The 51,026-nt window shown below is 46.5% G+C and overlaps 1 protein-coding gene across 1 annotated transcript; it reads right to left on the bottom strand.

Moving 5' to 3' along the window:
* Positions 1 to 28,004: 28,004 nt before the first annotated feature.
* LOC123184866 (tau-cadinol synthase) lies at positions 28,005 to 31,333 on the bottom strand. The gene is made up of 6 exons (XM_044596911.1): positions 31,023 to 31,333; positions 29,916 to 29,999; positions 29,087 to 29,284; positions 28,862 to 28,997; positions 28,532 to 28,780; positions 28,005 to 28,430 (listed from the first exon to the last, which is right to left on the bottom strand). Exons 1-6 carry the CDS (start codon positions 31,331 to 31,333, stop codon positions 28,143 to 28,145), a joined length of 1,266 nt encoding a protein of 421 aa, XP_044452846.1. The 3' UTR covers positions 28,005 to 28,142.
* Positions 31,334 to 51,026: the final 19,693 nt, after the last annotated feature.

Below are 51,026 nucleotides of genomic sequence, written 5' to 3'. Positions count from 1 at the left end.
TCATTCCTAAGCCTCCATGTTACCATATGCGTTTGTAGATATATTTTTTTGTAGGGTTGTCGACGGAAACGTCCCCTCCCACTGAATGCGCATTGTCGGAAATTTTGAAATAAATTTATAAATAAATGCGAGCATCAAAACTTAAATCCTGATGGACTGAAGGTAGCACAGTCTCTCTAACCATCCAACCATAGATTGGTTTGCCGGATGATGTATTTTTATTTGGTCCAAATGTTGCAAATTTCCCCGCAAAACCAAAAATCCGCCTCGCTGAAGTTTCCCCGCAACCACACGCTGATTCCGGCTGGATCTCGCAATTGTTTCCCCGCAACCACCCGTCGCTGTTTCCGTACCTAATCGACAGTGAGCTATTCAGACAGGCCGCAAGCGCTAACATACAGTGGCTGAGAGAACTTGTGCACAGTAGCTAGTGACGACGACGAAAACAACCGAGCCTCCTGTCAACAGGTAGAGTCAGTTCTTTGTCTTACACATGCGTACAGACCCCTTCGATCTCTCCTGCCTCACATGCCTAAACTATAAAAACACGCTGGTTCATATTCCCTTGCCTACTTGTTGGCATGTACTAGTATTGAAAGCTTTACTGAACGCCAAAGCCACTTGGTAGCACTAAGTTTTTTTTTTTGAGGGGTTTGCCAAATCTTTATTGATCCACACGAATGTTTAGAGGATACAAATTGGGTCATGAGGCGAAGTAAGCCACAAATGGTGAGCTTGATCGAGCGAGAAAGCGATTTTGGTAAGTTTGTGAGCTTCATAATTTTGCCTTCAAAGACAAAGCTACAACATTTTGGTCACAAGAACATGGCGACTGACATGGAAGGACCATCTCAAGCCGATCAAGGGAAAGCCCTCCAAGCACGACTGACGGCTCCCCAGATCTACAACCCGACACACGGGGGAAGCTGATAGCGTCAATGACTACCTACTTGAAGCCACCCTTTCACAAAGGAAGGGGACCGAAGAACAGAATAGCTACCTATTAGCATTTGCATGTGCACCTCTCCTTCCTCTCAAACCCTGGATTCACCCTTATTCTGAGTGGTTCTTGTATCGGATATGTGTTGTCGTCTAGTGTATCGCTGGAGAATTTCAATTGTCTGGCACTTTTCTTATGATTGCATTGGTGGAACCGTCCAACCTAACAACGATGTGTTAGGGCTTTTTGTATCCCTCCTTGGTCTGCCTTCACCGTACCATTTCTTGGTTGCTCAGTTCTCTATTTGCATCATTCAAGCTAGGAAACTGAAGGAAATATGTCCTAGAGGCAATAATAAAGTTATTATTTATTTCCTTATATCATGATAAATGTTTATTATTCATGCTAGAATTGTATTAACCGGAAACATGATACATGTGTGAATACATAGACAAACAGAGTGTCACTAGTATGCCTCTACTTGACTAGCTCGTTGATCAAAGATGGTCATGTTTCCTAGCCATAGACAAAGAGTTGTCATTTGATTAACGGGATCACATCATTAGGAGAATGATGTGATTGACTTGACCCATTCCGTTAGCATAGCACTTGATCGTTTAGTTTATTGCTATTGCTTTCTTCATGACTTATACATGTTCCTATGACTATGAGATTATGCAACTCCTGTTTACCGGAGGAACATTTTGTGTGCTACCAAACGTCACAACGTAACTGGGTGATAATAAAGGTGCTCTACAGGTGTCTCCGAAGGTACTTGTTGGGTTGGCGTATTTCGAGATTAGGATTTGTCACTCCGATTGTCGGAGAGGTGTCTCTGGGCCCACTCGGTAATGCACATCACTATAAGCCTTGCAAGCATTGCAACTAATGAGTTAGTTGCGGGATGATGTATTACAGAATGAGTAAAGAGACTTGCCAGTAACGAGATTGAACTAGGTATTGAGATATCGACGATCGAATCTCGGGCAAGTAACATTACCGATGATAAAGGGAACAACGTATGTTGTTATGCGATTTGATCGATAAAGATCTTCGTAGAATATGTAGGAGCCAATATGAGCATCTAGGTTCCGCTATTGGTTATTGACCGGAGACGTGTCTCGGTCATGTCTACATAGTTCTCGAACCCGTAGGGTCCGCACGCTTAAAGTTCGATGATGGTTATATTATGAGTTTATGTGTTTTGATGTACCGAAGGAGTTCGGAGTCCCGGATGAGATCGAGTACATGACGAGGAGTCTCGAAATGGTCGAGATATAAAGATCGATATATTGGACGACTAAATTCGGACATCGGAAAGGTTCCGAGTGATCCGGGTATTTTCGGGAGTACCGGGGAGTTACGGGAATTCGTATTGGGCCTTAATGGGCCATACGGGAAAGGAGAGAAAGGCCTCAAAGGGTGGCCGCACCCCTTCCCATGGGCTGGTCCGAATTGGAATAGGGAGGGGGGGCGCCCCCTTCCTTCCTTCTCCTTTTCCCTTCCCTTTCCTTCCCTCCTACTCCTACTACTTGGAAGGGCTCCTAGTTCTACTAGGAAAGGGGGAATCCTACTCCGGGTGGGAGTAGGACACCCCTAGGGCGCGCCATAGAGAGGGCCGGCCCTCCCCCTCCTCCACTCCTTTATATACGGGGGCAGGGGGCACCCCAAAGACACACAAGTTGATCTTCGTGATCGTTCCTTAGCCGTGTGCGGTGCCCCCTTCCACCATATTCCACCTCGGTCATATCGTAGCGGTGCTTAGGCGAAGCCCTGCGTCGGTAGAACATCATCACCGTCATCACGCCGTCGTGCTGACGAAACTCTCCCTCAACACTCGGCTGGATCGGAGTTCGAGGGACATCACCAAGTTGAACGTGTGCGGAACTCGGAGGTGCCGTACGTTCGGTACTTGGATCGGTCGGATCGGGAAGACGTACGACTAATTCCTCTACGTTGTGTCAACACTTCTGTTGCCGGTCTACGAGGGTATGTAGACAACACTCTCCCCTCTCGTTGCTATGCATCACCATGATCTTGTGTGTGCGTAGGAATTTTTTTTGAAATTACTATGTTCCCCAACAGTGGCATTTGAGCCAGGTTTTATGCGTTGATGTAATATGCACGAGTAGAACACAAGTGAGTTGTGGGCGATATAAGTCATACTGCTCACCAGCATGTCACACTTTGGTTCAGCGGTATTGTTGGATGAAGCGGTCCGGACCGACATTAAGCGTACGCTTACGTGAGACTGGTTCTACCGACGTGCTTTGCACACAGGTGGCTGGCGGGTGTCAGTTTCTCCAACTTTAGTTGAACCGAGTGTGGCTACGCCCGGTCCTTGCGAAGGTTAAAACAACACCAACTTAACAAACTATCGTTGTGGTTTTGATGCGTAGGTAAGAACGATTCTTGCTAAGCCCGTAGCAGCCACGTAAAACTTGCAACAACAAAGTAGAGGACGTCTAACTTGTTTTTGCAGGGCATGTTGTGATGTGATATGGTCAAGACATGATGCTAAATTTTATTGTAAGAGATGATCATGTTTTGTAACCGAGTTATCGGCAACTGGCAGGAGCCATATGGTTGTCGCTTTATTGTATGCAATGCAATCACCCTGTAATGCTTTACTTTATCACTAAGCGGTAGCGATAGTCATAGAAGCATAAGATTGGCGAAACGACAATGATGCTACGATGGAGATCAAGGTGTCGCGCCGGTGACGATGGTGATCATGGAGGTGCTTCGGAGATGGAGATCACAAGCACAAGATGATGATGGCCATATCATATCACTTATATTGATTGCATGTGATGTTTATCTTTTATGCATCTTATCTTGCTTTGATTGATGGTAGCATTATAAGATGACCCCTCACTAAATTATCAAAATATAAGTGTTCTCCCTGAGTATGCACCGTTGTGAAAGTTCTTCGTGCTGAGACACCACATGATGATCGGGTGTGATAGGCTCTACGTTCAAATACAACGGATGCAAAATAGTTGCACACACGGAATACTCAGGTTAAACTTGACGAGCCTAGCATATAACAGATATGGCCTTGGAACACGGAGACCGAAAGGTCGAGCGTGAATCATGTAGTAGATATGATCAACATAGTGATGTTCACCATTGAAACTACTCCATCTCACGTGATGATCGGACATGGTTTAGTTGATTTGGATCACGTGATCACTTAGAGGATTAGAGGGATGTCTATCTAAGTGGGAGTTCTTAAGTAATATGATTAATTGAACTTTAATTTATCATGAACTTAGTCCTGGTAGTATTAGCATATCTATGTTGTAGATCAATTGCTCGCGATATTGCTCCCCGTTTAATTTTTTATATATTCCTAGAGAAAATTATGTTGAAAAATGTTAGTAGCAATGATGCGGATTAGATCCGTGATCTGAGGATTATCCTCATTGCTCCATAGAAGAATTATGTCCTTAATGCACCGCTAGGTGACAGACCTATTGCAGGAGCAGATGCAGACGTTATGAACGTTTGGCTAGCTCAATATGATGACTACTTGATAGTTTAGTGCACCATGCTTAAACGGCTTAGAATCGGGACTTCAAAGACATTTGAACATCATGGACCATATGAGATGTTCCAGCAGTTGAAGTTAATATTTCAAGAAAATACCCGAGTTGAGAGATATGAAGTCTCCAACAAGTTCTATAGCTAAAAGATGGAGGAGAATAGCTCAAGCAGTGAGCATGTGCTCAGATCGTCTGGGTAATACAATCGCTTGAATCAAGTGAGAGTTAATCTTCCAGATAAGATAGTGATTGACAGAATTCTCTAGTCACCATCACCAAGTTAGTAGAACTTCGTGATGAACTATGATATGCAAGGAATAACGGAACTGATTCCCAAGCTCTTCGTAATGCTGAAATTAATGAAGGTAGAAATCAAGAAAAATATCAAGTGTTGATGATTGACAAGAACACTAGTTTCAAGAAAAGGGCAAAGGAAAGAAGGGAAACTTCAAGAAGAACGGCAAGCAAGTTGCTGCTCAAGTGAAGAAGCCCAAGTCTGGTCCTAAGCCTGAGACTAAGTGCTTTTACTGCAAAGGGACTGGTCACTGGAAGCGGAACTGCCCCAAGTATTTGGTGGATAAGAAGGATGACAAAGTGAACAAAGGTATATTTGATATACGGATTATTGATGTGTATTTTACTAGTGTTCGTAGCAACCCCCCGGTATTTGATACTGATTCAGTTGCTAAGAGTAGTAACTCGAAACGGGAGTTGCAGAATGAACAGAGACTATTTAAGGGTGAAGTGACGATGTGTGTTGGAAGTGGTTCCAAGATTGATATGATCATCATCGCACACTCCCTATACTTTTGGGATTAGTGTTGAACCTAAATAAGTGTTATTTGGTGTTTGCATTGAGCATGAATATGATTTGATCATGTTTATTGCAATACGGTTATTCATTTAAGTAAGAGAATAAATTGTTGTTCTGTTTACATATATGGTTACACACCCAATGAAAATGGTTCATTGGATCTCGATCGTAGTGATACACATATTCATAATATTGAAACCAAAAGATGCAAAGTTAATAATGATAGTGCAACTTATTTGTGGCACTGCCGTTTAGTTCATATTGGTGTAAAGCGCATGAAGAAAATCCATGCTGATGGACTTTTGGAATCACTTGATTATGAATCAGTTGATGCTTGCGAACCATGCCTCATGGGCAAGATGACTAAGACTCCGTTCTCCGGAACAATGCAGCAAGCAACAAATTTGTTGGAAATCATGCATATTGATGTATGTGGTCCGATGAATATTGAAGCTCGCGGCAGGTATCATTATTTTCTGATCTTTACAGATGATTTGAGCAGATATGAGTATATCTACTTGATGAAACACAAGTTTGAAACATTTGAAAAGTTTAAAGAATTTCAGAGTGAAGTGGAGAATCATCGTAACAAAATATAAGTTTCTACGATATGACCGCAGAAGTAAAATATTTGAGTTACGAGTTTGGCCTTCAGTTAAAACAATGTGAAATAGTTTCACTACTCACGCCACCTGGAACACCACAGTGTAACAGTGTGTCCGAACATCGTAACCATGCTTTATTAGATATGGTGCGATCTATGACGTCTCTTACTGATTTACCGCTATCGTTTAGGGGTTATGCATTAGAGACAGCTACATTCACGTTAAATAGTGCACCACTAAATCCGTCGAGACGACACCGTATGAACTATGGTTTGGCAAGAAACCTAAGTTGTCGTTTCTTAAAGTTTGAGGTTGCAATGCTTATGTGAAAAAGTTTCAACCTGATAAGCTCAAACCCAAATCGAAGAAGTGCGTCTTCATAGGATACCCAAAAGAAAATGTTGGGTACACCTTCTATCACAGATCCGAAGGCAAGATATTCGTTGCTGAGAATGGATCCTTTCTAGAGAAGGAGTTTCTCTCGGAAGAAGTGAGTGGGAGGAAAGTAGAACTTGATGAGGTAACTATACCTGCTCCCTTATTGGAAAGTAGTTCATCACAGAAATATGTTCATGTGACTACTACACCAATTAGTGAGGAAGCTAATGATGATGATCATGTAACTTCAGATCAAGTTGCTACTGAACCTCGTAGGTAAACCAGAGTGAGATCCGCACCAGAGTGGTACGGTAATCCTGTTCTGGAGGTCATGTTACTTGACCATGACGAGCCTATGAACTATGAGGAAGCGATGATGAGCCCAGATTCCGCGAAATGGCTTGAGGCCATGAAATCAGAGATGAGATCCATGTATGAGAACAAAGTATGGACTTTAATTGACTTGCCCATTGATCGGCAAGCCGTTGAGATTAAATGGATCTTCAAGAGGAAGACGGACGCTGATAGTAGTGTTACTATCTACAAAGCTAGAATTGTCGCAAAAAGGTTTTCGACAAGTTCAAGGTGTTGACTACGATGAGAGTTTCTCACTCGTATCTATGCTTAAGTCTGTCCGAATCATGTTAGCAATTGCCGCATTTTATGAAATCTGGCAAATGCATAAACAAAACTGCATTCCTTAATGGATTTATTAAAGAAGAGTTGTATATGATGCAACCATAAGGTTTTGTCAATCCTAAAGGTACTAACAAAATATGCAAGCTCCAGCGATCCATCTATGGACTGGTGCAAGCATCTCGGAGTTGGAATATATGCTTTGATAAGTTGATCAAAGCATATAGTTTTATACAGACTTGCGGTGAAGCCTGCATTTATAAGAACGTGAGTGGGAGCACTACAACATTTCTGATAAGTATACGTGAATGACATATTGTTGATCGGAGATAATGTAGAATTATTCTGCAAAGCATAAAGGAATGTTTGAAAGGAGTTTTTCAAAGAAAGACCTCGGTGAAGCTGCTTACATATTGAGCATCAAGATCTATAGAGATAGATCATGATGCTTGATAAGTTTTTCAATGAGTACATACCTTGACAAGATTTTGAAGTAGTTCAAAATGGAATAGACAAAGAAGTTCTTGCCTGTGTTACAAGGTGTGAAGTTGAGTAAGACTCAAAACCCGACCATGGCAGAAGATAGAGAGAGAATGAAAGTCATTCCCTATGCCTTAGCCATAGGTTCTATAAAGTATGCCATGTTGTGTACTAGACCTATTGTATACCCTGCCCTGAGTTTGGCAAGGGAGTACAATATTGATCTAGGAGTAGATCACTGTACATTGGTCAAAATTATCCTTAGTGGAATAAGGATATGTTTCTCGATTATGGAGGTGACAAAAAGGTTCGTCGTAAAGGGTTACGTCGATGCAAATTTTGACACTGGTCCAGATGACTCTAAATCTCAATCTGGATACATATTGAAAGTGTGAGCAATTAGCTAGAATAGCTCCGTGCAGAGCATTGACATAGAAATTTGCAAAATACTTACGGATCTGAATGTGGCAGACCCGTTGACTAAACTTCTCTCACAAGCAAAACATGATCACACCTTAGTACTCTTTGGTTGTTAATCACATAGAGATGTGAACTAGATTATTGACTATAGTAAACCCTTTGGGTGTTGGTCACATGACGACGTGAACTATGGGTGTTAATGAAAGAAATATGCCCTAGAGGCAATAATAAAGTTATTATTTATTTCCTTATATCATGATAAAGGTTTATTATTCATGCTAGAATTGTATTAACCGGAAACATAATACATGTGTGAATATATAGACAAACAGAGTGTCACTAGTATGCCTCTACTTGACTAGCTCGTTAATCAAAGATGGTTATGTTTCCTAACCATGGACAAAGAGTTGTCATTTGATTAACGGGATCACATCATTAGTTGAATAATCTGATTGACATGACCCATTCCATTAGCTTAGCACCCGATCGTTTAGTATGTTGCTATTGCTTTCTTCATGACTTATACATGTTCCTATGACTATGAGATTATGTAACTCCCGTGTGCCAGAGGAACACTTTGTGTGCTACCAAACTTCACAACCTAACTGGGTGATTATAAAGGTGCTCTACAGGTGTCTCCAAAGGTACATGTTGGGTTGACGTATTTCGAGATTAGGATTTGTCACTCCGATCGTCGGAGAGGTATCTCTGGGCCCTCTCAGTAATACACATCACTTAAGCCTTGCAAGCATTGCAGCTAATGAGTTAGTTGCGAGATGATGTATTACGAAACGAGTAAAGAGACTTGCCGGTAACGAGATTGAACTAGGTATTGGATACCGACGATCAAATCTCGGGCAAGTAACATACCGATGACAAAGGGAACAACGTATGTAGTTATGCGGTCTGACCGATAAAGATCTTCGTAGAATATGTAGGAGCCAATATGGGCATCCAGGTCCCGCTATTGGTTATTGACCGGAGACGTGTCTCGGTCATGTCTACATTGTTCTCGAACCGTAGGGTCCGCACGCTTAAAGTTACGATGACAGTTTCATTATGAGTTTATATATTTTGATGTACCGAAGGTTGTTCAGAGTCCCGGATGTGATCACGGACATGACGAGGAGTCTCGAAATGGTCGAGACATAAAGATCGATATATTGGAAGCCTATATTTGGACATCGAAATCGTTCCGGGTGAAATCGGCATTTTACCGGAGTACTGGGGGTTACCGGAACCCCCCCGGGGGGTTATTGGGCCTACATGGGCCTTGAGGGAGAAGAGAGAAGGAGGCAGGAGGTGGCCGCGCGCCCCTCCCCTTCCTAGTCCAAATAGGACAAGGGAAGGGGGGCGGCGCCCCCCCTTTCCTTCCCCTCTTCCTCCTCTTTCCCCCCTTCTCCTTCTTCAACTAGGAAAGAAGGGAGTCCTACTCCCGGTAGGAGTAGGGCTCCCCCCTGGCGTGCCTCTCTTTGGCCAGCCGCCCCTCCCCTTGGCTCCTTTATATACGGGGGCAGGGGGCACCCTAGGACACACAAGTTGATCTTCGTGATCGTTCCTTAGCCGTGTGCGGTGCCCCCCTCCACGATATCACACCTCGATCATATTGTAGCGGTGCTTAGGCGAAGCCCTGCGACGGTTAAACATCAAGATCGTCACCACGCCGTCGTGCTGACGAAACTCCTCCCCGAAGCTTTGCTGGATCGGAGCCCGGGGTGCGTCATCGAGTTGTATGTGTGTCAAGAACTCGGAGGTGCCGGAGTAACGGTGCTTGGATCGGTTGGACCGGGAAGACGTACGACTACTTCCTCTATGTTGCGTCAACGCTTCCGCTTCAGTTTACGAGGGTACGTAGACAACACTCTCCCCTCTCGTTGCTATGCATCACCATGATCTTGCGTATGCGTAGGAATTTTTTTGAAATTACTACGTTCTCCAACAGTGGTATCCGAGCCTAGGTTTTATGGTTTGATGTTATATGCACGAGTAGAACACAAGTGAGTTGTGGGCGATATAAGTCATACTGCCTACCAGCATGTCATACTTTGGTTCGGCGGTATTGTTGGATGAAGCGGCCCGGACCGACATTACGCGTACGCTTACGCGAGACTGGTTCTACCGTCGTGCTTTGCACACAGGTGGCTGGCGGGTGTCAGTGTCTCCAACTTTAGTTGAACCGAGTGTGGCTACGCCCGGTCCTTGCGAAGGTTAAAACGGCATCAACTTGACAAACTATCGTTGTGGTTTTGATGCGTAGGTAAGATTGGTTCTTGCTTAAGCCCGTAGCAGCCACGTAAAACTTGCAACAAACAAAGTAGAGGACGTCTAACTTGTTTTTGCAGGGCATGTTGTGATGTGATATGGTCAAGACATGATGCTAAATTTTATTGTATGAGATGATCATGTTTTGTAACTGAGTTATCGGCAACTGGCAGGAGCCATATGGTTGTCGCTTTATTGTATGCAATGCAATCGCCCTGTAATGCTTTACTTTATCACTAAGCGGTAGCGATAGTCGTAGAAGCATAAGATTGGCGAGACGACAACGATGCTACGATGGAGATCAAGGTGTCGCGCCGGTGACGATGGTGATCATGACGGTGCTTCGGAGATGGAGATCACAAGCACAAGATGATGATGGCCATATCATATCACTTATATTGATTGCATGTGATGTTTATCTTTTATGCATCTTATCTTGCTTTGATTGACGGTAGCATTATAAGATGATCTCTCACTAAATTATCAAGAAGTGTTCTCCCTGAGTATGCACCATTACCAAAGTTCGTCGTGCCCAGACACCACGTGATGATCGGGTGTGATAAGCTCTACGTCCATCTACAACGGGTGCAAGCCAGTTTTGCACACGTAGAATACTCAGGTTAAACTTGACGAGCCTAGCATATGCAGATATGGCCTCGGAACACGGAGACCGAAAGGTCGAGCGTGAATCATATAGTAGATATGATCAACATAATGATGTTCACCATTGAAAACTAATCCATTTCACGTGATGATCGGTTATGGTTTAGTTGATTTGGATCACGTGATCACTTAGAGGATTAGAGGGATGTCTATCTAAGTGGGAGTTCTTAAGTAATATGATTAATTGAACTTAAATTTATCATGAACTTAGTACCTGATAGTATCTTGCTTATGTATGTTTGATTGTAGATAGATGGCCCGTGCTGTTGTTTCGTTAAATTTTAATGCGTTCCTTGAGAAAGCAAAGTTGAAAGATAATGGTAGCAATTACACGGACTGGGTCCGTAACTTGAGGATTATCCTCATTGCTGCACAAAAGAATTACGTCCTGGAAGCACCGCTGGGTGCCAGGCCTGCTGCTGGAGCAACACCAGATGTTATGAACGTTTGGCAGAGCAAAGCTGATGACTACTCGATAGTTCAGTGTGCCATGCTTTACGGCTTAGAATCGGGACTTCAACGACGTTTTGAACGTCATGGAGCATATGAGATGTTCCAGGAGTTGAAGTTAATATTTCAAGCAAATGCCCGGATTGAGAGATATGAAGTCTCCAATAAGTTCTATAGCTGCAAGATGGAGGAGAACAGTTCGGTCAGTGAGCATATACTCAAAATGTCTGGGTATAATAATCACTTGATTTAGATGGGAGTTAATCTTCCAGATGATTGCGTCATTGATAGAATTCTCAAATCACTGCCACCAAGCTACAAGAGCTTCATGATGAACTATAATATGCAAGGGATGAATAAGACTATTCCCGAGCTCTTCGCAATGCTGAAAGCTGCGGAGGTAGAAATCAAAAAGTGTTGGGGAACGTTGCAGAAAACAAAAATTTTCCTACTCGTTTCACCAAGATCATCTAGGAGTTCATCTAGCAACGAGTGATTAGATGCATCTACATACCTTTGTAGATCGCAAGCGGAAGCGTTCAAAAGAACGGTGATGATGTAGTCGTACTCGACGTGATCCAAATCACCGATGACCAGCGCCGAACGGACGGCACCTCCGCGTTCAACACACGTACGGAACAGCCACGTCTCCTCCTTCTTGATCCAGCAAGGGAGGGAGGAGAGGTTGAGGGAGATGGCACCAGCAGCAGCACGACGGCGTGGTGTTGATGGAGCTGCAGTACTCCGGCAGAGCTTCGCTAAGCACTATGGAGGTGGAGGAGGTGTTGGGGAGGGAGAAGGAGGCAACCAAAGGCCAAGGCGTTCAGGTATGAAGTCCCTCCTCTCCCCCACTATATATAGGAGGGCCAAGGGGGGGTGGCCGGCCCTAGGAGATCCAATCTCCTAGGGGGTGCGACGGCCAAGGGGGGTTTCCCTCCCCCCCAAGGCACCTAGGAGGTGCCTTCCCCTCCTAGGACTCTTTTCCCCTTAAACCCTAGGCGCATGGGCCTATGTGGGGCTGGTGCCCTTGGCCCATTAGGCCAAGGCGCACCCCCTACAGCCCATGTGGCCCCCCGGGACAGGTGGACCCACCCGGTGGACCCCCGGGACCCTTCCGGTGGTCCCGGTACAATACCGATAACCCCGAAACTTGTCCCGATGCCCGAAACAGGACTTCCCATATATAAATCTTTACCTCCGGACCATTCCGGAACTCCTCGTGACGTCCGGGATCTCATCCGGGACTCCGAACAACATTCGGGTTACTGCATATACATATCCCTACAACCCTAGCGTAACCGAACCTTAAGTGTGTAGACCCTACGGGTTCGGGAGACAAGCAGACATGACCGAGACGCTCTTAGTCAATAACCATCAGCGGGATCTGGATACCCATGATGGCTCCCACATGCTCCTCGATGTTGTCATCGGATGAACCACTATGTCGAGGATTCGATCAAACCCTGTATGCAATTCCCTTTGTCAATCGGTACGTTACTTGCCCGAGACTCGATCGTCGGTATCCCAATACCTTGTTCAGTCTCGTTACCGGCAAGTCACTTTACTCGTACCGTAATGCATGATCCCGTGTCCAACACCTTGGTCACTTTGAGCTCATTATGATGATGCATTACCGAGTGGGCCCAGAGATACCTCTCCGTCATACGGAGTGACAAATCCCAGTCTCGATCCGTGTCAACCCAACAGCTACTTTCGGAGATACCTGTAATGTACCTTTATAGTCACCCAGTTACGTTGTGACGTTTGGTACACCCAAGGCATTCTTACGGTATCCGGGAGTTACACGATCTCATGGTCGAAGGAAGAGATACTTGACACTTGCAAAGCTCTAGCAAAATGAACTACACGATCTTTTATGCTATGCTTAGGATTGGGTCTTGTCCATCACATCATTCTCCTAATGATGTGATCCCGTTATCAATGACATCCAATGTCCATAGTCAGGAAACCATGACTATCTGTTGATCACAACGAGCTGGTCAACTAGAGGCTTACCAGGGACATAGTGTGGTCTAAGTATTCACACGTGTATTACGATTTCCGGATAATACAGTTATAGCATGAATACAAGACAATTATCATGAACAATGAAATATAATAATACTTTTATTATTGCCTCTAGGGCATATTTCCAACACCAGTGATACCTCTCCGTCATACGGAGTGACAAATCCCAGTCTTGATCCATGTCACCCAACAGACACTTTCGGAGATACCCGTAGTCTACCTTTATAGTCACCCAGTTACGTTGTGACGTTTGGCATACCCAAAGCACTCCTACGGTATCCGGGAGTTACACGATCTCATGGTCTAAGGAAAAGATACTTTGACATTGCAAAACTCTAGCAAACGAACTATACGATCTTGTGCTATGTTTAGGATTGGGTCTCGTCCATCACATCATTCTCCCAATGATGTGATCTCGTTATCAATGACATCCAGTGTCCATAGTCAGGAAACCATGACTATCTGTTGATCAACGAGCTAGTCAACTAGAGGCTCACTAGGGACATGTTGGTGTCTGTTATTCACACATGCATTACGATTTCCGGATAACACAATTATAGCATGAATAAAGACAATTATCATGAACAAGGAAATATAATAACAATGCTTTTATTATTGCCTCTAGGGCATATTTCCAACAGTCTCCCACTTGCACTAGAGTCAATAATCTAGTTACATTGTGATGAATCGAACACCCATGGAATTCTGGTGTTGATCATGTTTTGCTCTAGGGAGAGGTTTAGTCAACGGATCTGCTACATTCAGGTCCGTATGTACTTTACAAATCTCTATGTCTCCATCTTGAACATTTTCACGAATGGAGTTGAAGCGACGCTTGATGTGCCTTGTCTTCTTGTGCTGCCTCCGAGGCTGCCATGTACTCCGCTTCACATGTAGATCCCGCCACGACGCTTTGCTTGCAACTGCACCAGCTTACTGCCCCACCATTCAAAATATACACGTATCCGGTTTGTGACTTAGAGTCATCCAGATCTGTGTCGAAGCTAGCGTCGACGTAACCCTTTACGACGAGCTCTTCGTCACCTCCATAAACGAGAAACATTTCCTTAGTCCTTTTCAGGTACTTCAGGATATTCTTGACCGCTGTCCAGTGTTCCTTGCCGGGATTACTTTGGTACCTTCCTACCAAACTGACGGCAAGGTTAACATCAGGTCTGGTACACAGCATGGCATACATAATAGAACCTATGGCTGAGGCATAGGGGATGACGCTCATCTCTTCTATATCTTCTGTCGTGGTCGGACATTGAGCTGAGCTCAATTTCACACCTTGTAACACAGGCAAGAATCCTTTCTTGGATTGATCCATATTGAACTTCTTCAATATCTTATCAAGGTATGTGCTTTGTGAAAGACCTATGAGGCGTCTCGATCTATCTCTATAGATTTTGATGCCTAATATATAAGCAGCTTCTCCAAGGTCCTTCATTGAAAAACTTTTATTCAAGTAGGCCTTGATGCTGTCCAAGAGTTCTATATCATTTCCCATCAAAAGTATGTCATCTACATATAATATGAGAAATGCTACAGAGCTCCCACTCACTTTCTTGTAAACGCAGGCTTCTCCATAAGTCTGTGTAAACCCAAACGCTTTGATCATCTCATCAAAGCGAATGTTCCAACTCCGAGATGCTTGCACCAGCCCATAAATCGAGCGTTGGAGCTTGCATACTTTGTCAGCATTCTTAGGATCGACAAAACCTTCCGGCTGCATCATATACAATTCTTCCTTAAGGAAACCATTAAGGAATGCCGTTTTGACGTCCATTTGCCATATTTCGTAATCATAGAATGCGGCAATTGCTAACATGATTCGGACGGACTTCAGCTTCGCTACCAGTGAGAAAGTCTCATCGTAGTCAACCCCTTGAACTTGTCGATAACCCTTAGCGACAAGCCGAGCTTTATAGATGGTCACATTACCATCCGCGTCTGTCTTCCTCTTAAAGATCCATTTATTTTCTATGGCTCGCCGCTCAACGGGAAGTCAGTCAAAGTCCATACTTTGTTTTCATACATGGATCCTATCTCGGATTTCATGGCTTCCAGCCATTTGTCGGAATCCGGGCTCGCCATCGCTTCTTCATAGTTCGAAGGTTCACCGTTGTCTAACAGCATGATTTCCAAGACAGGGTTGCCGTACCACTCTGGTGCGGAACGTGTCCTTGTGGACCTTCGAATTTCAGTAGGGGCTTGATCAGAAGTATCTCGATCATTGTCATTAATTTCCTCTCCAGTCGGTGTAGGCACCTCAGGAACATTTTCTTGAGTTGCGCCATTTTCCGGCTCAAGAGGTAATACTTCATCAAGCTCTACTTTCCTCCCACTTACTTCTTTCGAGAGAAACTCTTTCTCCAGAAAGGACCCATTCTTGGCAACAAAGATTTTGCCTTCGGATCTGAGGTAGAAGGTGTACCCAATAGTTTCTTTTGGGTATCCTATGAAGACGCATTTTTCCGACTTGGGTTCGAGCTTTTCAGGTTGAAGTTTCTTGACATAAGCATCGCATCCCCAAACTTTTAGAAACGACAGCTTAGGTTTCTTCCCAAACCATAATTCATACGGTGTCGTCTCAACGGATTTCGACGGAGCCCTATTTAAAGTGAATGCGGCAGTCTCTAAAGCATAGCCCCAAAAAGAAAGCGGTAAATCGGTAAGAGACATCATAGATCGCACCATATCCAACAGAGTGCGATTACGACGTTCGGACACACCATTACGCTGAGGTGTTCCAGGCGGCGTGAGTTGTGAAACTATTCCACATTTTCTTAAGTGTGCCCCAAACTCGTGACTCAAGTATTCTCCTCCACGATCTGATCGTAGAAACTTGATTTTCCTGTCACGTTGATTTTCAACCTCACTCTGAAATTCCTTGAACTTTTCAAAGGTTTCAGACTTGTGTTTCATTAAGTAGATATACCCATACCTACTTAAATCATCAGTGAGGGTGAGAACATAACGATAGCCACCGCGAGCCTCAACACTCATTGGACCGCACACATCAGTATGTATGATTTCCAATAAGTCGGTTGCTCGCTCCATTGTTCCTGAGAACGGAGTCTTGGTCATTTTACCCATAAGGCATGGTTCGCACGTGTCAAATGATTCATAATCAAGAGACCCTAAAAGTCCATCAGCATGGAGCTTCTTCATGCGTTTGACACCTATGTGACCAAGGCGGCAGTGCCACAAGTATGTGGGACTATCATTATCAACCTTACTTCTTTTGGTACTCACATTATGAACATGTGTAGCATCACGTTCGAGATTCATAAAGAATAAACCATTCACCATAGGAGCATGACCATAAAACATATCTCTCATAAAAATGGAACAACCATTATTCTCAGATTTAAAAGAGTAGCCATCTCGAATTAAACGAGATCCCGATACAATGTTCATGCTCAAAGCTGGCACTAAATAACAATTATTAAGGTTTAAAACTAATCCCGAAGGGAGATGCAGAGGTAGCGTGCCGACGGCGATCACATTGACCTTGGAACCATTCCCGACGCGCATTGTCACCTCGTCCTTTGCCAGTTTCCGCTTATTCCGCAGCCCCTGCTTTGAGTTACAAATGTGAGAAACTGCACCGGTATCAAATACCCAGGAGCCACTACGGGCACTAGTAAGGTACACATCAATTACATGTATATCACATATACCTTTGGTTTTGCCGGCCTTCTTATCCGCTAAGTACTTAGGGTAGTTCCGCTTCCAGTGACCGCTTCCCTTGCAATAAAAGCACTCAGTCTCGGGCTTGGGTCCATTCTTTGGCTTCTTCCCGGCAGCTTGCTTGCCGGGCGCGGCAACCTCCTTGCCGTCCTTCTTGAAGTTCTTTTTACCCTTGCCTTTCTTGAACTTAGTGGTTTTATTGACCATCAACACTTGATGTTCCTTCCTGACTTCTACCTCTGCTGATTTCAGCATAGCAAATACTTCAGGAATGGTCTTTTCCATCCCCTGCATATTGAAGTTCATCACAAAGCTCTTGTAGCTTGGTGGAAGCGACTGGAGGATTCTGTCAATGACCACATCATCCGGGAGATTAACTCCCAGCTGAGTCAAGCGGTTATGCAACCCAGACATAGTGAGTATGTGCTCACTGACAGAACTGTTTTCCTCCATCTTACAGCTGAAGAATTTGTCGGAGACTTCATATCTCTCGACCCGGGCATGAGCTTGGAAAACCATTTTCAGCTCTTCGAACATCTCATATGCTCCATGTCTCTCAAAACGCTTTTGGAGCCCCGGCTCTAGGCTGTAAAGCATGCCGCACTGAACGAGGGAGTAGTCATCGGAACGTGCCTGCCAAGCGTTCATAACATCTTGTTCTGCAGGGAGAACGGGTGCGTCACCAAGCGGTGCTTGTAGGACATAATCTTTCTTGGCAGCTATGAGGATGATCCTCAGGTTCCGGACCCAGTCTGTATAGTTGCTGCCATCGTCTTTCAGCTTAGTTTTCTCTAGGAACGCGTTGAAGTTGAGGACTACGTTGGCCATTTGATCTACAAGACATATTGCAAAGATTTTAGACTAAGTTCATGATAATTAAGTTCAACTAATCAAATTATTAGTGAACTCCCACTTAGATTAGACATCCCTCTAGTCATCTAAGTATTACATGATCCGAGTTAAACTAGACCGTGTCCGATCATCACGTGAGACGGACTAGTCAACATCGGTGAACATCTTCATGTTGATCGTATCTTCTATACGACTCATGCTCGACCTTTCGGTCTTCTGTATTCCGAGGCCATGTCTGTACATGCTAGGCTCGTCAAGTCAACCTAAGTGTTTGCATGTGTAAATCTGTCTTACACCCGTTGTATGTGAACGTCTGAATAAAACACCCGATCATCACGTGGTGTTTTGAAACAGCGAACTGTCGCAACGGTGCACAGTTAGGGGGAACACTTCTTGAATTTATTGTGAGGGATCATCTTATTTACTACCGTCGTTCTAAGTAAACAAGATGCAAAACATGATAAACATCACATGCAATCAAATAATAAACGTGACATGGTATGGCCAATATCACATAGCTCCTTTGATCTCCATCTTGGGGCTCCATGATCATCTTGTCACCGGCTTGATACCATGATCTCCATCATCATGATCTCCATCATCGTGTCTCCATGAAGTTGCTCGCCAACTATTACTTCTACTACTATGGCTAACGCGTTTAGCAATAAAGTAAAGTAATTTACATGGCGTTTCTTGATGACACGCAGGTCATATAAAAGAATAAAGACAACTCCTATGGCTCCTGCCGGTTGTCATACTCATCGACATGCAAGTCGTGAATCCTATTACAATAGCATGAACATCTCATACATCACATATAGATCATTCATCATTCATCACAACTTTGGCCATATCATATCACAAACCACTTGCTGCAAAAACAAGTTAGACGTCCTCTAATTGTTGTTGCAAGTTTTACGTGGCTGAATTAGGGTTCTAGCAAGAACGTTTTCTTACCTACGTTAAAGCCACAACGTGATTTGTCAACTTCTATTTACCCTTCATAAGGACCCTGTTCATCGATTCCGCTCCAACAAAAGTAGGAGAGACAGACACCCGCCAGCCACCTTATGCATCTAGTGCATGTTAGTCGGTGGAACCGGTCTCACGTAAGCGTACGTGTAAGGTTGGTCCGGGCCGCTTCATCCCACAATACCGCTGAAGCAAGAAAGGACTAGTAACGGCAAGAGAGTTGACAAATCTACGCCCACAACAAATTGTGTTCTACTCGCGCAAGAAGAACTACGCATAGACCTAGCTCATGATGCCACTGTTGGGGAACGTTGCAGAAAACAAAAATTTTCCTACTCGTTTCACCAAGATCATCTAGGAGTTCATCTAGCAACGAGTGATTAGATGCATTTACATACCTTTGTAGATCGCAAGAGGAAGCGTTCAAAAGAACGGTGATGATGTAGTCGTACTCGACGTGATCCAAATCACCGATGACCAGCGCCGAACGGACGGCACCTCCGCGTTCAACACACGTACGGAACAGCCACGTCTCCTCCTTCTTGATCCAGCAAGGGAGGGAGGAGAGGTTGAGGGAGATGGCACCAGCAGCAGCACGACGGCGTGGTGTTGATGGAGCTGCAGTACTCCGGCAGAGCTTCGCTAAGCACTATGGAGGTGGAGGAGGTGTTGGGGAGGGAGAAGGAGGCAACCAAAGGCCAAGGCGTTCAGGTATGAAGTCCCTCCTCTCCCCCACTATATATAGGAGGGCCAAGGGGGGTGGCCGGCCCTAGGAGATCCAATCTCCTAGGGGGTGCGACGGCCAAGGGGGGTTTCCCTCCCCCCCAAGGCACCTAGGAGGTGCCTTCCCCTCCTAGGACTCTTTTCCCCTTAAACCCTAGGCGCATGGGCCTATGTGGGGCTGGTGCCCTTGGCCCATTAGGACAAGGCGCACCCCCTACAGCCCATGTGGCCCCCCGGGACAGGTGGACCCACCCGGTGGACCCCCGGGACCCTTCCGGTGGTCCCGGTACAATACCGATAACCCCGAAACTTGTCCCGATGCCCGAAACAGGACTTCCCATATATAAATCTTTACCTCCGGACCATTCCGGAACTCCTCGTGACGTCCGGGATCTCATCCGGGACTCCGAACAACATTCGGGTTACTGCATATACATATCCCTACAACCCTAGCGTAACTGAACCTTAAGTGTGTAGACCCTACGGGTTCGGGAGACAAGCAGACATGACCGAGACGACTCTCCGGTCAATAACCAACAGCGGGATCTGGATACCCATGTTGGCTCCCACATGCTCCACGATGATCTCATCGGATGAACCACGATGTCGAGGATTCTATCAACCCCGTACGCTATTCCCTTTGTCTATCGATATGTTACTCGCCCGAGATTCGATCGCCGGTATCCCAATACCTCGTTCAATCTCGTTACCGGCAAGTCACTTTACTCATACCGTAATGCATGATCCCGTGACCAGACACTTGGTCACTCTGAGCTCATTATGATGATGCATTACCGAGTGGGCCCAGTGATACCTCTCCGTCATACGGAGTGACAAATCCCAGTCTTGATCCATGTCACCCAACAGACACTTTCGGAGATACCCGTAGTCTACCTTTATAGTCACCCAGTTACGTTGTGACGTTTGGCATACCCAAAGCACTCCTACGGTATCCGGGAGTTACACGATCTCATGGTCTAAGGAAAAGATACTTGACATTGGAAAACTCTAGCAAACGAACTATACGATCTTGTGCTATGTTTAGGATTGGGTCTTGTCCATCACATCATTCTCCTAATGATGTGATCTCGTTATCAATGACATCCAGTGTCCATAGTCAGGAAACCATGACTATCTGTTGATCAACGAGCTAGTCAACTAGAGGCTCACTAGGGACATGTTGATGTCTGTTATTCACACATGTATTACGATTTCCGGATAACACAATTATAGCATGAATAAAGACAATTATCATGAACAAGGAAATATAATAATAATGCTTTTATTATTGCCTCTAGGGCATATTTCCAACAAAAAGGAGCATCAAGTGTTGATGGTCAACAAGACCACTAGTTTCAAGAAAAAGGGCAAAGGGAAGAAGAAAGGGAACTTCAAGAAGAACAACAAGCAAGTTGCTGCTCAAGATAAGAAACCCAAGTCTGGACCTAAGCCTGAAACTGAGTGCTTCTACTGCAAGCAGACTGGTCACTAGAAGCGGAACTGCCCCAAGTATTTGGCGGATAAGAAGGATGGCAAGGTGAACAAAGGTATATGTGATATACATGTTATTGATGTGTACCTTACTAGAGCTCGCAGTAGCACCTGGGTATTTGATATTGGTTCTGTTGCTAATATTTGCAACTCGAAACAGGGACTACGGATTAAGAGAACACTGGCAAAGGATGAGGTGACGATGTGCGTGGGAAATGGTTCCAAAGTCGATGTGATCGCGGTCGGCACGCTACCTCTACATCTACCTTCGGGATTAGTATTAGACCTAAATAATTGTTATTTGGTGCCAGCGTTGAGCATGAACATTATATCTGGATCTTGTTTGATGCGAGACAGTTATTCATTTAAATCAGAGAATAATGGTTGTTCTATTTATATGAGTAATATCTTTTATGGTCATGCACCCTTGAAGAGTGGTCTATTTTTGATGAATCTCGATAGTAGTGATACACATATTCATAATGTTGAAGCCAAAAGATGCAGAGTTGATAATGATAGTGCAACTTATTTGTGGCACTGCCGTTTAGGTCATATCGGTGTAAAGCGCATGAAGAAACTCCATACTGATGGACTTTTGGAATCACTTGATTATGAATCACTTGGTACTTGCGAACTGTGCCTCATGGGCAAGATGACTAAAACACCGTTCTTCGGTACTATGGAGAGAGCAACAGATTTGTTGGAAATCATACATACAGATGTATGTGGTCCGATGAATATTGAGGCTCGTGGCGGATATCGTTATTTTCTCACCTTCACAGATGACTTAAGCAGATATGGGTATATCTACTTAATGAAACATAAGTCCGAAACATTTGAAAAGTTCAAAGAATTTCAGAGTGAAGTTGAAAATCATCGTAACAAGAAAATAAAGTTTCTACGATCTGATCGTGGAGGAGAATATTTGAGTTACGAGTTTGGTGTACATTTGAAGCAATGCGGAATAGTTTCGCAACTCACGCCACCCGGAACACCACAGCGTAATGGTGTGTCCGAACGTCATAATCGTACTTTACTAGATATGGTGCGATCCATGATGTCTTTTACTGATTTACCGCTATCGTTTTGGGGTTATGCTTTAGAGACGGCCGCATTCACGTTAAATAGGGCACCATCAAAATCCGTTGAGATGACACCTTATGAACTATGGTTTGGCAAGAAACCAAAGTTGTCGTTTCTTAAAGTTTTGGGCTGCGATGCTTATGTGAAAAAGCTTCAACCTGATAAGCTCGAACCCAAATCGAAGAAATGTGTCTTCATAGGATACCCAAAGGAGACTGTTGGGTACACCTTCTATCACAGATCCGAAGGCAAGATATTCGTTGATAAGAATGGATCCTTTCTAGAGAAGGAGTTTCTCTCGAAAGAAGTGAGTGGGAGGAAAGTAGAACTTGATGAAGTAACTGTACCTGCTCCCTTATTGGAAAGTAGTTCATCACAGAAACCGGTTTCTGCGACACCTACACCAATTAGTGAGGAATTTAATGATGATGATCATGAAATTTCAGATCAAGTTACTACTGAGCCTCGTAGATCAACCAGAGTAAGATCCGCACCAGAGTGGTACGGTAATCCTGTTCTGGAAATCATGCTACTAGATCATGATGAACCTACAAACTATGAAGAAGCGATGGTGAGCCCAGATTCCGCAAAGTGGCTTGAAGCCATGAAATCTGAGATGAGATCCATGTATGAGAACAAAGTATGGACTTTGGTTGACTTTCCCGATGATCGGCAAGCAATTGAGAATAAATGGATCTTCAAGAAGAAGACTGACGCCGACGGTAATATTACTGTCTACAAAGCTCGACTTGTCGCAAAAGGTTTTCGACAAGTTCAAGGGGTTGACTACGATGAGACCTTCTCACCCGTAGCGATGCTTAAGTCTGTCCGAATCATGTTAGCAATTGCCGCATTTTATGATTATGAAATTTGGCAGATGGATGTCAAAACTGCATTCCTGAATGGATTTCTGGAAGAAGAGTTGTATATGATGCAACCGGAAGGTTTTGTCGATCCAAAGGGAGCTAACAAAGTGTGCAAACTCCAGCGATCCATTTATGGACTGGTGCAAGCCTCTCGGAGTTGGAATAAACGCTTTGATAGTGTGATCAAAGCATTTGGTTTTATACAGACTTTCGGAGAAGTCTGTATTTACAAGAAAGTGAGTGGGAGCTCTGTAGCATTTCTGATATTATATGTGGATGACATATTACTGATTGGAAATGATATAGAATTTGTGGATGGCATAAAGGGATACTTGAATAAGAGTTTTTCAATGAAAGACCTCGGTGAAGCTACTTACATATTAGGAATAAAGATCTATAGAGATAGATCAAGACGCTTAATTGGACTTTCACAAAGCACATACCTTGAAAAGATTTTGAAGAAGTTCAAAATGGATCAAGCAAAGAAAGGGTTCTTGCCTGTGTTACAAGGTGTGAAGTTGAGTCAGACTCAATGCCCGACCACTGCAGAAGATAGAGAGAAAATGAAAGATGTTCCCTATGCTTCAGCCATAGGCTCTATCATGTATGCAATGCTGTGTACCAGACCTGATGTGTGCCTTGCTATAAGTTTAGCAGGGAGGTACCAAAGTAATCCAGGAGTGGATCACTGGACAACGGTCAAGAACATCCTGAAATACCTGAAAAGGACTGAGGATATGTTTCTCATATATGGAGGTGACAAAGAGCTCATCGTAAACGGTTACGTTGATGCAAGCTTTGACACTGATCCGGACGATTCTAAATCGCAAACCGGAGACGTGTTTACATTAAACGGTGGAGCTGTCAGTTGGTGCAGTTCTAAACAAAGCGTCATGGCGGGATCTACATGTGAAGCGGAGTACATAGCTACTTTGGAAGCAGCAAACGAAGGAGTCTGGATGAAGGAGTTCATATCCGATCTAGGTGTCATACCTAGTGCATCGGGTCCAATGAAAATCTTTTGTGACAATACTAGTGCAATTGCCTTGGCAAAGGAATCCAGATTTCACAAGAGAACCAAACACATCAAAAGACGCTTCAATTCTATCCGGGATCTAGTCCAGGTGGGAGACATAGAGATTTGCAAGATACATACGGAGCTGAATGTAGCAGACCCATTGACTAAGCCTCTTCCACGAGCAAAACATGATCAGCACCAAAGCTCCATGGGTGTTAGAATCATTACTGTGTAATCTAGATTATTGACTCTAGTGCAAGTGGGAGACTGAAGGAAATATGCCCTAGAGGCAATAATAAAGTTATTATTTATTTCCTTATATCATGATAAAGGTTTATTATTCATGCTAGAATTGTATTAACCGGAAACATAATGCATGTGTGAATATATAGACAAATAGAGTGTCACTAGTATGCCTCTACATGACTAGCTCGTTAATCAAAGATGGTTATGTTTCCTAACCATGGACAAAGAGTTGTCATTTGATTAACGGGATCACATCATTAGTTGAATAATCTGATTGACATGACCCATTCCATTAGCTTAGCACCCGATCGTTTAGTATGTTGCTTTTGCTTTCTTCATGACTTATACATGTTCCTATGACTATGAGATTATGTAACTCCCGTGTGCCGGAGGAACACTTTGTGTGCTACCAAACGTCACAACCTAACTGGGTGATTATAAAGGTGCTCTACAGGTGTCTCCAAAGGTACATGTTGGGTTGACGTATTTCGAGATTAGGATTTGTCACTCCGATCGTCGGAGAGGTATCTCTGGGCCCTCTCGGTAATACACATCACTTAAGCCTTGCAAGCATTGCAGCTAATGAGTTAGTTGCGAGATGATGTATTACAGAACGAGTAAAGAGACTTGCCGGTAACGAGATTGAACTAGGTATTGGATACCGACGATCGAATCTCGGGCAAGTAACATACCGATGACAAAGGGAACAACGTATGTAGTTATGCGGTCTGACCGATAAAGATCTTCGTAGAATATGTAGGAGCCAATATGGGCATCCAGGTCCCGCTATTGGTTATTGACCGGAGATGTGTCTCAGTCATGTCTACATTGTTCTCGAACCGTAGGGTCCGCACGCTTAAAGTTACGATGACAGTTTCATTATGAGTTTATGTATTTTGATGTACCGAAGGTTGTTCGGAGTCCCGGATGTGATCACGGACATGACGAGGAGTCTCGAAATGGTCGAGACATAAAGATCGATATATTGGAAGCCTATATTTGGACATCGAAATCGTTTCGGGTGAAATCGGCATTTTACCGGAGTACCGGGGGTTACCGGAACCCCCCTGAGGGTTATTGGGCCTACATGGGCCTTGAGGGAGAAGAGAGAAGGAGGCAGGAGGTGGCCGCGCGCCCCTCCCCTTCCTAGTCCGAATAGGACAAGGGAAGGGGGGCGGCGCCCCCCCTTTCCTTCCCCTCTTCCTCCTCTTTCCCCCCTTCTCCTTCTCCAACTAGGAAAGAAGGGAGTCCTACTCCCGGTAGGAGTAGGACTCCCCCCTGGCGCGCCTCTCCTTGGCCGGCCGCCCCCTCCCCTTGGCTCCTTTATATACGGGGGTAGGGGGCACCCTAGGACACACAAGTTGATCTTCATGATCGTTCCTTAGCCGTGTGCGGTGCCCCCCTCCACAATATTACACCTCGATCATATTATAGCGGTGCTTAGGCGAAGCCCTGCGACGGTTAAACATCAAGATCGTCACCACGACGTCGTGCTGATGAAACTCCTCCCCAAAGCTTTGCTGGATCGGAGCCCGGGGTACGTCATCGAGCTATACGTGTGTCAAGAACTCGGAGGTGCCAGAGTAACGGTGCTTGGATCGGTTGGACCGGGAAGACGTACGACTACTTCCTCTACGTAGCGTCAACGCTTCCGCTTCAGTCTATGAGGGTACGTAGACAACACTCTCCCCTCTCATTGCTATGCATCACCATGATCTTGCGTGTGCGTAGGAATTTTTTTTAAATTACTATGTTCTCCAACAGTTAATCATATGGTGATGTGAACTATTGGTGTTAAATCACATGGCGATGTGAACTAGATTATTGACTCTAGTGCAAGTGGGAGACTGAAGGAAATATGCTGTAGAGGCAATAATAAAGTTATTATTTATTTCCTTATATCATGATAAATGTTTATTATTCATGCTAGAATTGTATTAACCGGAAACATGATACATGTGTGAATACATAGACAAACAGAGTGTCACTAGTATGCCTCTACTTGACTAGCTCGTTGATCAAAGATGGTCATGTTTCCTAGCCATAGACAAAGAGTTGTCATTTGATTAACGGGATCACATCATTAGGAGAATGATGTGATTGACTTGACCCATTCCGTTAGCATAGCACTTGATCGTTTAGTTTATTGCTATTGCTTTCTTCATGACTTATACATGTTCCTATGACTATGAGATTATGCAACTCCTGTTTACCGGAGAAACACTTTGTGTGCTACCAAACGTCACAATGTAACTGGGTGATTATAAAGGTGCTCTACAGGTGTCTCCGAAGGTACTTATTGGGTTGGCGTATTTCGAGATTAGGATTTGTCACTCCGGTTGTCGGAGAGATATCTCTGGGCCCACTCGGTAATGCACATCACTATAAGCCTTGCAAGCATTGCAACTAATGAGTTAGTTGCGGGATGATGTATTACGGAATGAGTAAAGGGACTTGCTGGTAACGATATTGAACTAGGTATTGAGATATCGACGATCGAATCTCGGGCAAGTAACATACCGATGACAAAGGGAACAATGTATGTTGTTATGCGGTTTGACCGATAAAGATCTTCGTAGAATATGTAGGAGCCAATATGAGCATCCAGGTTCCGCTATCGGTTATTGACCGGAGACGTGTCTCGGTCATGTCTACATAGTTCTCGAACCCGTAGGGTCCGCACGCTTAAAGTTTGATGACGGTTATATTATGAGTTTATGTGTTTTGATGTACCGAAGGAGTTCGGAGTCCCGGATGAGATCGGGGACATGACGAGGAGTCTCGAAATGGTCGAGACGTAAAGATCGATATATTGGACGACTATATTCGGACATCGGAAAGGTTCCGAGTGATTCGGGTATTTTCGGGAGTACCGTGGAGTTACAGGAATTCGTATTGGGCCTTAATGGGCCATACGGGAAAGGAGAGAAAGGCCTCAAAGGGTGGCCGCACCCCTCCCCATGGGCTGGTCCGAATTGGACTAGGGAGGGGGGCGCCCCCTTCCTTCCTTCTCCTTTTCCCTTCCCTTTCCTTCCCTCCTACTCCTACTACTTGGAAGGGCTCCTAGCTCTACTAGGAAAGGGGGAATCCTACTCCCGGTGGGAGTAGGACTCCCCTAGGGCGCGCCATAGAGAGGGCCGGACCTCCCCCTCCTCCACTCCTTTATATACGGGGCAGGGGGCACCCCAAAGACACACAAGTTGATCTTCGTGATCGTTCCTTAGCCGTGTGCGGTGCCCCCTTCCACCATATTCCACCTCGGTCATATCGTAGCGGTGCTTAGGCGAAGTCCTGCGTCGGTAGAACATCATCACCGTCATCACGCCATCGTGCTGACGAAACTCTCCCTTAACACTCGGCTGGATCGGGGTTCGAGGGACGTCACCGAGTTGAACGTGTGCAGAACTCGGAGGTGCCGTATGTTCGGTACTTGGATCGGTCGGATCGGGAAGACGTACGACTACTTCCTCTACGTTGTGTCAACACTTCCGTTGCCGGTCTACGAGGGTACGTAGACAACACTCTCCCCTCTCGTTGCTATGCATCATCATGATCTTGCGTGTGCGTAGGATTTTTTTTTTGAAATTACTACGTTCCCTAACAGAAATGTCATGTAATGTGATGCAAACAATGTTGCCGAGCAAGATAAAAGGGTATTCTCACCTTTCTGAGAAATAATAATGTAAATTGGCACACTTAAAATCTATGATCTTTAAGGACTTATGCCCCGGAAAGAAAAAGTACTCCATTGCGGCAAATGGAGTTCTTTTTGTACAATGATAATTAATAAGATAAGTATAAAACATAGAGACACACAATTATATCTGATATCATCCAAAAATTATGAATGCAATAACTTATTTATCATATTTATTTATAGGGATAAAGACAATGCACAAGCTCCAATTAACACGTCATGGTGCACAGTGGCATCTTTACTGAAGATAAACTGCCACACAACCTATTAGAGCCTACATGGGAATGGTTTCAACAAAAAGGCTCTCAACGGTATCCTTAAGATGGATATTGAAGGTATATGCATCTTTCTCAGCATAGAATAATGGCATGCTATTAGCAAAGTTAATAATCCTCCGCACCATCGGGAGTTGTGCGTGATGTTGAAAGAGAGCTTGATTTAGAGTTTTCCAGTCATCTTCTAGCAGTGAAAGGATCTTGGAAATGGCAACCGCACTTGTGACCCTATGCTCAACCATGTAACACTCTATAGAGGTTGTTATATCTCCCTTGGCCTTCCCGCCCTGCATATTTATATTATAATAGTAATTAGATACATTATCTTGATTCCCGGTGGTGGTTGATGCTTATAGTTTGGCCTAAATAAGAAGATGAAAGAGTATACTTTAAATGCAGCAATGTCATCCATTAGACATGCTATCTTCCCGCATGATATGGTGACATTAGGGTAACCAGCTGCCCACTCAAATGATTCCCTCGTCACTAGATCACCCATGCCAACCATCAAACCTATACATAATGTTGGTGATCCTATGGACATGGCAGATAAACTCATTTGATCTTTGAAGCTTGGCTTGTGATTCTGGTGTAACCATTCAGCTTCTTGGAGATAATAAGCTGATAGATCTTGAAACTACATAGAAGAAAATAAATTAGATAGAAAGCCATCAGTATATAGAATGATAGTAATGATATAAGGCACATGGTGGTGTACCACTTTCCGGGCATAGGCAACATGGTAGGTGTCACGAATGGCCACTTCACGCTTATGTTCATTAAATATCCTCAACAATTCAATATAGAATCTTTGAAGGTAGTTGGGTAGAAGAGAAGTGGCACTCTCATCCCATCTACATGTCGTCAATGAAAAATTAAATAGAAACTGATTGTATGTTAGTTCTTGACACATGGATGTAAATCAAATCCAAATTTAACAAACCTTTGTATGGCCGCATTTAGCAATCGACATTCCTCTATGGTGGCATGGGAATCATACGTGTCATCCATCAGGGAAATAAGCATCAACTGCTTCGTAAGAAATATTCTGGACAACGCAAAATCTTTCTCATGGTATATCGCATAGCACCAAATGTAACCCTCGACCAGGCGGTCCCGAGCATAGTTTAGCCCGACATGTCTGTAAAGATCACGCCACCACCTACAATACTTTGGTTAGTCCAGGTAAAATAGATTTTTTCCCTAATAATCCACATGATGGACAATGTCCAAACTATATATGTGTAGGATACAACATGTGAAGGGCACATTTTATATTGATTCCATCTTCATTGTGTAATTGAGTATGACGAAGACATACTTAGTGAGATATTTCAGTTCCTTCAAGTGGACATGCTATAGAAGGTTAAAATCCAGCTTTGCTAGCTCCAATAGAGTTGGGTTATGTCCTTCCTCATGCTTATACTCAGAGATATAACGCAATGTTTCCATCCTCTTAAACGTCCTTGAGAATGGCATGTGAAGGGCACGTTTGACTTGCTCAACTAAAGGGGACTTGAGAGTGTCCCTCATCAATTGAAGATGGTGCCTTGAAAAAGAGATAGCTTGTTCCAGTGATGGCTCGGCATGAATGAGAAGATGAGCTGCGTTGTATAGACATAAAAGTCCCTTAGGGTCACTAGTAATATCTTCCCTAAAGCTCCCATCTTCATTTTTAAATTTGTCGAAAACATCTGCAAGACAAATGTTGGCGAGACATTGTTCAAATAACTCATGCCATTTTATAGTTAGTAATGAAAGCTCAGTGTTACCCTAGTGGAGAATAATATTGTTCTATGATTTGTGAATATTCGTGCAAAAATCCATCTCTGCACCCGAGCTCATCTGCACCCGCGCTGACGAAAAAAATCAAAACAAATACTAGAAAAAATCTAATTTTTTTGTGTGGTAGACAATTTGATGCGTCAGGTCCGCTCCAATTTTAAATCATTTGGACATCTGAGGAGCTCTCAGCAAAAAAGACAAATTAGGGGTCTGTAATTTTTTTATTGTTCATGTACTGTTTTGGCCTGATTTATCTTTTTTGCTGAGAGCTGCTCAGATGTCCGAATGACTTAAAATTTGGAGTGGGCCCTCATGCATCAAATTGTCTACCGCACAAAAAATGATTTTTTTGAATTTATTTTGAATTTTTATGAATTATTTTCTAACCGGGTGTAGATGAGCCTGGGCACTGAATCGCCCTACTCATATTCGTTCCTTGTATTTATTTATTTATAAATAGATACTCCATACACACCTGAAGACACCCAAAGACCATGCTCTCTAAGCAAGCGAAACCGAAGGGCAACCTGATGGAGGCTAGAGATATTGAATTCACCCTCAAAAATTTGACTTAACGTGGTATCAACATGTTTCTTAAAGTGATGATCTATTCCAAGATGTTGGACAGTGTCCAATAAGGTTATTCTTTCCACCATGCAGTTGCAACTCTTAAACAACATGTCAACGTCCTCCTTTAATTTGTCAGCCCTTGCACTCATCCATTTCTCCGACCTCTGCACACATGCACGAATGCATTGATTAGCTAGGTCAAACCAAAAGGGACAATACATACCTGAAAGTAATAGGTATGCCATTTGTGATGACTAATATTTTTATACTCCCTTCAATCCATATTAATTGTCGCTGATTTAGTACAAAGTTCTAAATTAGTGACAATTAATATGGATCTCAGAGAATATTATATTTTTAGGACTTTATGTCTATTAATATACCATATATGCATATAAAAATTAATGCCAAAAAAATTCTAAGTTGAGAGAATAGCTTGTAATATTGCAATGAAACAAATATCTTGATTGGTGATGTTCGTCCCAAACCATAATGATGAGGAAGAAAGCAAATTATATGTATACGTGGGGGTAGTGTATGCCTGCAGTGGTTTTGGCTCGTAGTTGAGGAAGTAGTCACCCCACAAAGAGGGCCCATAGCTGGACAACATCTTGGGAGCAACGTCATCATAATCCACATCTGTTGTTTCTTGTTCAATACTAGAGGATGGTGTAGCTTTCGCTGCCACAGGTGATGCTTGGACATGGGGGAAGCAGGGGCGAGGAGATGCTTGGAGAGGAAGACGAGAGGAGTAGTTGCCACGGGTTGCGATGGCAGATGAGAAGAAGGGGTTGCTAAAGAGGATTGGCGGTGTTGGCGTCAAACTCACTGCCATCGTGTAATGAGTTTAGTGTAGTTGTGACTTGTGACCTAGGAAGCAGCGTGGTACCCAGGTTTTATAAGAGCATCCACATCCATGGAGCTTTTATATAGGAAAGATGTTGTGTACGTCTAACCTCCACCACTCAGTGAACTGTCGGCCTCCTGAATCCTCATCCACACCAGGCTCTTGCGTTCATGTAGTAGGTCGTTGTCGACTTGTCGTGTAACCTGCCCTTGCCGAGCGCGCTAATAGTTTGTAAACGGAAGGTAGTGTGGGAATTAAAGTTAATGATGACATACCATTACTTCCAGACACATAAAGGCCTAAGACAAGGAGATCCGATGTCCCCTATCCTGTTTAACATTGTGGTGGATATGTTAGCAATTTTGATAGGAAGGGCTAAGGAAAATGGTCACGTAGGTGGATTGGTACCTCATCTCGTTGATGGAGGTGTATCCATCCTTCAGTACGCTGATGATACAATTATCTTTATGGAGTATGACTTGGCCAAGGCGAGAAATATGAAGCTTGTGTTATGCCTATTTGAACAATTGACCGGATTAAAAATTAACTTTCATAAGAGCGAGCTGTTCTGTTTTGGTAGAGCCAAAGACGAACAGGAGGCTTATAGGCAATTGTTTGGGTGCGAGTTAGGAGAGTTACCCTTCTCTTACCTGGGTATTCCAATCCACCATCGTAGGCTGACAAATAAAGAGTGGAAGTGCATCGAGGACCGATTTGAGAAGAAATTGAGTTGTTGGAAGGGTAAGCTCATGTCATACGAAGGCCGATTAATCCTGATTAATTCGGTGCTCACGAGTATGCCTATGTTTCTCCTATCGTTCTTTGAGGTTCCAGTTGGTGTTAGGAAGAGACTGGACTTCTATCGATCGCGTTTCTTTTGGCAGGGTGATGAGCTTAAACGAAAATAACGGCTTGCTAAATGGGATATCATTTGTAGACCGAAAGACCAAGGGGGTCTCGGTATTGAGAATCTAGAAGTTAAGAATAGATGCCTTCTTAGCAAGTGGCTGTGGAAGCTCTCAACGGAGAATGATGCCATGTGGGCTCAAATTCTTCGTTCCAAGTACCTCCAGACAAAAACTTTGTCCCAGGTTACAGTCAGGTCGACTAATTCACCTTTTTGGAAAGGTCTGATGAAAGTCAAATAATCTTTCTTTAATAGGATGAAGTTTGTTATTGGAAACGGCTCTAGTACACGTTTCTGGGAGGATACTTGGCTCAGCGAGACACCTTTGGCCATCCAATATCCGTCTTTGTACCGTATTGTTCAACGACGTGAAGTGTTCGTCGCCTCAGTATTTCAATCTATGCCCCTTAATATTCAGTTCCGACGGACGCTAGCGGGCAATCGTTGGGAAGAATGGCTCCGTTTAGTTAGGAGACTAATGGAGGTCCAACTATCTCAACAACCCGATGAATTACGCTGGAAATTGACTAGGTCTGGAGTATTCACTGTTAAATCAATGTATATTGATGTTATTAATTCGAACTCCATTCCTACCTTTAAGCATGTTTGGGTTGTCAAAATTCCTTTGAAAATAAAAGTGTTTATGTGGTTTGTCCATAAACAAGTTATTTTAACCAAGGACAACTTGATAAAGCGTAGTTGGACAGGACCTACTAGGTGTAGTTTCTGTGATCGGGATGAGACAATCAAACATCTCTTTTTTGATTGCCCGTTGGCCAAAGTACTTTGGCAGACGGTCCACATTGCTTTTAATATAAATCCACCGAATTCTGTTAACACGTTATTTGGGACATGGCTTAACGGGATTGAGCCTGACTTAGCGAGACACATTCGGGTTGGAGTTTGTGCTTTGCTGTGGACTATCTGGACCTGCAGAAATGATTTGGTTTTTAACAAAATATCATGTATTCATTTTTTGTAGGTTTTATTCCGAACTACGGCTCTGATCCGTTCCTGGTCGCTACTCACCCAGATGGAGGCCAGGGAGCACTTGGTTACTGGGTCTTTCCGATGGAAGATGGTAGCTCGGGATATCTTCAACCGGTTTGGATGGCGGTCATGTAATAGGATAAGCATGTAGTTTACCTATCTAGTTTTAGCCAGCCGGTTGTGGCGTCTTTACATGGCTAGTGGGTGTTTCTAGCCCTTTTTGGCTCTGTGTGAACTTTCTTTTGCTTTTTATTACTTTTTGAAGACCTTGGAACCATGTTTGCACTGCTTTATTTGTTTAATAAGATGGCCGTATGCATCTTTTTAATACAGAGGCCGGGGATTTCCCCCTTTTCTAAAAAAGAGGCAGTCAATCTTTTAAACATGGAGACATGCGTATCACCGCCAGACATAGAACTTGTCACCGAACGAACTTCTGCTGGAGATGAAGGGGCATCACGCTTGTAAAAAAACTGAATAGGATACAATGTATCCATAATTCATAGACGATCTTGAGCTCATATGCTCCCACATAAACAATATATAAGAAAATATAACTGAATATTTGTGGCATCAAAGATGTTCAAGTGTTCTAGGTGCGCAAAAAATTACGTCAAGAAATGACACCTGAGGAGCTGTAGACAGAAAAAAAAAGGGCTTTCCAGAAGGCCATTTGTCCATCAAATTTTGCATTCACCTAGCACACTCAAGCATCCTTGGTACCAAAAACGTTTAGATTTTTTTTGAATTTACTGTTCATCTAGGTAGAGAGAAACACACACCATTTGAGCCAATATTGTTGGGAAATACTCCTGCATGGGTAAGTATGCGTGGGGCGTGTGTATGAACGCCTGTAACAGACGCTTCTAACTACCGAATAGGTGGTATAATCTAACCAAATGAACAAAAAAAACTAGATCACGGTCTACCGAACGAATGACGGAATGATCTCTCCTACTCAAGAATAAAATCTTAGCGTAGTATTTTTATTGAGGAGTCAGTCTAACCAAATATAATCTTATTAAGAGGAATTGGCATGGAAGCGTGCAATGTGTTTTTTGTCACTATGATGAGACTATAAAACACTTGTTCTTTCAATGCAAATTGACTTGTCTTATATGGTTAGTCATCAGTAGTTTCTGACTTGTATCCTTCATGTAGTATTGCTAATATTTCTGGTAACTGGTTACATGGGATCAATAACAAGTTTAAAACTCTTCTTGGGGTGGGGGCGCTTGCCGTGATTTGGTCGCATTGGCTATGAAGAAATGATAAGGTTTTAACGATAAAAGTTCTTCTGTTCTGCAGGTTATCTACAGATGTATTGGTACGCTCTGTTTATAGTCGTCTCTACATCATGTGGAGAATCAAGACCTGTTTACGGAGGTGTGCACATGCTTGGAGGCCACGGCGAGGGATATTTTACCCGACATGGATGGCAGCATGATGTTTCGATTGGCCCTCCTATGTCTTAGGCGTTATACAGTCTCCACATGATTACTTGTATTCCGCTTTTTCTGTTTTTCTGAAACTTGGACTTGGTTATGCTTGTATGCATCTCAGTTATGCGGAGGCCGGATGTAATGCTTAAACCTTTTAAGCAATAAAGCACCCTTTATTAAAAAATATCATAGTTCTTGCTAAATTTCGTACTAGTTATCATGATTTGCGCGACACATCAAACTACCTTTAGATCATATGCAACCAAAAGTACCAAATCCCGGTACCCAAGCGATAGGCGCGTTTGTGGACAGTGACGGGACAACAAACAAAATTTATCCCCCACAATCAGATACATCAAATCGAATTCTCAAATCCATATTCTTCTCATGCTACATACGTACATAGCTAAACTCGTGTCATCGGTCTACCAAAAATTAACATGCTCTACTAACTACGAAGGAAGCGGCAGTGGGGAAAGTTCATCCACGGCCGCCCTTGCCCTTTCCATCATCCGTGCGGCTCTAGCGGTCGAAGATGCAAAACGGATCGAGGTGGATCTGCTCACTGCCGGAGTTGTCCGATCCATCATCGTCCTTGGCCTTCTTCTCCTTAGGAGGCCAACCCGACCGTGGCACAGACCACCCGACTTTACTCTTTTATCATCTCCTTCACTACACTCCTTTTCGCCGCCTCTTGGCTATGCAGGCACTGGGGCCTCCTCCGATGCTACTTCGCAGGCTGCCAAAGCCTCCCTCGCTTGAAGCGAGCCCGCAGCCTAGCGCATCGGGCTTGCCATGCCTCCTTTTTGGATTGACAACAACTCATGGAGGCGCGGATGGCCTCTTTTTTGGTGTCTGGCGCCACAGAGACGAGGCGCCACCAAAATGGTTCCGACGGCACAACGGGGTTTCTCCATGTGGTGGCCACCGCTTCCGGCGAGACCGTGGTCACACGCTAAGATTCATCGGCCCTAGATCAAAGCGTCATTTGGGTAACGGATGCCCGACGGCTCACGGAAGATCGGGGGAGGATGCACTCCTCATGGGAACGTCGGAGAGCAGCGCGGTCGGGCATCTGCTCCTCCAGAGCTACAAGGGATTCGCTCCTAGTCCTCAGATCCAGACATCTCTGAGTCGAATCCAGTGGCCTCCATGGAGGAGAATGCCAGAGCTTGACGGAGAGGAGCTTGATAGTGTGGGAGGGAAGTGGGGAGTGGAATGCGGCTAGGGTTTTGTCAGGAGTGCGTATAGGGTCCAATTTATGTGGGGCCGAGTGGGCCAGAGTCGGTCGGATCCGACATGACGGGCTCGTCCAGGCATCCCCATGTCCACCCTACATATGGGCTGAATATGGGGAGTATCACTCAGTCCGGGCTTTTGGGCCGATTAGAGCAAGGACTTGGCAAATCCAGGACCTAAAATGGCCGCGCCATGGATGCGCACGTGCACGTCCGCGGGCAGTGACTGGCTCAAATTTACTCCTCTGCATTCGGATACCTCATATTTGAAACCTTAAATCAATACAAAGCATGCAAACGAGGAAATCCTACGTAGATCAACCTATACTACCTTAATCCTCGTCGGAGATGTCCACTATCTCCGTGCCCGGCTCCAGGTACATGGGTGGCATCCGCAACTCCGGCTCTTGTGGCTCCTCTGGCTGCTCCACCTTGTCCTCCGTGCCCGCCACCGTGTCAAGTTCGGCGAAAAGTGTGTTGGCCGCCGCCCGTTCCCGCCGGATGAACTGCTGGTTGGTCTCGACATATGCCTCATCCTGGATGGACTCCAGGATGGCATGCTGCTCCTCCATCTTCGCCACTTGGGCGACCGCGAACTCTGCCATGGCGTCCTCCATGTCGAAGACCGCAACCGGCACTGGCTCGTCATCCGGCTCCTCCTCCTCCGGATCCGCCACCTCCATCAGAACCAGCTGCTGCTCTGGCTCCTCCTCCTCCTCCGGCCCAGGGAGTCCAGAGATAGGCCGTCTGCGATGCTGGCGGCGCGCCTCGCCCGGATCTCCTCCTCAATCCGAAATCGGCGCTCCGGTGTGGGAATAGCATACGCCATCTTATTTTTCTGGGCCATGACGAAGCCGGGTGACGTGGGAAGAGAAGCGAAGCAGGAGAGAGGTGGATGGGCTCGGGCTGGTGGCGCGGAGAGGGAGGATGTAGGCCGGCTTAAATAGCCGATTTTGGCATCCGACGGCAAACCGGGGTGGCACCATGTGGCGTTCACACCCCCACCGAAGGAGACGCCCGTCAGACTGTTGAGTTTCCGGGAGATTCCGTGTGGGGCTCCATCGTCAGTCCGACATGGCGGACATGTCCGGTCGTGACCCGGCCTCCCCAGATTCGCCCCATATTTGGCTGAATATGAGGGGTGCCGGTCAGGCCGGGCGTTTAAAGCTCGTTTCAGCGCCTGTTTGGGTCGCCTTTTTTTGACTGGTCACTGGCCGGGCCGTCCGTCCGAACGTCGGGGGAGGGGGGGTGTCGTGGTTCTAAGCCTGACAGTAGAGTGGGGGGTAGGTATGGAGAGGCAAGGTCCTAGCTATGGAGAGGTTGTAAACACAAGGGATGTACGAGTTCAGGCCCTTCTCGGAAGAAGTAAAAGCCCTACGTCTCGGAGCCCAGAGGCGGTCGAGTGGATTATGTGTATATGAGTTACAAGGTGCCGAACCCCTCTACCTGTGGAGGGGGGTGGCTTATATAGAGTGCACCAGCACCCCTGCCAGCCCACGTAGGAGAGGGTTTAAGGTGAGTTAAGTCTGGGGCGTTACTGGTAACGCTCCACATAAAGTGTCTTTACTATCATAAAGTCTACTTAATTACAGGCCGTTGCAGTGCAGAGTGCCTCTTGACCTTCTGGTGGTCGAGTGAGTCTTCGTGGTCGAGTCCTTCAAGTCAGTCGAGTGAGTCCCTCGTTGGTCGACTGGAAGGTGACCTCTTCTAAGGGTGTCTTTGGGCAGGGTACTTAGATCAGGTCTGTGACCCTACCCTAGGTACATGACCCCATCATTAGCCCCCGAATGGATTGAGGCTTCGAGTGAGGAAGGAGTTGATGTTGTTTCCGATTAACTTTTGCACACTGGTCGTGCGTTGTTCTGGACCAAAGAATCTCTTCGTTGATAGTGACCAACTTGTCTTCAGTCGACTCGATCCATTCTCTTCTTTCGTCGAGTGATCTTTCGGGCTTTGACGATTTCCAAGCGACGGATCGCAGGAAATCCCGCGTCTGACAGACCGGTTTGCCGTTCGCGGATTCCGCGGGATGCGAAATTTGGGGAAGCGCGTGAAGCGGAGCGGACCGCGGCGTTCGGATGGGACGGGACATAGACGCCTCGATCCCCGCGCCGCTTTCTTCGCCACGTATCCCGCCTGCATAACTGTTCCTGGATATGATTAGATCAACCGGGCCCACCTGTCATCCACTCGGAAGGGACCTTATAAATGCGCCCGGCGAGGGTTTTTTGTACAGTGCCTCAGCATTCTCTTTCTCTGCTTCCTTCGTCTCCGCCCAACGCGCTCGCTCTCGCCTCCGCCCAACCTCTCCTCGCGCGTCTCACCGGCAACCATGGCCAAGGAGAAGACGGCGGCGCTGGAACGCGCGAAGAAGGCGTCGGCGACGGAGAAGGCGAAGGGGAGATCCACCAGCCGCGGCGGGTCTTCGTCTAGATCCCGCCTGCCGAAGGGCTGGGTCCAAGGAGATTGGATCCAGTCGACCATCACGGAGAAAGATCTCCTCGACATGGCCAACGAGGGCCTGATCCCCCATGGAGCTGCGAGGCTTCCGGGGAAGGAGTGGCAGCCCCAGCCAGAAGAGGATGAGTGCGTGCTCCTGGCTACCCATGTCGATCGTGGATTTTCTTTGCCGCCGAGTATTTTCTTCCGTGGTTTCTTGAACTTCTTTGGAGCGCAGCTCCACCACTTTACCCCAAATTCTATCGCCTATCTTGCCGCGTTCGTGTCCATGTGTGAGGGTTTTCTGGGCTGTCGACCGCACTGGGGCTTGTTCAAGCACATATTCACGTGTCGCTCTCAGACCGTGAAGAAGGCGAGCCCAGGCGACGAAAGAACCCGAGTCGTCCAAATGTGTGGGGGCCTGGGGATCCAGGTGAGGAATAAGAGCACCTTCCCAGCAATGACTTTTCCCGAGTCAGTCAGAGGCTGGCAGTCGACCTGGTTCTACTGCCAGGATCAGTCGACGCTGGGGCAGTCGAGTGGACTCCCTCAGTTTACCATGGATCGAGTGAACAAGCCCTCTTCTCTGAAGTTGATTCCGGAGGAGAAAGCTGACGTGAAGATGTTGATGGAGCGCGTAGTACAGTTGGTTCGGGAGGGAGTGACGGGCATGGATCTCCTGGAGGTTTTCCTTAGGCGTCGTATCCAGCCCCTTCAGTTCCGGAGCCACTGCATGTGGTTGTACTGTGGGACTGAGGACGAGACTCGGGTCCATCCAGAAGCAGTCGACGATGTCACTCTGGAAAGATGGATGGCCGCCGTTACCGGAAACAAGGATAACCCACGCGGAGCCAGAAGGATTCCTCCACTCGACCACCACAGTGATCCAAACAAGGTATGCCTGCTCTGCTCTCCACTGTGTTCTTGTCATATTCATTTCTGTTTATTCTGCCAATTGGTCGATTGATCCTTGTCTTGATGTCTACCAGGCCCTCACCGAGCTGTACTCGATGCCCAATGGAGCACAGGCTCCGACTGAGGAGGGTGAGGCGAGTGGGGGCGAGAGCCAGGAGGAGGAGGAGTGGGACTCGGACGTTGTTGAGGATGATGATGACGATGACGACGATGACGGTGATGAAGATGACGCTGAAGACGAGGAAGAAGAGGAGGAGGAGGTCGTACCACCGCGCTCAGAAAGGCGGTCGAAGCTTGTCCACGACCCTTTGACTGAACGTGGCAAGGGGGTTGCGACCGTTGCACAGTCGACCAAGCGCCCTCGGACCACCTCTCCGGCGCCGACTGAAAAGGCGCCGAAGCAGCCCAGGGCGGCTCCGTCAAAGCCGACCAAGCTCCTGCCGAAGATGAAGGTGTCCATCCCCACCATATCAGGGTAATCATGCTGCTTAAGTCTTCTTATGTTGTGTGAACTTTGTCTCTGGTTGACGCTGAAGTTAGTCGACTGATTCTTTGGAGTTGCAGTGCTGCTACTTCTGAGACCTCAACCCGGGCTGATGACCATGAGATGGAGGACGCAACAACCTCAAAACCAGGTACTATATTCTTAACGCCGTTTTTAGTCGACTGACTCATGATCTCTAATCCTGATTCTTCTCTGTAGCTCCACCCAATGTTGTTATCACTCTCCCTGATGATGATGAGGATGAGGAACCGCTGAAGCGCAGAAGGAGTAGGAAAGCGTCCGCCAGCAGGGTGCCCCAGGATGTGACGGCGCCTGAGACTCTGATTGCGGAGGAAGATAACACCACTCGACACACTGTGTCCTTCGCAGATCCACTGACGAGTGCTCAGCAGCCCTCCCTCTTCACGACGCACCACGTCCCAGAGGACCAAGCTGGCGCCGCGAAGGAGGCGATACGCCAGGCAGGGATCATGATGGAGCAGTTAAGGACCATCCGGGATGCGAGCCAGGCAGCTTACGACGCCAGTTCCGCCCTTCAAAGCAATGTTCAGGTCAGTCGACCACCGCCTGTTCTGTTAGGATATGCTATCAAAAACTTTTCTTTCTAGAATTTATAGTAGTCACCCACTGGGTGTGTCGATTCAGACTCCGTGTTAGCGGGGGCACGCTGAGTGCACCCGCTGGGTGTAGTCCCCAAGGCTAAGGTCGACTGCTGGCAGTCGGCCTTAGGCTTTATAATTTCAGTCTTTGCGTCATTCGACTATGGCGACTGGATATCGCAAAACGGGTCGACTGGTCGACTCTGTCTTCAATAGGATTAGTGGGGGCACGCTAAGTGCACCCACTGGGTGTAGTCCCCAAGGCTAAGGTCGACTGCTGGCAGTCGACCTTAGGTTTTATAATTTCAGGCTTTCCGTCATTCGATTATGCCGAATGGATTTCGCAAACCGGTGGGGGCACGCTGAGTGCACCCACTGGGTGTAGTCCCCGAGACTGTGGTCGACTGCTTGCAGTCAATTACAGTCTTAAAGAATACATTTCTCTTCTTCTTCTTTTTTTGAGGTCGACTGGTCGACTCTATCTTCAATAGGATTAGTGGGGGCACGCTGAGTGCACCCACTGGGTGTAGTCCCCGAGACAACGGTCGAATGCTTGTATTCGGCTGTAGTCTTAGAAACGTGTGATTTTTCCTTTTTCACTCGGAAGTGAATTATATTTGACATTTAGTCGATTGGTTCTTCGTAGAACTCCTGTGATCTTGTGGCTCGCTACTCTGAGCTGGAAAACAAGCACACTCAGCTCGAGCTGAACTTGAAGCTGGTTCAGGAGAAACTGACGAAGGCAAAGGAGGAGACCGAAGGTATGTTTGGTGAGACCTTGACGACTGCTTTTCCCTTTGTTTGTTTCAAAATCTGATCTTGCTGTAACTTGCAAGTAAGGTAAGGGAGGCCCAACAGAAGAAAGACCTTGAACTAGCTGAGAAGATCAAGCTTGCTGACGAGAAGTTAGCTTCAGTCACCAAGCTTGAACAAGACAATACCAATCTGAAATCTGCTCTTGGGATCGCCAACAAGGAGGTCAGTCGACTGAAAACTGATAAAGCTGCCCTGACCGACCAAGTCAGTAAGTTGACTGGGAAGAAAAATGATCTGGAGGCCTTCCTGAGTGGTCTTGCCAAGAAGCTGTTTTTTATGCTTGAAGGTAAACCTCTATGCTCGGCAATTATTTCCAATCGTGGTTTTTCCATTCGACCATCACCTTGACTCGGTGATCGTCCTTGCAGAATTTTGTCAAAACTTTGAAGACGAAACTAGCCGGCTGGAACCAAACCTCGACCCCGTCAATTCTCCGGTGAACGACGAAGTTGCCATGAATGTTTTCCGACTGGAGTCCCGTGTTGCAGCTGCCGTGGACTATCTTGCAAGGCTGAAGGTCGCCACATCTCGCATCGACTCGACGCTCTGGCCCGGGGAGACACTTCAGAATGACCTTGAGTCGCTGATGGCTCGCTTGAACACGATCCCTGGTCGAGTGCAGGAGTGGAAGAAGTCCTCGGCTCGGTGCGGTGCAGATGTTGCTCTGTGTCTGGCCCGAGTCCACTGCAAAGATGCGCGAGAAGAGAAGCTGGCGGCCCTCCGGGTGGCCAACACCAAGAAACACGACTTCAGGTCCTTTATGGAAACTTTCCTTGCGGCTGCCACTCGGATCGCAGATGGAATTGATCTTGATGAGTTTGTTGCACCTTCCAGCCCTCCTCAGGAGGGGTAAAAAACCTCTTCTAAGCTCGACGCTTTAAATTTTCCTCGGTATGCCGAGTGGAGTTGTAACCGATAAACCTTAACGGGCTTAGCGCCCGAGCACTTTCGGTCCCTTTAGGTATCTATCCGAACTTGAATTTGTCGTTTGAATGTGATTGCTTTTGGCTCGAAATGTCTTTTGCAGGTTCAAAGAAGGGCACTTACTGCAATCGACTTATTCCTTAGTCCACTTGGGTGAGCGCTGGGCTACAGCTAAGCCCCCGAGTGAGAGGTTTACTTTTCACTCGGTAGGATTTCTGATAACTTAGGCGAGCACTGGGCTGCAGCTAAGCCTCCGAGTGAGAGGTTTGCTCTTCACTCGGTAGGGTTTTATATCTTAGGCGAGCACTGGGCTGCAGCTAAGCCCCGAGTGAGAGGTTTGCTCTTCACTCGGTAGGATTTCGATAACTTAGGCGAGTACTTGGACTGCAGCTAAGCCTCCGAGTGGAAGTCCGGCTTACCACTCGGTAGGATTTTTATATCTTAGGCGAGCACTGGGCTGCAGCTAAGCCCCCGAGTGAGAGGTTTGCTCTTCACTCGGTAGGATTTTTGATAACTTAGGCGAGTACCTGGACTGCAGCTAAGCCTCCGAGTGAGAGGTTTACTCTTCACTCGGTAGGATTTTTGATAACTTAGGCGAGTTCTTGGACTGCAGCTAAGCCCCCGATTGAGAGGTTTGCTCTTCACTCGGTAGGATTTTTGATAACTTAGGCGAGTACTTGGACTGCAGCTAAGCCTCCGAGTGGAAGTCCGGCTTACCACTCGGTAGGATTTTAGATAACTTAGGCGAAACGGATTCGCAGCTAAGCCTCCGAGTGGGAGTCTGGCTCACCACTCGGTAGGATTTTTTACAAACTTAGGCGGAACGGATTCGCGGCTAAGTCACCCACCGAGGGGGAATTTTATTGGACAAAAATAAAAAGTGACAAAAATTATGGAGGAACTATGACACTATTATTTTGAGATCCACGAACTACAGAAGTACTTTATTGCAACTCATCCGAGTGATAAACCTTAAGTGTAAAATGGGCGGAGTAGTTCCGCGTTCCAACCTCGGGGCTCGTCGATATTATGCTCGACGTTGTAAAGACGGTACGCCCCGTTGTGGAGAACCTTGGTGACGATGAAGGGACCTTCCCAAGAAGGAGCAAGCTTGTGTGGTTTGTGCTGATCCACTCGGAGAACCAAATCTCCTTCCTGGAAGGCTCGACCTCTCACATTTCCGACGTGGAAACGACGCAAATCTTGTTGGTAGATGGTCGACCGGATCAGAGCCATCTCCCTTTCTTCCTCTAAAAGGTCGACTGCGTCCTGCCGCGCTTGTTCAGCTTCTGCTTTGTTGTAGATTTCAACTCGAGGAGCATTGTGGAGAAGATCACTCGGCAACACTGCTTCAGCTCCGTAGACCAAGAAGAATGGAGTTCTTCCGGTCGACCGATTAGGTGTGGTCCGCAGTCCCCAAAGCACTGAGGGAAGTTCATCGACCCAAGCTCCAGCTGCATGCTTGAGATCACGCATCAGTCGGGGTTTCAATCCCTTGAGAATCAGGCCATTGGCTCGCTCCGCTTGTCCATTCGACTGCGGATGGGCGACTGAAGCGTAGTCGACCCGTGTGCCTTGAGAATTACAGAAATCTCCGAATTCCTCCGAGTCAAAGTTCGACCCATTATCCATAATGATGCTGTGCGGGACTCCATATCTGAATATTAGTTCCCTGATGAAGCTAACAGCAGTACCGGCGTCAAGGTTCTTGATTGGTTTAGCCTCAATCCACTTGGTGAACTTGTCGACTGCCACCAGTACATGCGTGAAGCCACTTCGCCCTGTTCTCAAAGGACCGACCATGTCCAACCCCCATACGGCGAAAGGCCAGACGAGTGGAATGGTCTTCAGGGCTGATGCAGTCTTGTGCGACATATTCGAGTAAAACTGACATCCCTCACACTTATCCACTATCTCCTTTGCCATCTCATTCGCCTTTGGCCAGTAAAATCCGGCTCGGTATGCTTTGGCCACGATAGTCCGAGAGGACGCATGATGACCGCAGGTCCCCGAGTGAATATCATTAAGGATGATCCGACCTTCTTCCGGCGTTATGCACTTCTGACCAACTCCAGTCGCGCTTTCTCTGTATAACTGTCCTTTGATTACGGTAAAGGCCTTAGATCGACGGACGATCTGTCGAGCCTCTTCCTCATCCTCCGGGAGCTCTTTTCTCAGGATATACGCGATATATGGAACTGTCCAATCGGGAATGACCAACAAGATCTCCATGACCAAGTCGACCACTGCTGGTACTTCAACCTCAGTCGGATCCGTGGCACTCTTGGGCTGTGGAGCTTCTTCGGTGAAAGGATCTTCTTTGACTGACGGAGTGTGTATATGCTCCAAGAACACACCACTCGGAATGGCTTCTCTCTTGGAACCTATCTTTGCTAGATCATCAGCTGCTTGATTTTTCAGTCGGGGTACATGATGGAGCTCCAACCCCTCGAACTTCTTTTCCAGCTTCCTCACTGCACTACAGTATCCAGTCATGGCTCGACTTCTCACGTCCCACTCCTTCATCACTTGGTTGACCACTAAATCCGAGTCGCCATAGACCATCAGGCGACGGACGCCGAGTGAAATGGCCATGCGCAACCCATATAAAAGGGCCTCATATTCTGCCTCATTGTTGGAGGAATCAAAGTGAATCTGGAGCACATATCTGAGCTTATCTCCTCTAGGGGAAACCAGAACAACCCCAGCACCGGAACCATTCAACATCTTAGAGCCATCAAAGAACATGGTCCAATGCTCCAAGTGAACTTCAGTCGGCTGCTGCTGTTCAATCCACTCGGCGAGAAAATCTGCTATTGCCTGGGACTTAATGGCTTTCTTTGCCTCGAACTTGATATCAAGGGGAAGAAGTTCAATCGCCCATTTGGCCACTCGACCAGTTGCATCTCTGTTGTGCAAAATTTCTGATAGTGGAGCGTCGCTGACGACTGTGATGGAATGATCAGAGAAATAATGAGCAACCTTCTTTGTGGTCATGTATATTCCATACACAAGCTTCTGATAATGAGGATATCTCTGCTTGGATGGAGTCAAGACTTCAGACAAATAATACACTGGGCGCTGAACTTTGAGAGCTTTTCCTTCTTCTTCCCGCTCGACCGTAAGCACAGTACTGACGACTTGTCCTGTGGCTGCGATATAGAGCAACAGAGGCTCTTTGCTGATTGGAGCAGCAAGCACCGGCTGGGTGGAGAGCAGAGCTTTTAGCTCGGCAAACGCTGCATCAGCTTCTGGAGTCCACTCGAACTTGTCTGCCTTCTTCATCAGTCGGTAAAGAGGCAATGCCTTTTCACCGAGTCGTGAGATGAATCGACTTAATGCGGCCAAGCATCCAGTAAGCTTCTGAACATCGTGCACTCGCACAGGGCGTTTCATTCAGAGAATAGTGCCAATCTTCTCTGGATTAGCGTCGATTCCTCGTTCGGAAATGAGAAAACTGAGTAACTTGCCACCAGGAACTCCAAATGTGCACTTTGATGGATTGAGCCTGATATCATACCTTCGGAGGTTGGCAAATGTTTCGGCGAGGTCAGCGAGCAGGTCGGAACCTTTTCGTGACTTGACGACGATGTCATCCATATACGCTTCCACATTCCGACTGATTTGAGTGAGTAGACACTTCTGAATCATTCGCATAAATGTGGCTCCGGCATTCTTGAGGCCGAATGGCATGGTGATATAGCAGAAGCACCCAAATGGAGTGATGAAAGCTGTTTTTACCTCGTCGGGTCCGTACAGACAGATCTGGTGGTACCCGGAGTAGGCGTCTAGAAAAGACAGTCTCTCGCATCCCGCGGTCGAGTCAACAATTTGATCTATGCGAGGGAGAGGAAAATGATCTTTCGGGCAGGCCCGGTTGATGTGCTTGAAATCAATGCACATTCGGAGTGATTTGTCCTTCTTAGGAACCATGACGACATTAGCGAGCCACTCGGAGTGGTATATCTCTCGGATAAATCCTGCCGCCAACAGTCGAGCCACTTCCTCACCAATGGCTTTTCTCTTCTGGACGGCGGACCGCCGAAGATGCTCTTTGACTGGTTTTGCAGATGAGTCGACTCTTAGGCGATGCTCAGCCAGTCCCCTGGGAACACCTGGCATGTCAGCGGGCTTCCATGCAAAAATGTCCCAGTTCTCACGGAGGAACTGGATGAGCGCTTCTTCCTATTTCGGGTCGAGTGTTGTGGAGATGTGGGTCGGAGCTGCATCGGGGTCGGTCGGGTGAATGTGAACAGGCTTCGTCTCACCGGACGACTGAAATGCAGACTCTGTGGCGGGTTTCTTGGATCGCAGCAAGTCACTCGGATCTGCGTTTTGCTTGTATTCTTCGAACTCGACCGCTGTCACCTGGGAATCAGCAATCTTTGAGCCTTTTTGGAAGCACTCTTCTGCCTTTTTCCGATCACCGGTGACAGTGATTACTCCTTTGGGGCCGGGCATCTTCAGTTTGAGGTACACGTAACATGGTCGAGCCATGAATCGTGCATAAGCTGGTCTCCCCAAAATGGCATGATATGCACTCTGAAAATCCACGACCTCGAACGTCAACTTCTCTTTGCGAAAATGTTTCGAATCGCCAAACACCACGTCCAGAGCTATTTGGCCGAGTGACTCGGCTTTCTTTCCTGGTATAACTCCATGAAAGCTCATGTTACTGGTGCTCAGCCGGGACATCGGAATGCCCATTCCTTTCAGTGTGTCTGCATACAGCAAATTCAGCCCACTACCACCGTCCATAAGCACTTTTGTCAGTCGAGTGCCTTCAACAACTGGATTGACCACCAAAGCTTGCCTCCCAGGGGTGGCAATATGAGTCGGGTGATCAGATTGATCGAAGGTGATGGGTGTTTGGGACCATTTCAGATAATTTGCTTTTGCTGGGGCAACCATGTTCACCTCACGGTTAATTACTTTCAATCGACTCTTGCTCTCCACATCTGCAAAGATCATTAGAGTAGAGTTGATATGCAGATATCCTTCCTCACTGTCCTCCTTGTCTTCGGCCTTGTCCGACTCCTTCTCCTTGTTATTAGACTGTTTTCCCTGAAACTGCTGGATCAGGAGTCGACATTGGCGAGTGGTGTGCTTCGGGTAGATGATATTCCCCTCTTCGTCTTTCTTCGTGTGGATGTGACATGGCATATCCATTACGTCGTTCCCTTATTTATCCTTTACCTTCTTAGGGTTCCAGGATCCTTTTGGTTTCCCTTTAAACTTTCCCTGAGTCACAGCCAGAGCCTCTCCAGGAGCTGCCGGTTCAGCCTTCCGCTTCTGTTTCCGACTGGTGTTTCCTTTTTCTGACTGACTCGGCTTGTGCTTGCCGCTTCGGAGTCGGTCTTCTTCTTTGCCGTTGGCGTACTTGGTAGCAATCTCCATCATTCGACTCAAGGTCATGTCACCGGTTCGACCAAACTTCAAACTCAATTCTCTGTTCTTGACGCCATCTTTAAAGGCGCAGACTGCCTGATGATCAGACACATTCTCCACAGTATGGTGCAAAGTGATCCATCTCTGAATATACTCTCTGAGAGTCTCATTGGTCTTCTGCACGCAGACTTGCAACTCTGTCAGTCCAGCTGGTCGCTTGCAAGTTCCTTCAAACGTTCTGATGAATACTCGGGACAGATCTTCCCAAGTGTAAATGCTGCTAGGAGGTAATTGAGTCAACCATGCCCTGGCAGAACCTTCCAGCATGAGGGGCAAATGCTTCATGGCCACCTCGTCGTTCCCACCACCAATCTGAACTGCCACTCGGTAGTCCTCAAGCCAAGTTTCAGGCTTAGACTCACCAGTGAACTTGCTGACTCCTGTTGCCAACCTGAAATTGGGAGGGATAACTGCGGCTCTGATAGCTCTGCTGAAACATTCAGGACCAGAAACATGCACTCGACTGCTTGTGGGCGCATCTCTGTCGAGTCCACCTCGATGGGCTCTGTTCCGGTCGACCAAACCTTGCACGATAATGGATCGCGCGTCGAAGCCTGGTTCTCTGGGGTCGACTGGAACTCTTCGCCCCGCACTGAGCTAACGTCTGTCATCTTGCTGCCGAGGAGCGTAAGACCCATCTCTCGGAAGGGAATTGGGTACTCGACGCCTATCATCTCGGTCGAGTCGGTCACCATGTTGGTCTCGTCGATTCTCGTGCCCTTCACGCCGCGGAGGCGATCTGGGGCTGTGAGCCGACTGAACCGTATTCGCAGCGACGGATCGACTGTGAATTCTGTTGCGCGACTGCGACACGACCGAATTCTGATCTCCTGCTGCCCGGAGCAGATCCCTGATCTGCATCAAGCCTCTGCCAGCTTCCGACTGAGAGGGCTGGATGGACTCTGCTATACGGGTCGCAGCTGCTAAATTCTGGATTGGGGTTCGATATACCTGAGTCGGCGGGAAGAGTTGACGTCGACTGGCGTCGGGAACTCGTTGCCGCGCACGCTCGTCGAGTGCTCGCTAAAGATTCTCCAGTCGAGTGCGTTCGGCCAAATTGGCCAAACGTGCCTCCTCCAAGGCGCGAGCCTCGGGGGTTTCTCCTGCGATGGGAGTACGCAGGACATCCACGTTCCTGCGGCGAAGTTCTTCTCTTTGCAGAGAGTCGAGTGGCTCGGGCTGGTACTCTTCGTGATCTCGTGCGGGGTCACCTCCGTCGCCCGCTCCACCATCACGGGCGAAGCCAGGGGGACTGCGGGGCCCGTCGACCATCAGGATTTCCGCCGCTGGATCACTGCTATCGCACTCGGATGCGGTCTCTACGGAGCCAGTCGACAGATCGAACAGGCCGTAGAGAGATTCGTCGGGCTCGATTGCTGCAACTTGGGTGGTGGTCATCTGGCGAGCCACCGCGTGCCTCACCCACCGCTGAATCCTCGACCGGCCCGAGCGCTTGCGCTGGCGGGAGACCGGGAAGGTGGTCGATGGAGATGTCGACCGATACGGGGTCGACGGTTGCCGCAGCAGAACGCCGCGGACACATGCGCGAAAATGCGTCGCACCGTGGACGGGAAGCGCATCAACGTCGAGTGGAGCCTCCTGGAGCCAGGCGGAGTCGTCGGCGATGAAGATGAGAGCGCCGAGACGGATCTCTCGACCCTCGACCAAAACTCCAGCAGCCACCATGATGAAAGTACTCGGAAGAATCGCAACTTCCACACAAAATCGCTAAAACACCTGCCCCACGGTGGACGCCAACTGTCGTGGTTCTAAGCCTGACAGTAGAGTGGGGGGTAGGTATGGAGAGGCAAGGTCCTAGCTATGGAGAGGTTGTAAACACAAGGGATGTACGAGTTCAGGCCCTTCTCGGAAGAAGTAAAAGCCCTACGTCTCGGAGCCCAGAGGCGGTCGAGTGGATTATGTGTATATGAGTTACAAGGTGCCGAACCCCTCTACCTGTGGAGGGGGGGTGGCTTATATAGAGTGCGCCAGCACCCCTGCCAGCCCACGTAGGAGAGGGTTTAAGGTGAGTTAAGTCTGGGGCGTTACTGGTAACGCTCCACATAAAGTGTCTTTACTATCATAAAGTCTACTTAATTACAGGCCGTTGCAGTGCAGAGTGCCTCTTGACCTTCTGGTGGTCGAGTGAGTCTTCATGGTCGAGTCCTTCAAGTCAGTCGAGTGAGTCCCTCGTTGGTCGACTGGAAGGTGACCTCTTCTAAGGGTGTCTTTGGGCAGGGTACTTAGATCAGGTCTGTGACCCTACCCTAGGTACATGACCCCATCAGGGGGGGGGGGTGCCCGGCTGTAGATGCTTTTATTGGAAGCCCGGTTGGATGATTTTCTTTTTTGTCCGGACTCTTACCAGACAGTCCGTCCGGATATTCGGGGCGAGGATGGGTTCAGTTGTAGACGCTCTTAAGAGACACTATTGTAAAATTGCCCTCTAGGTAAAAATGAACCAGGTACACATCATTGTTGCATTAACGACGATCGACGTACAAAGAACCTTTAAGGTAGAAAGTGACAAACATGCGTTTGGCATTTACCGCCGCCCAATCGACTAGTCACTTGACAGTGAGCTCGATCGGCCGCCCAATCGACTGGTCACTCGACGTAAGGGACATCTCTAGCTTAGAAATCTCGTGGAGTTGTCATGTATCACGGCTCGATCTGCCGCCTAATTGACTGGTCACTCGACAGTGAGATCTTCCGGACAATCGCCAAGACACGGACAGGGTCGCTAAGCGCTAAACGTACAGTAGCTAGAACTTGCGCGCGATAGTGACGATGAAGACAGCCGATCCTCCGGTTAACACATGGAGTCCATGGCTCGGGCATGCATGTGCGGTGGTGTTGTTGCCGCCAAAATTCTCTATTCCCAGCACCAGCACGTGTCTATGCACAGTAAGAAAGGGCATCCAATGAATCATTGAGCTCATAGTCTGACAAAACCAGCTCTTGTATCACGTACGATTTTTTATTGGAATCGGATGCAAAACATTTCAAATTCAGTAGTGAATATGGAGAATGTTTGTGCCCTCCGTAGTAGGCTCCTACTTCCTCTGTTCCTAAATATATGACGTTTTGTTAGTTTAAAGTTTCTTTTTTCTTTTTGCAATGTTCAAGTTCTCTCCATATATGGAAACCCTTCCGGTTCTTCTGCCTCACATGCCTAGAAAAACAAGTTGTTTATTACTCACTTGTTGGCAGGTACTCCCATACTGAAAGCTTTACTAAACACCAAGAGGAGAATGTTTGTGCCCTCCGTAGTAAAGCAGCTGAGAGGCAAGAGGATCACGTGCTCATGTGTGGTTGGTCCCAGAACGGACAACGGGGAGACGCGGCAACTACGAATGGATCAAGTTTTGAGAAATGGCGACAACAGAATGCATATGCAATGCGAATGATGCGCTGATGAATGCAACAAACATATAATTAACGCGACGAACACGAAA

The sequence above is a fragment of the Triticum aestivum genome, chromosome 2A (genome assembly GCF_018294505.1).
Source record: "Triticum aestivum cultivar Chinese Spring chromosome 2A, IWGSC CS RefSeq v2.1, whole genome shotgun sequence".
Lineage (NCBI taxonomy): Eukaryota > Viridiplantae > Streptophyta > Magnoliopsida > Poales > Poaceae > Triticum > Triticum aestivum.
The sequence above is the reverse complement of the archived record's forward strand: the minus strand, read 5'-3'. Positions and strand labels throughout refer to the sequence as shown.

Coding starts and splice junctions, on each gene's coding strand:
- LOC123184866 (XM_044596911.1), bottom strand. CDS start 31,333: ATGGCAGTGAGTTTGACGCCAACACCGCCAATCCTCTTTAGCAACCCC. Junction 28,781..28,861: donor TTGCCTATGCCCGGAAAGTG/GTACACCACCAT, acceptor TCTTCTATGTAG/TTTCAAGATCTATCAGCTTA. Junction 28,431..28,531: donor ATGACATTGCTGCATTTAAA/GTATACTCTTTC, acceptor ATAAATATGCAG/GGCGGGAAGGCCAAGGGAGA.